Source organism: Coenobita brevimanus, chromosome 86 (genome assembly GCF_032717465.1).
Source record: "Coenobita brevimanus isolate Jiangsu-jjx chromosome 86, ASM3271746v2, whole genome shotgun sequence".
NCBI classification, from domain to species: domain Eukaryota; kingdom Metazoa; phylum Arthropoda; class Malacostraca; order Decapoda; family Coenobitidae; genus Coenobita; species Coenobita brevimanus.
In genome coordinates, this window is record NC_137039.1 from 32,443,845 (window position 1) to 32,510,286 (window position 66,442).

The window sequence follows — 66,442 nt, forward strand, 5'->3', positions numbered from 1 at the left end:
TAGTGAATTTGCGTTTGGAGAGTGGGCTGTCATCACTGACGCACCGCATTACAGCTACGCGCAGCAACAATCACACTCCAGCTGGTGCAGCGCCGGCCCTGATCTACCTGTCTCAACCCTGCTCAAACGACTTTTTGGGCCATCCACCTGAGGCGCTCCCTCAACGTGACTGGCCCCGAACCACAGCTGCCACCATTCACAATTTGGGAGCTGCTCCTAGCTTGTGCCAAGACCCTGATTCTCCTTTCCCTGGCTTTGAAGATCCACCACCTTGGACTCCACTCCCCTTTCCATATCATCAGTCCATCAGAGGCCAAACCTCGCTCTTCTATTCCCGCCATGATTCGTCAGGATGGTCTTAGTCGGGTGGCTGCTTTAGACTCCCCAGGTTCGGCCACCTACTTTACTGACGGCTCTGTTTCTCCTGATGGCTCTGCTGGATCTGCTTTTGTCGTGGGGAATTTGGTTGAATCATGGCGCCTCTCCCCAGGAGTGTCTGCCTTCCAAACAGAGCTTGCAGCCATTTTGGGTGCATTGCGCCATGCTCATCACCACCATTATAGACGTGTCATTATCCATACGGACTGTCTTTCCTCCCTTCAACGGCTACGCTCTTTCTCCCCAATGATAATGTGTTCCTCCTAACAGCAATTTACACGGTTGCAACTCTTCTTGTCCAAAGGGGAGCCACTATCATACTTCACTGGCTCCCAGGTCATGTCGGGATTACTGGCAATGAAAGAGCTGATGACGCGGCACGCGCTGCCTGCACTCATCCAGAGATAACATTCCCCCTCCGCCCCAGCCCCTCATACATTCTTGGAGCACTAAAGGCAACCATAGGCAGGCTGTCCCGGGAGGAACACCATCTCTGCATCTCGGGGGGCTCTAGCTCTGCAGACTGGTATGCCACTGCTACATCATACTCTTCCCTCCTGCCTCCTAAGGGCCTGCCTAATTATTTAGTAGTGAGAATACGGAGATTGCGCCTGGGGTTCCCCTGCTTCAAACAGATCGCTGGTACAGAGCCTGATCCGTGTCCTCATTGCTTGGCCAGGTCCGATGTGCCTCTCGTACATTACCTCCTTCACTGCCCCGCTACATCTCTGCTAAGGTCTTGCCCCGATGGTCGCCATGCCCGATCGGGTGATGAATTTAGGGATGCTGCTGGCATTGTTGCCAGGGTACCTTTTAATGTTTTACTTAACATGGTGAGGGACTACCCTCCACCACGTTAATTTCGGAATGAGCACTATATGTGCAACTGTGACGGGCTCTTTGTTTGCCCGTGTCCCAGTTCAACTGGGACGAATATCCCAAAAAAAAAAAAAGTCGAGACTAAAGTGATCTAAATAAAAAACATAAGATTGTTAAGGACTAAACATGCAAAATAAATCGCCAAGGAAGAGGTGCTACAGCCTTCTATGCTACCTTGAATATGATCTTCTGTTTACACCTGAAGAGGGTCCACGTCGGGCGAAAACTGTTGTAGTATCCTCTCAAGAAGCACAAATCAAAGTCATTTCTTTCGTAATATTCTTTCTCGTCCATATCCGCGAATCACGCGCATGACAAACGCCTGTAGATCTAACTGCTTCAATCCGATGACATATACGACATTTTATTAACGCTATCGCTGATCGACTTTACCTAAGGACATTACTATACTCTTCTAATTCCAACCTGACCTAAACTTGCCATTTCTTTATCTTAAATGATGAGTTGTAGCACCAAAATAATACCAGAATATGATGCTAGTCACAAAGTGCTATGGAAAGATTCACAGTCACTGTATTATCTTATTTTGCCACTGATCTACGTGAAATACGCTGTAAAAGGAAAAAAAAATCTAGGCCAAGTTAGAGTAAAAAGAGCAGAGTTATGGAGTTAATGAAGGCTATAAACTACTCCAGTCAGAAAAGTCTCGCCTAATCTGACTAAAATCGTCCGGTGGTGGCAAAAATAAACAAAATACGTCATTGGGGTTAAGCATACCGCCGAAAAAAAAAAAAAAGGTAAATGCAGAGTGCAGAAAATCCAGGCAGTGTTGTGGTTTGGAAATGTGCAGGTTGGTTTGTTGTGGTCTGTGGCTATTGATTCTTCCTCCTCCTCTCTCTCTCTCTCTCTCTCTCTCTCTCTCTCTCCCCAACCTCCCCACCTCATGTTCCCCTCTCTACCCTCACTCTCTCCACCTGAACCCCTCCCCTTATTCTCTCCATCTGATCCCTCCACTTCCCTTCCCTCACTCTCAGCCTAAACCCCTCCCCTTCCCTCTCTTCCCTCACCCTCCCCACCTGAACCCCTCCATTTCCATCTCTTCCCTCACTCTCTTCACCTGAACCCCTCCCCTTCCCTCACTTTCCTCCTAAACTCCTCCCCTTCCCCCTCTCGTTACACTCTCTCCGCCTGCATCCTCCACTTCCCTCTTTTCTCTCACTCTCCACTTAAATCCCTTCCCTTACCCTTCTCCCCTCACTTTCTCCACATTTCCCCACCCTCACTTCACCTCTCTCTCTCTCTCTCTCTCTCTCTCTCTCTCCTTCCTCACCACCTTTCCTCTCCCCCTCCCCTCTCCTTCCTCTCGTTTCCTCTACCTCATCTCCCCTCACCTCCCCTCTTTCTTCCCCTCCCTCACCTCTCCATCTATATTTAGTCTATCCACCCTCCTGAAGTAATTAAGGCCAACATACCTTTCATTAGTACCAATAACGATAATAATTTAACTGCATTCGGCCGAAAATCATTAGTACAGTCGCCATAATTTGAGCAATCAGTTGAAATCTATATAAAAAAAAACAAAAAAAAAAAACAGCGACTATATTTCTGTGACATACTGATAAAAGGAAATAAAAAGGGTAAAAAATATGACATCGAATGATTATGTAATATATATACTGACTTAAAGAAAAAAAGGCAGAGAAAAAAGATAAAAATAATAACTCTACATTTTTCACAGAACTGCTGATGAAAACAAACACAATATGAGTTAAGAGTAAATTTAATACACTAACCATATATTCACACATTAACAATATTGCTAAAAAACTGAATAAATAAAAAAAAACACGCGTCTGTACAAAAGCAACCTAAGCCTCAACATTATTCACGATTTTTTGCAACACATTATAAGCGTGCAATTTCTTCTGCAACATTTAAGCGTGCAATTTCGACACGACTCAGAGCAGCTTATGCCTCAAACATCATTCATTTTTTTCTGCAAACATTCACCAGGACAGCGTGCAATTGCGACACGACCCAAAGCGTGCAAACAGGCAATGCAGCGAGGTATCAGCCGGGTGTTGCAACGGAGGTATTGGGTGGAAAGCTGATAATAATGTGTTATGGGTCCCGGTACGTTGTTTGCCGTTTGAGTATGTATTTTTAGCAGGGATATTGATGTCGATGGTGTTTTTCTGTCTGTCTGTCTGTCTGTCTGTCTGTCTGTCTCTCTCTCTCTCTCTCTCTCTGGTTGACTGTTTCTGGAACAAGGAAGGGGTAAGAGACGTATTCCTAGTGATGAGATTACTTTCCAATCGGCTTTCTCCTGTCCTCCTATTTAGTTCTCTCCTTTACCAGATACAAGGCAGAGACATCGATACACACGAGTGGTAGGAGACAGTGGTATGGTGTACGTGTGGTTAGGTGGAAGGTGTGACGAATGGAAGGCACAGACGGTGAAACAGAATATAAAAGGAACATACGGTGAAACAAAAGGCAATGGTATGGAGTAGGTTTGGTTATGAGGGCAGGACAGATACATGACAAAGACGGTGAAACAGAGGATACAAAGCACAGACGGTGAAACAGAATATACAAAGCACAGACGGTGAAACAGAAGATACAAAGCACAGACGGTGAAACAGAAGGTACAAAGCACAGACGGTGAAACAGAAGGTACAAAGCACAGACGGTGAAACAGAGGATACAAGGAACATAAGGTAAAACAGAAGACAGTGGTAATAGACAGTTATTTTTAGATTTGTGTTATGAGGAGGGTAGGAGAGATAAAAAGTACATTCGGTGAAAGATAAGACACGAAGCAAAAACGGTGACACAGATCATGGTGGTAAACTGATATGGATACGTTGTTTAATATATTGATCCCTCTACCCCCTGACCCCCCTACCCAACCCCCCACCACACACCCCTCCTATGGATCAATCTGAAGGCAGCTTTGTGTTTTGAAGGACACTGTGAACGAGAGAGAGAGAGAGAGAGAGAGAGAGAGAGAGAGAGAGAGAATTTGAAGGGAACGTAGGAACTCAAACAGATAAAAAATAAAAGATAAAAAGTGGAGGGAATTACGTGAAGTCTAGAGGGGAAATTACAGGGAGGGGAGAGACGGAGGAAAGTTGGAGAGAATACAGGAAGCCTGGAGGGAAGAACATGAGAAAAAAAAAATAGAGAGGGAGGGAAGGGAGAGAAAAATATAAAGGGAAGGAGGGAAGTGGAGGGAATGTAGAACGTTTGGGAGAAAAAACTGTGGAGAGGGATATAAATAGAGGGAGGCGAGTCTGGGAGCATATAGAGCGTCAGAAAGGAAAAAAATGAGAGAGAGAGAGAGAGAGATGCCTGGACACATAATGACCATTCATCTACATACGTGAGGACTCGTGCACATGGACGTAATGTATCCAAAAGTACACACACACACACACACACACACACACACACACACACACACACACACACACACACACACACACACACCACATTCCGATAACATCCCTCCCTTCCCCACCTACCTTCATTCGCGATTCCTACTCCTCCTCTCCTCCCCTCCCTTCCCCTCCTCACATCAAATTCCTATAACCTCCCTCCTTCCAGCTACTCCCCTTAGTCCCTCCCCACCCTTCCCTTCCCGTCCCGTCCCGTCCCCTCCCCACCCTTCCCCATCCCCACCCCCACCATCACATCCTTCATATCGACCAATGGCAGGACTGCATTGTGTAGGAGAGAGAGAGAGAGAGAGAGAGAGAGAGAGAGAGAGAGAGCAATAATGACCCCAAAGTCGATGATGCTCTCACAAACGTTCACTGAATCTGATTAAATGCAATTGGTCGTAGTAATAATTGTGTGCAATCACTTAGAGAAGGGGTCGTTCTGATGATGACTGATGATGATGATGATGATGATGATGATGGCAGCTGTGGTAGCTGTCAGGGTTAGAATGATTGTGATAATGGTAGTTGTGGTGCTGGCTGTGGTTGTGGTGACAGGTGTGGTGGTGATGGTGGTAGCTGTGATGGATGTGGTGATAGACCTATAGTTATTATGGGTGCGTTGGTGGTGGTGGATGTTGTGGTGATCATGTTAGTTGTGAGGGTGGTGATGATGGTGAAGATAGTGACAGTGAGGGTGGTGTTAGTATGGTGATGGTGGTGGTGGTGGTCGTGGTGGTGATGGTGATAGGTGTTTGGTGAAAGTGTTAGTTGTGAGGATGGTGGTGATGGTAAAGGTGGTGATAGTAATGGTGGTGGTGGTGACAGTGACGAGGCGACAGCGCTAGCAGTGGTGATGGTTGTGATGGTGGAGGTGATGGTGGTAGCTGTGGTGGTTGTTGTAGTGGTGATGGTGGTAGTTGTGGTGGCTGTTTCAAGGTTATAACTGTGGCAACGTCCCCGGCGAGTAACCTTCACATAATCAATCCATAGGCTTGCCCCCACCCTACTGTGTGTGTGTGTGTGTGTGTGTGTGTGTGTGTGTGTGTGTGTGTGTGTGTGTGTGTGTGTGAGAGAGAGAGAGAGAGAGAGAGAGAGAGAGAGAGAGATTTACAATGATCAAGCCAACTGTATATAACGATCCTCTATGCATGATTCTGTTATTTTTCACACACCACTCCACTAATATGAAAAATAAATAATCTCTTATGTCTGCTTCAGTGAATATTCTCAAGGCTATTTTCTCCATTCTCGACTAAACAGATTAACACACACAAATTTGTATAAAAGTAAATATGATCAATTGCAAAATCCCTTTCTCGTATTTTCCTTCAGATGACAGAATCATAGAGAAATTACAAGTATAAATAACTGAAACTGGATGAATAAATTAATATGGAATCAACATTACACTGACTACCCAAGTCTGTCAAAGGGGCCTATTACAAGAGGTGCAGGAAAATTCGTAACACCTCTTCCTTAGCGATTTATTCTTCACAATCCACCTCATATTCTTCTACGTATTACTGATGCAAATTATGCCGATATTAAGTAACACAAAAAAAATATTATGCCGTAATATTAAAAAAAAAAAAAAAAAAAAATCGCTAAAGAAGTGGAGCTACGAAGCCTCCAATGTAACTGAGGAATGAACGAAGAAAGTCTACGGGGCTACAACCCACATTTCACTTCAGAGAGCCCTAACTAAAAGAAATGCTAAGTCCGGGTCCCACAACCGGATCTCGCCCATCTTCAAGAAGGAATGAGAGAGTGTTAAGAAGGAGCTCCGTGAACCCTTTACCACTTATTTCTACAGTTTACTCTTAATGCCCAGATGAGTTTATTTTGGCGGGGGGGGGGGAGATAAATGAGTAAACTAAGGCTATATCTAACCTCTCCAGTACCGAAAAAAAAACTATGATAAAAAAAAAAGTCTGAAAATAGTGAGAGTCAGTGAAAAAAATACGTAATCGAAGAGACCTGAATTCTTTCGTCACAGGGTTGTTGTGATATCGATACAGAATCAAATATTTAGAGGAAGGAGACTGACATGCCCTTGGTATTGTGTTATATGACAGAAAAACCTCTAGCCACGTTTGGGAATCGAACCGTAGCGCGTACACCCTTTCCGATTCAAGACCTTTGTCACCAGACCACCAGGCGTCAACTCATAATCTCACATAGTTATCAGCGCGGCCATGGAGTACGCGATAGTAGTGAGAGGGGTATGGAGGATGGTGATGAGCAAGAAAGTGATAAGGGTATGACAGATAGCGATAAGGGGGGAGGCTGGTTTATGTGAAAGAGCGGCATTGCATGAGTCACATAAATGGAAAGTTACAAATCAATGGGGTCTCTGTTATCAATGACGTGGATGGATAACGATGAGGGTGGCGTCAGGGTGAATCTTATTACACCATTTCCCGAGTTACCAAACCTCAACAGATACCGATAACCCCTTCAGTCCAATGACGCATATTTTCATTCCCGCCAACTCCAGACGATTTTTTTTTACCTCTGGAGAGACTTGTAGTAGTGCAGGCGAAGAAACGCACTCCACCAGTCCCTTATCGCAACGAGAAGTCTCCATTAACCTGAATAAAATCGTCTGGAGGTAGCAAGAAAATGAGAACTCCATCATCGCAGTGAGGGGATAAAATATTATGTTTGGCTGTATTTTTGCTGCACTGGATTTCGTAACGCCTCTTCCTCTGCAACTTATTTTGCATTGTACACCTTTCTATCCTCTTGTATGTTATTAATTAAAACTAAGTCGATTAAAAAAAAAACACACACACACATTACGAAGGAGTATTGTGCAAAACCAACCGCTCAGGAAGAAGTGTTACGATATCTCTTGTGCCAAAGAAAAAAAAAAAAAACTCCACAAATTACCATATTATACCGTTTCCTGCATTACTACACCCTAACAAACACCAGTAACTAAATACGGTAACAAATAATAAGAGGTTGTAATGTGCATATCAATTCCTAGCTATGACAGACTATGAAATCTCGTATACCAACTAGACAAGGGGGTGGGGGCTCACACTTCACCATATTACACAATTTCGAGCATTACTAACACTCCAATTGATACCGTTGACTCAAGGTGACGGATAATGCGATGTTGTAATATGAGACATCAGTTGCGTCAAGTGGAAAAATGCACAGAAATGAAGAGTGAAAATTACCGTATTAAACAGGGGGGAAACGCACAACTATGAAGAAAAGACTGAAAATTTTCCACATTACACCATTCCCTGCAATACTAAGGAAAAAAATACCAATAATAATGAAACTGACGATTTATGCGGATATCGGAGAAAGGCTTACCACGCTCTACTTTATTTACATGACGTGGGCGGGAGTAGTGACGCCATAGTGACGTCACGCACCAAGCCTCCTGATTGGTCGCTGGCTGCACACGCCCCCTTACTGCGATGCTAGCGTGAGCAGTATTTATAAAGCAACCTAACTAATTCACAATATAATCAAGTCTTCATGAGCCCGATTTTACCACAGATCGCTTTATTTTCCGTATTTTTTCACTTTAATACTCTAATCTGAATCTGAAATGTTTAGAAGGTGTTTGAATTAAGATAAGAGTACAAACGAACAATCTAATAATTAACCTGACCTTAGGAGTGTTTTTAAATATGGCTCCCGTACTCGCAACGATTTATCAGTGTTCCAAATATATCCTACGTCAGGAAGTGGGCGGGTAGGGTGCAGATGGGGAAGATGACGCGCAATGGGACCTTTGTTGATGCCTGTGAGGAAGGAAGTCGAGGAAATATGGCAGGAAATGTAGTCAAAGAAGCATGTATCGCTCCAGTTCCGTCAGAAGAAAATTTATATATGGCGAAATACAACGCTAACCCTATTCCTACTAACGTGTAGAGAGAGAGAGAGAGAGAAGAAAACGGCACGCGTCTCCTGTAGGTCTCAAGACATAGTGACACTTTACCAGTCTAAAAAAAAAAAAAAAAAGTAGCTATTGCCAGACGCCTTAATTCCGTAAGGGGTGGCCACAAACAAATCGCCTCCATGTCGCCCTGTCCCCAGCTCACACCCCTCTCTCTCATATACCTCTCCACTGCATCCCTCCATCTCTAAAAATAAATACAATAAATAAAAACGGTTCCTACCTCAGTCTCAAGAATCAGTCCATTAAAAAAAAAAAAAAAATCTTTCCTTTATTAGTCTGGTTCGTGGCACTGTATGTTTCGTTGCACTTTCGCTTTATCGATTTCGCCTGGCAATTGTACAATGATATTCTGTTATATATATTCTAGAACCGACACAGCTTATCATATACACGAATTAAATAGAAAATGTGTTATGTATAAGCAAACTAAATGGCTGAGGCAGTTGAAATGAAGCCTCCTATGCCACTTACAGTACAACCCTTCCTTTATTATTTTTAGGCACGAGTAACCTTAACGTCACTATTTTTAGGCACAAGTAACCTTAATGTCACTATTTTTAGGCACAAGTAACCTTAATGTCACTCTTTTTAGGCACGAGTAACCTTGACGTCACTATTTTTAGGCACGAGTAACCTTAACGTCACTATTTTTTAGGCACAAGTAACCTTAATGTCACTATTTTTAGGCACGAGTAACCTTAACGTCACTATTTTTAGGCACGAGTAACCTTAATATCACTACTACAATAAGTGCGCCATTTCCAAGGTTTCTCCAAAAAATATATCACAAAAAACAAATCGGATCTTCTGCAATGTAGTCTGAATTACGACGCAAATCAAGACACACACACACACACACACACACACACACACACACACACACACACACACACACTCAATCAATAAACCAATCAATTCCTGTACTTTGACCCGACCTAAAATTGCCATCCCTCCACCTGGCTTACAACAGCAGATTGAACTCCCTAATATGGTGTTAGTCACGAAGAAGTGCTATGGAAAGGATGAAGAGAGTCGTAGCACTGCCCTATTCCGCCACTGAGCTACGTAAAATAAGTTTAAAAAGACGATCTGAACCAAGTTAAAGCGAAAGAACCATAGTAGCAACTTGAGAGAGAGAGAGAGAGAGAGAGAGAGAGAGAGAGAGAGAGAGAGAGCAAATAACACGCTAAGGAAGGGGTGTTACGAAACCTAAGTCATATCTATACTATGCAGGCGATGCAGGTGAAGATATTAAGTGCGGAGTGTAGGTTTAGGCGAAGTTCAGGTGGAAAAGTAGTGATGCAGGTGGAGCTTCAAATAGGTGAAGGTGGAGGAATAGGTGGAGGTGCATATGTGGAGGTACAGAAATAAGTGAAGATATAGGGGTAAGTGGAAATGAAGGTTTATGTGGAGAAGGCTGGAAGTGAGGAGGAGTGGAGATGAAGGAAGTGGAAGGTTCAAGCATAGGTGAAGGTAAAGGAATAGGTGGAGGTGTAAGTTTATGTGGAGAGATGTGGAGGTGATGGTCAAGATGGAAGGATCAATGGAAAGCGTGTGGGTGGAGGTGAACGGGGAGGTGAAGGTTGCTTGTGGAGTGAGTGTCGCAGTTGGCAATGTCCAGGTAGTGAGTATCGATCCCTGGCGTGCCTCCCTCTCACTCCTGGAAGGTGGGTCAAGCCGTCTGGGGGACTCCACTACTACGTCATGGAAAATGCTCTGTATCTGGTCACTTATCAGAATACAGTACTGTCCATCTACCTACTTCACTATTTATCTATCTTAAAATCTGTATCATTACAAATCGATCTGCTTCTCTGGCTCAAAGGAAAAAAATTTATCAAAGCAATCTATATATCCATCTACCTATTCAATATACATATTATACATATATACATATATATATACATATATATTATATATATTTTATATATATATGCTCCTAACAATTCTATCAAAGTAAAATATTATTTCTTATAAATCAGAATTCATAAGGAATGTATCAAAATATTAAAAAGCAGACCTTTTTCACAATATTCAAAGAACGAACGTTCCATAAAATAAATGTAAGAAAGGATCGTTCCTGTCATATTCAGTACCTGATAAAGAATCCTTTCGTAACTAGTTAGTTATAATTTTACCTATAGTATGTTTTTAACATCAGTTCGTGAATTTTTCTTTCATCTCTTTCTGTATTGGCTACAGCCGGAATAAACTGTGGAATATATGTTCTAACCTGACGAGGGTCCCTAACACCTTTGAGCTGGGTTGATGGTCACGTGTTATTAGACTGAGTGTCCGCTGGAAGTGTAACATCATATCTAAGGCTCATCACATATCATGCAACCACAACACAGTACTCAACCTGTGGAAGACACCCAGTTATGTAAGCTAAAAAAAAAAAAAAAAAAAAACGAATACAGCCAGTCCAAACCCTGAGGCCCCGCAGTCTAGCTTACATAATCAAAGATGGAATTATTGATAGGTTATTGCCTGCCCCCCGCTTATCTTCAGCTGTATAAAATTGCAAATGGTATACGTACTGGCACCAGCAAGGGTCTTATTTTTATGTAACTGGGCTTATGTAAGACCAATGGAGCCAGTTACAACAAAGACCAAACCCAAGCAACATATCCCCTTAGACTCGAGATAATAAGCTTTCGGTCCTAGATATTAGAATTACCAGCTCAGTGCTATATTTATTTTCTTATTATTTTCGTCCTACTGTGGCTAATTTCAGTGGCAGGATAAGACAATGCGACGGCCCTACGTCCCTTCCACAGCACTTCTTCGTGATCAGCACCATCTTCCACTGTTCCTTGCTTGTAACAGCTCAATATTTAAGATGGAGAGATGGAAAATATACGCCAAGTTAACGTAAAGAAAGGACATACGACTACTATATGTCTTTTTTTTTTATCCACAATAAAAAGCAAAAAGAAAAATGTCCAGCAAAAAAAAAAAAAAAGAAGCCACTGAATATTCTGTCTTGAGAAAAAAAAAAAGCTTCTGTAATCAAAAGGCGAGCAAAACGAGAGAGAGAGAGAGAGAGAGAGAGAGAGAAATTTTAAAAAATAAATACAAGGGCAATAAAAAGGAATGAAGGCGAAAGGATAGGCCAAAAAAAAAAATGACCAGGACAATTAAAAAACAAAATACAAAGACTAAGAAAACATGAAATAAAAAAAATGACCAAACAGAGACCTGGGGAAAAAACAGCAAGAAAAACAAAAGACGATAGGTGAGAAACGTGGGTGAATGACGGACCCCTCACTTCACTTGTTTGTCAATGGAGCCCAAGACGCGACAATGCTCTTGACAGGGAGGAGCTGTAAACAGACTCGGGGAGGCCTCTCTCTCTCTCTCTCTCTCTCTCTCTCTCTCTCTCTCTCTCTCTCTCTCTCTCTCACACACACAGATGGGTGGGTAGCACGGAAGTGTGTGTGGCCTGGAGTACCGTGTGGCATAGCTGCAACCAATAATTGATAGATACATTGTGATATGTATGTGGAGAAAGAGAGAGAGAGAGAGAGAGATGTACGAGGGCGTGGCCTGGAATAACCTGTTGGCGGCAGGATCTAACCGGTTCACCTCACCTTGACTGATTACTCTCTCTCACTCACTCCCCTCATCCTTATCCTCTCTCTCTCTCTCTCTCTCTCTCTCTCTCTCTCTCATACAATTTGTCTTCACTCTTCAATCCTTCTACTCTCCTTCCTCTGCCTCTTTCCCTTCCCTCACTTATCCTTCCTATTCTCCCCCTCTTCTTTCCCCCCCTTCCCCCCCTCCCTCCCCTTCCGTGCAATCTGTGCCCTCTCCTCCCTGTGCTCGATTCTCTCCTCCTCCTGCTCTTTTGTGGAGAGAGAGAGAGAGAAGAGAAGAGAAGAGAAGAGAAGAGAAGAGAAGAGTATAGCAGAGCAGAGCAGAGCAGTGAGTAAAGTGTAGTAGTGTGGAATGGAGTAAGGCGACAGGGGAACGGAAGAGAGAAGAGCGGAGCAGAGTAGGTCAGAGCGGCAAAAGAGCCGATATTTTGAAGCATAAGGTCAAACGGTGAACATCCAGTCCCTCGTTACCGTGGCGCAGTAGGACCCCGAGGCTAGGCTACCGTAGTCCAGATCATTTACGCCGCAGGAACCCACCCTACACCCATGCCACCGCTTTACACGATAGAAAAACCTCATGCCATTCTAGGCTTCGAATCGTGGCCTTCTGTAGTCTGTTTGTTATCATCTGATGGTACTGGGTCACTCGCACAACTTCAATACTAAGTTGTGATGGCATGGAATACGATGACCCTTAGGTATGAAGTACGAACGAGTCTCCTTGGTTACTAGTTAAATCGACCTATAAATCAGACTACACCCACCTTCAATCAAACTGAAAAGGGTTAGGAATCTGTCAAGTTAGAGTATAATTACGCATTCTACCACTGTACTGAAGAGGGGTGCCTTCACGTGGTGGCATCGGTATAACTTGGTGATGGAGCTGCCCGGTTATACAAACGTCCCTCAACTACTTCCCTATCCACCGAAAGGAGGATGGTAAATTGCAAGGGCAAGGAAACTTCAGACTGCAGTCCACTAGGTTCATGTTTCAGATGAACCTAGGGCTAAAACAACAACCACTGCTGCTAATACTACCACTATCACCACCGCTACCATCACCACTGTACTACCGAGGTGTCCTAAGGAAACAGAAGGAAGAAATACAGAAGGGAAGAAGGCCAAAGAAATGGATAAAAATGAACTAAGGAAATAATTTATATGATGCTGTTGATAAGATGTTGTCAGGAGAACTTGATTTTTTGAGTCACAGGAGAAATTTCATGTTTTGGAGATGCATGTACAGGCTATTAAAAAAATATTCGGCACCCTTACGGCACGATACATTATGCCACACCACACGAGGCATTCTGAAACAACTCCTGAATTACTGTGCGTAGTTGGAATCCCTGGCCCCGTGTTGCTGGTGTGTGTTAATTCGTCTGCTAATGATGATATCCAGTGGGAGAGGGAGAGAGATACAGGGATACCAACCACACCACGTACTCTCGCCGTCTGTAACAGTGATCGTTGTGAAGGGTATCAGAGCAAGGGGTGCCGAAAATTTTTTGAGAGGGTGTACATATATGTATTCATGTATCTGCCTATTTATCAGTCGGCGTTAACTATCGACTAATTAATAACTATCTTTCTATATAACCGTCTACATAGCCGTCTGTTCACCAACATAATTATCTATTTGTATTTACCTGTACCTAACGCAACAATTACAGAACCGATATACGTACTGCAATTGTCACAATCTCTCCCTCCCTCCTTAGTACTCCTTGCACGTGATCTTTACAGAATGATCACAAATAACTCTCGAACGTACTTACTCATCAACGACCTCCCCCACATTCCATGTAGTATTTACAAAATGATCTCTACTCGTACTGTTTGCCCCTGCTCCTCAACAACCCACACCCCATCCCACCTTCCATCACATGGCACCCTGACTTTTTTTTTTTTTCCATCTTGTACCTGCGTCTCGCTCTTGGTCAACCACTCCTTCTTCTAATGTCCTATAGGCCTATGACCTAACTCTTCATTGTATTAAGGGACTTAATTTCAGCTAATACTAAAAGTCACACACACACACACACACACACACACACTGTACACAGACAGACACGCAGGTATGCAACTTATGCAACTGGAAAGCACGCAGAGAGCGCATACCTCCGCCAATACCAATGCAGGATCCGGATCCGGATCAGCCCCCAAATTTAATCAATTCTTTCTTGGCCCACGGCCCACCCTTCCACAATATTTCATTAGAACTTTTGGAGATATCGTGTGGACAAACAAACAAACAAACATAGGTGAATACCTAACCTCATCCAACTTCGTTGGTGATGGTAATAATGTTCATACACGCAAACGTTTTTACACCCGTCGCCAGACAACACGAACTGTACCTGGAAGCGGCACGTAAGACCGAGACGTGCTTGCTTTTTCGTTGTTATTCTTGGTTTACATGAACTGAAAGCACACACACACACACACACACACACACACACACACACACACACACACACACACGACAAACAGGAAGATATCCCAGGCCCCACTGAATGACGGAAGCCCAAACACAGGAAGCCAAACACGCCACGCTTGTAACATCGCTCTCTTCTGCAGGGTGGCACACTGATTTTATATCCTTTAGTATGAAAGAACTTTTATTATTCTAATCTAATCTATTCTGATCTAACCTTATCTAACCCACCCAATCACAGTACCGGAGGTGTTTTACAAATCTAAACTATCATAACCTAATCTAACGCAACCCCTTCAAGTACGAGAGGATTTTTACGAAGCTAACCTAATCTATCCTAATCAAATTTAACCTAACCCAACCCAATCCAGGCTAATCTAACCTTACCCTGCTCTACCTACTCATAACTTAACGCTTCAGCACGAGCGACTTTTTCCTGATCAAACGAAACTTAACCAAACCTAATCTACCCAAATCTTAGCTTACTCAAACCTAATTTAATCTAACCTAATACAAATCAACATAATCCAACCTGACAACCTGAGCAAACCTATTCAAGCCTAACCAAACCTAACTCAACCCATTCTAACCTAACCTGACCTACCCTAACTCACTAAATGTAACCTAACCCAAAAACACCACGTTTATAAATATGCCTCTCATGGGCTGGGCCGGGGGAGGTATTTTTCTCCCCTTCATCACGATAATCTTGCCCGAGTTAAATATAAACGTATAAAAGGAGCAATAACAATCCTAAATGAATTATAAATGACTGGAAATACAGAGAACAAAACCATTAAAAAATATAAGGTATTGGATTTAGATCTGCCTCTGAGATCTGCCTGTGTGTCTGTGTGCATGTCAATCTGTGCGTTTGTCTGTGTTTGTCTGCTCATCTGTTTGTCTGTGCGTTTGACGTTCCCTCTGTCTGTCTGTGCGCAAGTCCGTCTGTCTGACTGTGCACATGTCCGTCTGTCTGTCTGTGCATATATCCGTCTGACTGTCAGTGAGTCTGTCCGTCTGTCTGTACGTCTATTCATGTCTGTCTGTGGGTCTATTTTTGTGTCAGTCTCTCGGTCTGCTTGGGCTCTAACTTTGGCACGCCTTGACCAAGAAACCTCATCTTTTGTGGTTTCTCAGCAACTCATCATGTAGGTCAAGTCTGCACATGAAGATCACGGGGCAGAGGTCATGGCCACTGCAGTATAGAAAAAAAAATCCATCTCATGCGTGTAGCTGATTACTGTCTTGCGGGGCATTATTATTATTATTATTTTTTTTACTCTTACAGTCCAGTGACATATTTTTCTATTTAATTCTGATTTAACTCTCCCATATCAAATCAATGGGAAGTTTTACTGTAAGCCGTTAACTTTAACCAGACAAACATCCCTAACCATCCTTATTTTAGCTTATGTCCAAGTGCAGTCCAAATGGAGGGTTAATTTAAGTAGTAACCAAGGAGACTCATTCCTACCCCATAACTACGGCTTTAAAGTTCATGCAACCACGACTTAGTATTGTAGTTCAGTCAGATGAAAATAAAACTATTCCTAACTAATACCTCAAACTCAAAACCGAAATATCTAACCACGCAAAACCCTGTATCATAATTTGGTTAGATACTGGACAAAGCATTTCCCAGATAGCGAAAATATATATACCTGCTATGTGATGAATGATACTCAGGGGTTTGATCACTACTTCTGTTAGCATGCTGATATCAACACCACCACCACCACCACACCATGCTACAATACCACCACTCCACACCACTATTACAATATGCCATATCATCCTAAATACACCATACCACCACCACACCCGTTCACACCACACCACCATATCATACCACTACCCAACCTCACCATCACCACACCATACCACATCATACCACTACCCAACCTCACCATCACCACACCATACCACATCATACCACTACCCAACCTCACCATCACCACACCATACCACATCATACCACTACCCAACCTCACCATCACCACACCATACCACATCATACCACTACCCAACCTCACCATCACCACACCATACCACATTATACCAGCCAACACCACACACCATTCTACCACCATATCAGACCACAATACCAACACCACCACACCACCACCACCACCACATCAACCCCACCACACCACCACATCAACCCCACCAGCACATCACCCCACCACCGTATCACACAATTCCACACGACTCTCGAGGCCAGGGAATCTTCACCTTTACGTCCTCGTCTCCACGGCTCAGATCACCTCCATCTCGACCCTCCATCTCCTTCTTATTATTCCCTCAGGGGCTCAGAAACTCAGCCTTCAAGACGTGAATTGCCGAAGATCAAACCGGATTGCGTAAGATTAAGTGGAGTGACGAGAGGTCGAGTCCAGTTAAACCCATTCACTACGATGGCGCCATTTATGCATTTATTCTCTTTCTAGCTACCTCCACAAGTTTTTTTATTCAGCTTAGCAGAAACTTTTCAAGCTGGAGGAGCATCTTTTACTCTCTCTCTCTCTTTCTTTCTCTTCGGGTTGAAAAGGAGTTAAAGCAGATCGAGCTATGTTACAATAAACAGTAATTCTTTCACTAACTTGGCAAAGATTTTCGTCCTTTTGCATATCATTTCCCGTAACTCAGTGGCAGAATGAGACAATACTACGGCTCTACAACCTTTCCACAGCACTTTTCGTGACAAGCATAATACTGTATTGTTTACCCCTTACAATAACACAGTATTCAGTATGTAAAGATCGCAACTTTACACCCAATTAAAATGAGCAAGAATAGTCCACACCGTCCAGCATCACCAGAATACAGCTCAGGATTCAAGAAGAGATGGCGATTTTATGCCTAATTAAAGCAGACGGTATAGGTAAGGTGGTGAAAAATATATAAGGTGAAAAACGTATAATGTATGGCTGTGTTAAGTGAAAAATATATACGGAGGAAAATGTGTAATGTCCGGCTGAGTTAAATGAGACATATATAATGTGAAAAATGTATAATGCTTGGCTGTGTTAAATGAAAAATATATAAGGTGAAAAATGTATAATGTTTGGCTGTGTTAATTCACCTTATTCATGAGGGCGTTACTGTGGCATACGCGGAAATAAAGCGGCAATAAAGAAGTTCTACGGAGACAGAGGCCCAAGTGAAAGTGAGATAAAGAAAAAAGAACGAATGAAGAAAAGGACTGCTACACACACACACACACACAAACACACACACACACACACACACACACACACACACATATCTAATCCTAAAGCCAAGACAAGAGAAAACCTTGAGTTGGACCATCATGGACAACTGGAAGGCTCAAAGAAAATTTTAAAGGAACGGATAATTACTTTTGTTTTTATGCAAAGAAGGATGAGTCAAAGGATAAAACGTGCGAAGTTGCTCTAAAAAGAAAGAGAGAGAGAGAGAGAACTAGTTATTCTCTCGACTGGCACAAAGTAAACAGGAAAATAACATTACTCACTTTATAATGCTGGGTCGTTGTTACACTCTACACGATCTGCAAGACAGAAACACAAGTATTAGGACACTCTTTAACTCGTCCGTTTAATCTCTGCCAGATCTTGGAGATTTCATGAAGCTTGGGGGAAGGGAGTCAGACTGCGCACGAAAGGTTATAGGTGAAGAGAGAGAGAGAGAGAGAGAGAGAGAGAGTCACAATCACGGCAGGTAGGCATAACCGGTTACATCCTGATCCCGGTTGACAAACTGGGGCGCGGTGTTCCAGGGTACTCTCTCTCCGTCCCTCCCCCTCTGGCACAGTACTTCATAGTGCAACAACATTCTCTCTCTCTCTCTCTCTCTCTCTCTCTCTCTCTCTCTCTCTCTCTCTCTCTCTCAAGCAAACGTAAAAATACCGCGCCCTAACTTACCCCAAGGTCAAGATCACATTTTACCTGAGTTCACCCCCAAGAAGAACATGGAGGCCGTATCCCCGTGGGCTAAGGCACCCCTTCAAGCACCCCTTCCTCTCCAGTTTATTTATGCATGTGAGGTACGATAATATTCCCTTTTTTGTTAACCCTTTCAGGATGATGACGTTGGTTTTCATTAAATTCAGACGATTTTATTCAGCTTGGGAGATACTTTTACAGCTGGAGGGGTTAGATGTGCTTTCAATCAGGCCCTTCATTATTTCTGGCTTCTACTGTTGAATATAATCGTCTGGTAGCTGCAAGAATGGGGAAAAATCACGCATTTGGACTGAAAGGGTTAAGAAATAATCCTCACCTGTATACTTCTGCAGGTGGCACGTTAATCCTTACCTGGTGGTGTATTTTTCACTTAAATCATTCCACAACCAGACGATTTTATTCAACCTACAAGCATACCTATGAATAAAAAGTTCAATGATGGCTGAATAAAACCCCTCCAGTTGCAAGTCTCATAAGCTGGATAAAATCATCTGAAGAAGTAAGAGAGTAAAGAAAAATAATCGTACTGAAATGACTAATAACTCCTGTACCAGTTGCCTGTCACTCCGGCCTAGTAAACAAAAGCGATATTATTACAAGTTATATTCCACGCACAGAAGGATACTGAGGTTTAGTAGGGAAATAAATCGCTTGGTAAAAAAGGCTACGGATCCTCCAAAGACCAAGAGTATTGAGGTAGGCGCAGAAGGGCGCCAGGAAAAATAAACAGCTAAAGAGGAAGCGCTAAGGAGCCTTCTGAGTCCACGCGCCCCAAGGAATGTCTACGACAGGTGGCGCCCTCACCTGAAGACGGCGGGTTGGGGAACGAACATGTGCAGGAAAGTCTTTTCTCGGAAGGATATGTTTGTAAGTCGATCAACGGATATGTTGAGAGAGAGAGAGAGAGAGAGAGAGAGAGAGAGAGAGAGAGAGAGAGAGAGAGAGAGAGAGAGAGAGAGAGAGATTCTGTAATATTAAGCTGCTTTCAGAAAAATCCAATTACCAGAAGCACGGGGACAATTGGCGCTTTCTCTCTCTCTCTCTCTCTCTCTCACACACACACACACACACACACACACGCAAACCTTAACACATTTAGATTGACATTGTGTGTGTGTGTGTGTGTCAGTGTGTGTGTGTGTGTGTGTGTGTGTGTGTGTGTGTGTGTGAATCAAGGTTCCGGCTTTTACATTCCGGCTCTGATACTCTCATCTTTCCTACAAAACCAATTCTTTAGCTACGAAAAGTATTTTGACCTTAACCCCTTCAAGCTAATGTCATATTCTGCTATCATTATCATCATCATCATCATCATTAGTTACCATACATTATTTTCTTTTCGGCTCTGAACAAGAAATCATGCTGTGAAGAGATTGGAGAAATGTCCCCCTAAACTGATTAATCATCTTGTAAAATAAAAAAATACGTATAGATCACTGGATTCAGGGAGTTATTTTAGCCTGTCTTCACCTTTGATCTTTTAAGTCATTCCAGCCACTGTTTCTCTTTTCTTTTTATTACTGTTGCGGATGTTGCTGTATATTTGGGAGGGATCTTCCTGTCCGTCTCTCTCTCTCTCTCTCTCTCTCTCTCTCTCTCTCAGGGTTGAAGCTGATGCGGAACCAACACCTGACTCATACCGGTCATCGTATTTTTATATCAAATCCTCATACTATTGAAATATTCACGATGATAGCTTGCGGTACGGTCAGTGTTCCAGTTTTTATAGTAAGGATTATTTTTTACATAATCTAGATAGTAAAATTCAGTTCAGTGATGGTGTATTGCAGTGATCTTTATACATCCTTGTGAGCGGCATGTGGAAGACAGGGGGCGGCCACCATCAACTCAGTGCAGTGCTACCTCCATGTAATTTTATACATGTAATGAGTATAATACAATGTGATCATAGAAGTATATTTTTCTATGGCGGGTCGACTTCTATGGGAAAAATTAAACTCTGAAAACTTATCTCTGCCTTAAAAACTCTCGTGCTTAAGCTTAGAGAAAAAAAATCTGCCTTAAAGTCCCGTGCCATAAACTTAGAAAAGAAATCTGCCTTAAAAACTCTCGTGCCTTAAACTTAGAAAAAAAAAAAAATCTGCCTTAAAGCCCCGTGCCTTAAACTTAAAAAAAAAAACTGCCTTAAAAACTCCCGTGCCATAAACTTAGAAAAAAATCTCTGCCATAAAAACTCTCGTGCCTTAAACTTAGAAAAAAAAAATGGCTTCCTACCAGAGAAATGAGGAAAACCAAAATGATTCTAGGTTGCCTTCCAGTTAAAAAATCAGGAAAATTAATGAAAATATCGGTATGTTACTGAAGACAAAATATGTTGCTTTGTGAGAGGTAACATCACTCCGTATACAGCACACGTTACCAATTTTTATGGCACTGTCATTTACAGTCTGGATTACAACGTCAGGTGATCAACATGTTAACTTTATGCAACTCTCTCTCTCTCTCTCTCTCTCTCTCTCTCTCTCTCTCTCTCTCACACATTCAACCCTCAAATATTACCTGATACCTTTTCATTTTTTCGGTATTCGAATCATACCGATTGAACCATACACGCAGGTTCATCCACTACGCAGTCAAAAAAAAAAAACACACACAAAAAATCTCGAATCCTGCGCACTCTCAGCCAACGAATCCGGATCCACGAACAACAAGACACGGCATCAGCATCCGAAAAACGCGGCATCCGGACCCTGAATGATTAAGATGATCGATTCGCCCTTGTTTTCAGTTCTGGGCCTGGACTGACGAATGAGCTTAGGATCTATCTACCAACCAATCAATCAATCTATCTATGCCTGTCTGATTGTCTGTCCGCCTACTTGCCTACCTATCCAAGTATATCTATCTAGTTATCTATGTCTGCTTGTCCGCTCGAGTCTAACTGTTTGGGCTACATTTTGTGTAACATTTCCTATTTATCATGACACAACTATGTATCCATATACTTAAGTCTTCGCAAACCACGGTATATAGGTTTCAGTGATTTCAGATCATCATGAAGGTCGGGATATCTCTACTATTCTAATCCAATTACCACCAGACGATTTTATTCAACGGAGAATGAGTCATAGGAGCCATCAGTGCACACCTGTTCCAGAGAGACGACGCAATTCCCTGAAGTATCTCAATGAACAGCCCGAGTCAGGGACAAAAGTTAACCTACTGTCCTACTACTGTGTCAACACTTCTGGTGTGTCCGCCGCTTTCCTCCCTAACTCATCACATCGAGGCCAGAATCAGCATGAGCAGGAAAAACATACAATGCTTCTCTTAGCTTAGGAAGCCAGCAGAGAAAGGAAGATGAGGCAAAAATAATGATAACAATAAGTTAGATGAGCCTTTGTTCATAACTGAATTGGAAGATACAATACACTCGAGATAATAAATAAACTTTTACAAGCGAAAGGCTTCCCGCATCTGATCATGAAAGAATTAGTTACATATCTAAGTAAGGCCTTGGCCTCGAAACGGTTACTTGGTATTCGATAAATAATGTAAATCTCTACCGTGGCCAGAGTGAGAGTAACGTGGTGTGCTGAGGTGGCATGGCATGATGCGGCGTAGTGAAGCCAGACACCACCAAGCTGGCTCCGCGCTTTCTGACCTATGTTTATAAACACTGGTAGCACGAGCCATGACATCACCCCAACGTCACCGAAGCTAGTGAGTTTTGGTCTGTGCAAAGATTCCTAGCTGCCAAAGGAAATATTAAGCCGTATTCTAGGTGGCAGGAAAAACTTATTAGCATTTCTTCCTCAGTGACTTATTATGCACTGCGCTGGTACAGTGAACGCCTACCAATCCCTACTGACCTAGTTTCACTTTTTAAAATTCTGTATCAACATGAATGAAGGGAGGTAGGCAGTTACTACTACTTGAAACGGCCAAGTAACTGTGATGTATGGGTGCTAGAAACTGTTCCAGTAGGCCTAGATTAATCTCCTCCTTCCCAAGTTCAAACGTGATGTCCAGTATCACAATTTTGTAAACAATACTCCGATACAGTCAGGATACTGTTGGGTTAATTGTACTGTGAAATACTTCTCGAAATATGAAACTGAATCCTAAGCCCACGGATGCTTACAGGCAGCAATAAATAACAATAATCCTAGGAGCTGCTTTACTAACACTGTCGGTAACCTCATCAAGAACATTTATATACCTGTCCGCATCACTTTCGCAGATGTGAACTTGACTCTCACCTCTGATGATAATATTGTCAATAAAATGTTAATATTTTTGTTTCATGTGGACATACCCTTGGGTTTCTACGACACGTTTTGATTACTAAAATTCTCTGGCAATAGCTACAACAGAATAGGTTTGCAGAGCTGTCTCGACCAGTAAAACAAAAAAAATCTTTGGCTGCCAGTTCTCCTTAGGCAATCAGGAAATACCAAATAATTTTCTTTATTTTTTCCACATTCTCTCGGCTCAAGCTGTTCTTATCCAGGCTTATGAATGCAGTTTATTGCCCATTTATGACCGATAGGCAACGGATACAACTTTCTTCCCCCAAATCTTCTCAGGCTGCTTTCGAACTTTTGTATTTCATGTATCCGTGACTGTGATATTAAGAAGGATAATGTAGTGATATCAAGAAGGATAATTTATTTACTTTTCCATCAGCTCTGTCTCTTCTCAAGCTATGTTACGCTTATCTAGCAGTCCGTAAAATTTTCCTAACCCCATTTTTTGAAGGGATAATTCTCTTCTCCGATTACATGCCTTGTCTTGCCCCATGCAGCTCTCAGGCTTATAAAAATTTCTATTCCATATTACTGACTGCGATTCAGAAAGGTTATTACATCTATTTTGCTTATACGCTTTATCTTCTCCCAGGATCTTGTCAAAATAGATTCCATTACATACTCATAACGGCAGTATTAGAAAGCATCATCTAATCCCAGACTTCAACAAATTCTGATGTCCTTTACTTACACCGATTATAGAATCGTTGTCACTGCATTTCCTATTATAATCAGACATTAACACTGACAGAACTAAAACAAAAGAGGTCTACGGCAACACAATGTTATTTTCGTGCGGTACACAAACTGAAGTAGGACTTAACGCAACTCGTCCAATACTGCAGCTCTGAACAAGGTAGTTCTCCAATTCTTCTAATAATGCCATCCGTAAACGCCTTCATACAGAGAATGACAACGTTCCTTAAGTGAGAAATATAATATCCACAAAAAGCCAATAGGTCAACTTTGTATTTGTTTCACCAGCAATGTAAACTCGAAATCTTACATGCTGTCAATACTAGCCTACTTACTTTTAACCACAGTACACATACATTTGGTGCAAAACTGATATGCCCATGATCGTGCTGGTTTGAGAGAAGATCTGTTGTGCCCTCGTATTCCTACAGTTTCCAATAAAATTCCGAGTTTCTGGCTTTTTCTCGGTAAACGTGATATCACAACCATTGTTTACATGCCGAATGGGCAGCGCTTTGCTGACGCGGAAGACTTCGGAACACCACTTCCTAGGCGACTTTTTGCATACTACACCTTACTATTCTCTTGTATGTTACCTGTACCTCTATAATATCGATATAATTAATATCAGTAACATTAATGAACATTATTAAGGTATAAAATTATGCAACAGAAATCGCCGAGGAGGGATGTTACGAAATCTCCTGTCAAGAACAATACGGCCCGCTGTCTCATCCCAAAGCTGTCAGACTCAGACAACTTCATTACCCAATCCTCTTCGTCTCGTTTCAAGCTACCTCTTGTCTTATCAGATATTCCGATGCGTATCTGTGAATGACACATTTGAGATATGACTACAGATCTCTTGTTTCCGCCCTACTCTCGTCCCAACCCTCTCACTTTCCCAGCTTTCCATTACGTAGTTCTAATGGTGACAGTTGAAAGTCCAGAATATCATGTTTTTTTTTTTTCTGTCCATGCGTAACTGACAAGGAAAGTACCCAGAATGCTGTGGGGCTTCCCGACATGTCAGATGGATGCATAAGGACAGAAGACTTAGTTGGTGAGGAAGTGAATCTCAGGAAAAGGAACAAATATTGGTGCTTGAGTAAACATGTGCAACCAGCAATACATCCAGTACATACAGGACTGTCAAGTAAGCCACCAATAAATTCCACCCGACAGACAAGCAACCGTGTGTTTAATAGTCCAGGTGCTCAAATATTCCACTACATGCATGTTACTTCGATATTAAAGAATAGTTATTTTTGTTTATGCTTTTAATCTTTTCAACCCAAGACCGACTTTTTCACATCATTCTTGTTATCGCCAGACTAAGGGACGATTTCAGAGTTGAAGGAGGGGTTAGATACGGCCTTCATTAACCGCTGCAGTATAAGAGATTTTTCCTAAGTCGACTAACACCACCTGGGAATAGTAGAATATAGGGAAAAAAAAAATGAAGGGAGTACTCTCTTCCCAAATTAATCTGACTTTCCTCAAATTCCGCAGATTATTTTGGCTTCGATAAGATATCACCATCATCATCATCTTCTTCCAGACCTCTTTTCCCAATCAGTGAGCATGAATAAAGGAAAAACCATTAAAGGGGGAGAACCCATCAAGTGTATGTTCAACGTATTGGGCCACACACTCTCGCTCACCATTCAAGCCCCCGAAATTCTGATCAGATATAATACTACATTTTTCCTCCGCAAAGTGTTTGGAATTAAGTATAAAGATGATATTTAACAGAGCCAATGCATAAGTAAATATTTATTCCTTTTGCGTCAGCCCTTAATTTCGTCCCAAGCTGGTTACAGACTTACCAAAAATTCCACAGATTATTTTGATCTTGATAATGACAGTATGAGTTTTTATTTTCCATTTTTTCGTTCAGTGTTTCGAAAATACGCGTCAACATGGGAGGTATGCCCTAAGCTGAATTAAATCGTAAGGCGGGAGCAGAAATACGTAATTAAAGACGTCACCGTATTGATGGCGTTATTGTGGATTGCCTCTTAATTTTCTTCAGTTGGAGAGGTTAGGGGCTGGAGAGAGAGAAGCCTTCGCGTGGTGGCACTGATTTAACAGGTGGCTCCGCTGCCTCATTGTGCAAACGTCAATCAATTATCCCCCCATCACCAGAGCTATTCAGCGCTGCTCTGGTGACTCTACGGTTATGCTCCGCCCTGTTACACATGTCAGAGAGCGCATACTCCAGCCAACGCCAAGAAACTTTATGATTTACTCCTGCACCCGGATCCGGATCCATCTCCAAATCTAACCAAGTCTTCGTTGACCCACTGTCCACCTATCCACTAGACTTCGTTATAATCCGACCACAATTTTTTGATATCTTTAATATAAACAGGCAAACAAACACGGGTTATTACGAAACCTCCGCTCAACTTTGCTGGCAGAGGTAATAGTGTTATACGCTGTCTAGGAATTAAGTAAAAAAATAAAAATAAAAATAAAAAAGTAAAAAAAAATCTGAAGTCTAAGATGTAGAAAGCAGCGAAAAAATGTATTAGGGAAACAAAAATGGCGCGGAAAAGGCGAACCCAAACAGAATGCGACGACGAACCCAAAGAAAATGTATGCGGGTAAAATCACTCAGCGCCTCACCTCATTTGCGTGTCAGGTGTTTTACGTGAATTTCTTGCACGACTTACAGCTGCTCGAATGTCTTAGCTTGGGGTGCGAAAATATATGTATAAGAAGGAAAGAAAACGAATGGGTATATACAAGTGACTATTAAACAATGATCTTTCTTTGTTATCTGATGTAAGATAAAGGTAAAGGTGGGAGCATACTCCATGAGGCAATTAGCCGCGATGCTCATCTCCGTAACATTGGCCTTTGAGCCTGTAACGGGTTATTCACCCAATAACCAGGGATACAAGGCCACTGCATCATCCAGGTTACCACATATACCTCCCCTTGGTGTTACCCTACGTACTCACGTTACCTATCAACCCACAAAGGGTGGATGGACACCTGAATCAAGTGCCCCCAGCTGCCCGCACCAGGATTCCAACCCTGGCGTTACGGGTCAGCAGCTTCGCGGTCTGCGATGCTAATCACTCTGCCACCGCGGGGTGTAACTGGAGGAAAATGATCAATATACACGAAAACTGGCTACTTTTCTATATTTACACAGGGGAAAATATTACGGACACAGAAAATGATTATGGAAACACTGTCAGAGATTTAACCACTCATTTTCTTACTGTTACTATCAATATCCATAATTCCACGTCCAAAATAAATGTGATCACGTATAAATGGAAATACAGATAACGAAAAAAAAACAATCATAAACCCAGAAAAAAACGAAAAACAAAAACCAAACAAATATAATTCCGTATAAATGAAAATATGGGTAACGAAAAAAAATCACAATTAACACAGAAAATAAGGCCGATGAAAAGTCCCCCCAAGAGCACAGCGGGAGACGTCGCACTTGAAGCTTGACCTTGACTCGTGACCTTGACCTCTGACAGACCTTCACCCAAATCAACTTTTTTTTTTTCAGACCCCATTGCTGTATGTGCCAGTTTGTGTTCATATCGAATTACAAAGATACAAAGACATACAAAGACACATGGAACAAAGAAACATACATAGATACACACAAGGAAGGATACACAGATATATACAAAGACAGGGATAGATAAATACATATAAACACTGATAGGTACAGAGATATAAAGAAAAATACATAGATACATAGAAAGACAGACACATACAAAGACACACAGATACATACATACATGTAGATACACAGATATAAACAGATACACAGATACAAAGAAACAAATACACAAATAAATACACAGAGACATACAGATGAACAGACACATAATAAGACAATACAGTAACTTTCAACGTGGGTTATAAACGGGAACAGGTATGCAGCCACATATTTTCTTAATCTCCCGTAGTCAAAAACCCTTACCTATAGATTCTTACCCAGGATAATTAAATACGACTCGAAATACGTAAAATAAGGGAGAAATCTGGGGGCCGAGGGTGGAAATAACCGAGGACCTGAGTGGAAAATACGGGCTGCCTCAAGGACCAATCAGCGGCCGCCTCTGCGTGACGTCACGGCCACACACCTCCAATGGCAATGGCGCCCGAATTTACGTTTTATTTTTTACCGTTTGCTTACCTTCCGTGCACATGGCTGGGAAGAGGGGCAATGTGCGTAATTTGAAGCCTCTGTATGTGCGTTTCTGTGTGTATATGTGTGGATGTGCGTGGAGGCAAACGGTCTGTGATGGTGGTGCTTAAGTGAATGGCTTCGGCTTCGTGCGTAGGTGGTGTGTGGGTGGCAGGTCAATACACACAGGTGCACATAAACAAATACTCGTACAGGAAACGACAGATGCACACACGCACAGGGGAACATGCATACAGCCATGCAAATATAGGCGCATTCACACATACACGCAGACCAATAAAGGAAAAATAAAGAATAAGTGATGTAACCGACTTAAAAAAAAAAATGGGGTGCCATTCACCAGACCATGGATGTTTTCTTTATTATCCTTGTTTTATTATTGTAGACTTGTCACATTTCGTTGCTGCCTAACACCGCTGAACCTGTCCACTATTATTATTATTATTATTATTATTATTATTATTATTACTATTACCATCATAATTTTATCTGAAATGCATTGCCTTGCTGAAAATCTCATCACAAACGCATCTAACGGGCTACACTACTCTAACAATGATGTAGGTTATTTCCATGCATATATTCATCACACACACACACACACACACACACACACACACACACACACACACACAGGACAACACGCCCCGAGCTCAAATCTTGTATACTACAGTACAATTACGTAAATACATAAACACACATGACCCAAAGTGGACAATTGTATGTCTAAAATGGTAGCCCCCTCCCCCCCTCTCTCTCTCTCTCTCTCAATTTACTTTTCAGAACTGGGAAAGTATCTGAAACTGCTACTGTCCTTCCAACTTCAATTTTTTGTTCTGTTCTTTGGCCACTAGACGAGAAATTTTTTTATTCCTCTCTTAGAGCCTTCTTGACTATCCTTCTTTCATTCTAGTAGTGTAGTTACTCTTGTAGGAGATGCCTAGCGTGGGACTGGCCTACTGCTGTTATACTCTCTTCTTATGTACTTATGTTCAAGAAAGGCCTGATTTTGTCCATATATCAGCCACCTCCCCCCCCCAGAAAAAAAATGTTATTACCCAGGACGATGGACTGAACTTTTCAACAAGACGCTGATTTTGTACTTTTGCCCAACAACGTGAAAAAAGGAGGGTTGGTGCTTATAATTATTCCCTTTCTGCCCAAGAATGATCGAATTTTACCCTGGAAGATTGTGAATTGACACACACACACACACACACACACACACACACACACACACACACACACACACACACACGCCTAACCTTTACGCCACGTGAAGCTTCCCTGAGCTGACTAAAATCGACTCGTATTAGGGAGAACCAAGCCCCCTAAGTGATCCAAACACGGCGATCGTGTTAAGCCAGCTACCAGTCTAGTTACATCCGCATTTCAGATATAATATCCAGTTACATCTCGATCTCAGTCCCTTACTCCATCCCAATCAACTTTCCATCATACATTATACATTCCTCTTTCCATCCCAACTCACTGTCCATCATTCATTTCCCTTTCCCCTACAGTCTTCTACTCTATCGTGTTCTATCTTCTAAGTTTTTCTCTGAACTCTAGTCTTTCATTCAATCCCAATCCTTCATTCCATCCCAATCTACTTTTCGCATATATTCCACTTCTATCCCAATCCAAGTTTCGGCATTTATTCTTCTTCTATCCCAATCCACCTTCCAGCATACAGAAATTTCCTCTTCCATCCCATTCCACCCACCAACATACATTTCAGTGTATTTATTCCTGGCAACTTTATGTTCCTGCTATCATTCTTGTTTTCAATTCCAGTCCTTCATTCCACCCTAATCTATCTTCCAGCATACGATACATTCTTCTTTCAACTGTTGGCAGTCATTCCATCCCAATTCACATTCCAATATGCAATCCCTTTTCAACTGCAGTCCTTGATCCCATCCTAAATCTACCGTTCACTCCACCACCATCATCATCATCATTATTATCATCCTTATCTCCTCCTCCTCCTCTTCCTCTTCCTTCTCCTTCTCCTCCTCCCCCTGCTCCTCCACTTCCTCCTTCTTCTTCTTCTTTTTCTTCTCCGCAGCTGCAATCCTTAAATCCATCTCCAGCTGAAGTTCTGATACTTTGGCTAATGAGTTCTAATTCAGAGTGGCGAGATGGATGACGAAGTGCGAGGGGGGAGGCAGGATGGATGGAGAGGACATGAGACGAGGAAAAGGAAGGATGATGAAGGTAAACAAAGGAGGAAGAGAGGGAAGGAAAAGAGGGCATGATGAGGGTACAGAGGGGTGGAAGAGAGAAGGAAAAGAGGGATGATAAGAATAAAGAGAGGAGGATGAGAAAGGAGGAAAATGAGGGATGATAAGGTGGGGAGGAAATGGGAAGGGAAGAAAGAGGGTTGAGAGAAGAGGGATGTGAGAGGAATGGGAAGAAAAAGGAGGGCAAGTAGGGTGGGAAAGAAAAAGTGTGCGAGACAGGGGAAGAATGGGGAGAAAGAGGGAGAGGGAGAATGGAGAGGATGGCAGAAAGGGGGAAAGGAGAGGAAGAGAGAGAGAGGCAGAAAGGAAAAGGTAAGAGGGAAGGGAAGAAGGAGACAAAAGGAAAGAAGGAGGAGAAGAAAGAAAACTGAGGAGAGATAAATACGTGTAAGGATGGGGGGGCGGGAATGATGGAGGAAAGGGGAGTGGAGAAAATGATGGCAAGGAAAGAGAGACCGAATAGGCAGAGAAGGGGAGAAAAGGTGAGAAGTGCGAGGAAGAGGCAAGGATAAGTGAGGGGTAGGGGAGAAGAAAGTGAAGGGGGTACTGTCGAATGAGGGAGAGTTATGGGTGAGGGGAAGGGATAGGCTGAGTGAGAGTAAGTGTGGGGAAAATATTAAAAGTGTGTGTGAGGGTGAGTGCATATGTGAAGAGAGAGAATGTAAAGGGAATTCGGGAGTGAGAGGGGGAATGATGGAGAGGAAGGGAGGAGGAGACTGATGGTGAAACTAAAGATAGCTAAAGATGTCAAAATAAATGAGGGAGGATAGAGAAGGAGTGAACGAGGAATGGGGAGTGTGGAAGGAGTGAGGGGAGGTTGAGGGTGAAAGAGGGATGGATAGTGGAGAGGGGAGTGAAGGAGTAGGGAGAGTGAATGAGAGATGGGGAGTAAAGATGGAGTGTGGGGACGAGATGGAGTGAATGAGAAGGAGGGTAAAGAGGGGAGTGGGGGGAGGAAGGGAGGAGTGAATGAGGGATGGAGAGTAAAGAGGGGAGTGGAAGGGAGTAAGAACGGGGGCCTGGAGGGAACGAATGGGGGAGCGGGGGAAGGTGAGGAGACCCAGAATCGACCGGTAAGAATCAACGTGTTTGGAGATACACCTTAAACATAAAATTTAAAGCAACCCAATTCCCTCACCTTTAACTATTAAAATCCTCCCATCAAACCCTCAACACAACCATCAGAACCCGTCACAGTGAAGTTCCATACATGAAACTCCCCAGATCGGTATCGCTCTTAAAGAACTTGAAATATCCAGTGAAACCCGGCACTCTCATCCTGCGCACGCATCCTTTCCATCCCATGTGTAAACGTTGGCGCAAGTCAGATCGGTACAGTTTCCCCCCAGACGTTGTTGAGTCTGTATCGCCGCTCTTCCAAGTCACACGCGCTCTGCCTTTTCGATCCGACCGCGGCCCCGTTATCTGAGGGTCCCTTGCGACCCGTTCGTAGTTCGAGTGTTAGGTGATCTGTGCCTAAGGTCGTCCTAGGTCTTCAGCAGCCACGAACCCAATCAAGATGCCGAAACCGGTGAGTAACATACTCCAAATATCCCCCCAAAGGTCATCCTCAATTCTGCCGGTCGTGGTATTGATCACAAAGGCAAGGAAGTGAAGGCATGTGAGTTTGTGGTTCCTAGTGTGGTTATATTTTACAGTCAGCCACAGCATCACCAAAATCACACCCTACCATAGTCCACCACAGCCCCCACCCCAGCACACCACGAGGTACACCTGGCATCAATGAAGAAAAGAGGCTTTGTGGAATTTTGATTTTGCGACTTAAAAACATTTTTCACTTACCTAACAAAACAAGAAGATATTCTAGACTACCACACTCTCACACCCATCTACCACCTCTCCCCCCCAAAAAATCCAAGAATGCCACGTTAACAAAAACAAAACAAAACAAAAAAAACTACCACCCTGCCACAACCAACTACCAAAAATATGCAATATCTCAAGGACTTCCACAACTACCACACCCTACCACAATGGCTACCACACCTCGCCCCTGTGGCAGAGAGGGGGACCAGACTACAGGGAAGGCGGGGAGGATGGAATTTTCCGTCGGTACCTCCCCAGGTGTAAAGGTGATCAGTTTTCCCATTACCTTTTCCTCCACTTTTCCCCTTTCCCCCTACCTCTTCCAATTTCTCCTCCCCCCCCCCTCTTTTCCCTTTACCTCTCCCGTGGCCCTTTTCCCATTCCCCTTTTTTCCCTCTCCCTCCCCCCGTATTCTCTTCACTCTATCGTCCTTTCCTCCTTTTCCCTCGCCCTTCCCCCCCCCCTCCTTACTGCCTTCCCAATTTCTCACTAACCCCCTTTAACAACATTTTTAAGTCTTCCCCTTTTCCTTCTCTCTTCCTTCCACATCTCACCCTCCACTCAAAAGAAGCAAAAACATTCGCTCTTAACCCTTGATTTTACACGGTATCTTGGTGACGGAGGATACCTTCACGTGGTGGAGCTGATATGCCCAGGTGGCTTCGCTGCCTGGACATCAGAAGTCCCTAGGCTTCCACCCTATCCCCCCGGGAGGAGGATGGAGGATGCCGAAGGTCAACTTCAGACTTCAGTCCACCGCGTTCACGTTCGGATGAGCCTGGGACCACGGCACGAACACTACAGTATATCTACCCTTATGAGATCTTGCCAAACCACTCGTGATATTCCAGCGGGTTGGAAGAACTTTAAATTCGCTTCACTAGTACGGAACCCCAGACAAGTAACAGGATTATTGACCGCAACTGTGCATGAAGGACTAAGCATACCGGATGGGGTTCTTCATAATGAAATACCCAGCATGCAAAGCGTTATTCCCTTGAACATGATTTTTTCTTGATATTTCCAGACGACTTCGTTCAGATTAGGACAATCATCGAACTGGAAGGGTTAGGTATATCTTCTTTAACTTCGCTACTTGATACTTCCGGACGATTTTATTTAGCTTAGGTTAGATACAGCTTTCACTAACTCATCTACTAAAGGACTCCCGAACCAAACAAAATTGTTTCGTACCAGGAAGAATAAAAAAAAAAAAAAAAAAGGTCAGCGGATTCAAGGGGTCCAGAAATTAAACAGCCTTCTTTTCTCCTGACTGGGAACAAATTTAATTTAGCCTTTTCGCTGCTGTGGACGCCCTGGTGTGTGTGTGGGGGGGGGGAAGTTGCTTGTTTGTGCAGACTACAGGTACCTTAGATTTTTTTATTGGGGGGCGGGGGGAGGCGGGGGGAGGAAGTTACAGAAACTGATGTCATCTTTTGTTCATTGTTGTCAACATAGCGCGTTCGTAAATTATGAATAAAAATTAGAGATTAAGTAGTTGTGTTCAGCACACACACACACACACACACACACACACACACACACACACACACACACACACACACACAAACACACAACCTATTCTGCGTGCACGTTTCTACCCACGTGGCCCCATTCCCACGTGCATCGCACATAAACAAAGGCATTTAATGTGTAAGAGGCACGTGTATTCCCTCTCATGTGGTCGTGCAATATAAAACGAGCGATCCCTCTTGATGACGTCACGCTTGTATCGATCTGAGGCCACACACATCAGTCGTCCCTCCCTCCTCTTCTGGACCTCTCCTCCTCTTGCCTCGTGTCCCTCCCATGCATTTTATTCTTACGTACACCTCTAGACCAGCTTCTCTCCCCACTTCTCTCGCTCCCACTTCCCTCCCCCAACATATCCACTCCCCTTCGCTTGCACACCTGTCTCCGTCTGTCCTTGCCTTAATCCCTTCAGTTAGTTTATTTTTCTTCTCTTCAGATTAAGGACTCTACGTGTTCGTCTCGCGATACGTGTGCCCTAGGTCTAGAGTTCGATACTCTAGGCGTGACACACATACTGGAATCATGTACGGTATAGTTTCACATCTTTGCCACCTGTCCGTTCTCTCATCATTCTGACTTTCGATACATAAACATAGCCACTGCAACACCGACTTTCCTATGTGGCACTCGGTACAGACACCCCTTTCCCCACTCATACTTCGCCAGAATGAAGGGTTAATCCTGGCTATCGCTCTTCCCCTGATGAGAAGGCCCGGTCCAGTAGGTCGATTACACACTGACTGCGTAGTACTGTTCAATTAGGCCTTATCCTCCATCTCCTCGTACCATGCTCTCTCTCTCTCTCTCTCTCTCTCTCTCTCTCTCTCTCTCATCTTTCCCCTTCTTCATCTCTTACTCCTTCCTCGTCTTCTTCCCTTCCTCATCCCTTCCCCTCTTTCACTCCCCTTCCTCTCCCTCAAACCTCCCCCTTCCTCCCCCCCTGCCATTCCTTCCCCTCCCTTTCCCCCACATTCTCAATTACCCCAACCTCGCAGCTCCCCTTCTCCCTCCTCTTCCCCCTCTTGCCTTTCTGCTCCTTCATTTTCCGTCCCTCACTTATGAGGTGACGAAGAGTATTACCGTCCCGGATCCTGGCACTTCAAAGAAAGAGAGAGAGAGAGAGAGAGAGAGAGAGAGAGAGAGAGAGAGAGAGAGAGAGAGAGATAATACCGACTTTCCAACCACACAGGAAGGGAGATAACAGCCACATAAGGCCTTGCAGATAGGGACTTTTCCACGACGCAAATTTTGTCTCACCATATCGCCTACATGTGCTATTATCAACTAAAGATGCCCTGTTTTTGAAGCCGCCTGGTAGTGATCTATAGTTCGTTTACCTTTAATTGGCCCAGATTTTCGTCCTTTTATTGATTATTTTACATAGCTCAGTCGCAACAAACAAACAAACAAACAAAAACGAGAGAGAGGAACGGTTTTACGTTTCCCTGGTCCAGATTTTCGTCCTTATTGCGGCTCATACGACGTAGCTCAGTGATGGAAAAAGGCAGTGTTGTGGCTGTACATCCTTTCCATAGCACTTCTTCGTGACTAGCCTCATCCGCTACCTTGAATCTATTATCACAGCCTATAGCACTCAATATGAAAAGATGGCAATATTAAGTCAAATTTAAAATGGAAAAAAGTATAGCTGAAATGACGGCCTTACAAAGGGTTCGATCCTCAAGAAGTGACTGGATTATTATTTTATTCAGTCATTTTTTTCAATTCCATATAAGAGGATACTGAGGTGTAATTACAGGATAAATCGCCAAGGAACAGGCGTTACGGAATCTTCACTTTCATACGACTCACAGCATCTCCGGGTTCTACTGTTGTGCAATGAACAGGAAATGTCCATATCAGCGTGAGATATGAGCTGAATCTTATCCCACTTTCCGCAGCGTTTGCTCTCTCTCTCTCTCTCTCTCTCTCTCTCTCTCTCTCTCTCTCTCTCTCTCTTGACCGTATAACCAATCTACATCGCAATTAGAGCTAACATATTTTTTTCCCCTTCAGACCAGAATCGCGTCGGTCATAACTGTATTTCGACCTTTCAAGAATTAAAAAAAGAAAAAAATGAAAAAAATATAACTGTTACACCTCTATTCAGAGCTCGCCATTCGTAGAGATAAACCGATTTCATAGATTTCGAAATTTATAGTTACATTTTTTAAACTCAAATTTTGGGGCACACGGAATGAATAAAAGATAAATGGCTAACCCCTTGTATACTACCACTACTACTACTGCTACAACAACAATGACAGCTGCTACTACTACTACTACTATCAATAATAATAACAATAATAATAATAATAATAATAATAATAATAATAATAATAACAGTAGTAGTAGTAGTAGTAACTAGTTTGGGTAAAGATGACGTTGATGATGATGATGATGATGATGATGATGATGATGATGATGACAACAACAACAACAATAATAATAATAATAATAATGAAAATAATAATAATAACAGCCTCATTTACATCTATTGATCTGTAATGACCTGAATCTACCTGACCTGAACTAAATGGACCGCACCTGACTTGTCCTAATTAGACGTGAGGTGGCGAGATTAGACCTAAATTAACCTGACGCAGAATGGATGTAACGTTAACCGACTTGAAGAGACCTGATTGGATTGGAGTTTTAGCTCCCTCCATCCGATGACGCATTTTTTATATAATTTCCCCCTACTCCAAACATAATTATCAAGTTCTGGTTAGGCCTCGTGTAGTGAAAGGGTTAATGAAGGCTGTATCTAACGCCTACATTTCGAAAAGTCTCTTCCCCCCCCCCCCCAAAAAAAAGAGAGAAAAAAGAAAAGCCTGGAGATGGCCAAAGTAAAATATAAAACACGGGACTGAAAGAACTGAGGGACTGGATCTATCCGAGGTGCCTCTAACAGCCTAGTGGACTGACATGCTGCAAAGTAGGTCACGAGGAGAAATATAGGTCAATGTTGCCCGAACCGTTAGGCCTCTCGACGGTTATGGCGGTTGAGTTAGAGCCGCTAAAACGGTTATGTCGGCACAACCTCAGTACAAATGCGGACAATAAGATTAGATTTTTAGTTGAATTATTATGAAACTCGCACATAATATTCTGGAAAGTTTACAAGACTATGAAGATCAAATCACCGGGTTTCCAAAGTCATTGCCAGCTGTCTCGCTAATTATCGTAATGAAGCGTACCAATATTTATGTCCGCAATTGTACGGAAGTGGTTAACCAATGTTCCTGTTTTCATTTGGTATTTTCGTGTTTTTCTCAAGCGTCGGTATCCACTTTTGTTTAATCCTGTTTCGTATCCTGCTAAATCTATTTCTTCGTTTCTTTCTGAGCATACTTTTTATGTTTTCGCGCTATTTCCTCCATCTGTTTTTCTTTAATTTGCTTAAGATGTTCCTTGCATATTTTTAGGTCTTACGTTTCTCCTCAATTTCGTCTCCACCTGTTTCATATTTCTTCTCTTTTAATCTTGACTTAACTCCCTTTAGCAATATTCCTATGACGCAATCTCTCTCTCTCTCTCTCTCTCTCTCTCTCTCTCTCTCTCTCTCTCTCTCTCTCTCTCTCTCTCTCTCTCTCTCAGTGGCCCTGTAAGGTGTAAGCGTCTTATGGGTAAATGTTTTGACTCAGCTGACAAAACATTGCGTTGGCAGAAGAAAAACAAGGATATTCCCGGAAACTTTGATATCCTTTCGAAACACAGGTGCGCACTATTCTCTCTCTCTCTCTCTCTCTCTCTCTCTCTCTCTCTCTCTCTCTCTCTCTCTTGGACTATGCTTCTTTCACCTTAACCTGGCCTAGATTCTCGTTTTATAGCTTCACGTGATTCGGTGGCAAAAAGAATGCTATCGCTCTTCATCCTCTGCATAGCGTTTTTTTTTTCTTTTTTTTTATGATAAACTGTACATCTAATGTTATGCTCTTCTGTGTCTAGTGCTTTATGGCTGTCTCATTAATCTTTAAGCTCAACATTCGAGACAGACATGTTTATTATACGCCTAGATGAAGTAAAATGAGGGAAAAACATCGGGCCTTATTACAGGTGGCATCGAAGGCTTGGTGGCACCTTTCCCTAAGCGATTTATTTTGTATATTGCACTTATCATTCTCTTGTATGTTATTTATATCGTTTTATTATAGACATGGTTTGCATAGTAACCTATTAAAGGATATTGATGTGCAATGTGCAGAATAAACCGCAACGGAATAAGCGCTACGAAGCCTCCTGTGCCACTAAAAATAGGGCTATAGACAGATACTATTGTCCACAGCTGTATATGAGGGAGGATTGTTTGGAGTGACTTGTGATACTTTTTTCTTTTCTTCTTTTCCCTGTTCCTTTCCTTCTTTTCTTTTCTCCCAGGCTGGATAAACTCTGGGATTATGCGTCTAGGCTATCAGGAAAGAACGATAAATCGAGATATTCATGGCAGGAAACTACGTCAGTAAAAATAGCACATACTGTATTTTAAAACACTGTCGGATATTACTCAGGCTGAAGGAAGATTTTATTTACATATTTATTTATTTATTTATATTTAGTTCGAGGCTTTGGATGTCCAGATTAATCCTCTTGTTGTTGCTTCTGCCATCAAGTTTTATTTATTTGTTTATTTATTTATTTCTTACTTCAGATTAGGTTTCGCATACTAAAGAGGGTTAAGCATTATTTTTTCAGTCCTATATTGCCCCTCCAGGAGCGTAGGAGGCCGGGGCTAGGCATTTAACTTGAGGGTGATCAGTGTTTTTCCCTTTGATCCTTGGTGGGGCACCTCATCCCACTAAACCACACGGCATCCATTTGTTCCCATCTACCGTCTTATAAGTAGTCCCAGTTAACCCATTCAGTAAGGTGTCATTATTATTATTATTTTTTTATTGTTATTATTATTATTGTATTATTATTATTATTATTATTTGCTACCGCCAGATTATTTACATAAAGAGTAAACCTCTCCTAGCAAAAGGGTTATGAAAAAATGCATAGTCGTTTACACACACACACACACACACACACACACACACACACACACACACACACACAAAGAGAGAGAGAGAGAGAGAGAGAGAGAGAGAGAGAGACCAAAGCAGAGGTGAACGCCCGCAGACACTAAGTACACAGTGCGCGGAGGGACGACGGAGTGAATGCTTGCTCAGTTTACCGTAACGTGAATTGCAGGCTAACCACACACAACCTCAACTCTTCTATACATGGCTGTAAAAACTATATTGTGACTGTAAAAACTGTAAATATGTGAACAGGAATATAAAAAAAGTGAAAATGATTGTAAAACTAAAAATGATTGTCAAAATGTTAGTGATTGTAAAAACGTGAAAATGATTATAAAAACGTGAAAATGATTGTAAAAAATGTAAAAATGATTGTCAAAAAGTGAAAATGATTGTAAAAAAATGTAAAAATGATTGTCAAAAAGTGAAAATGATCGTAAAAAAGTGAAAATGATCGTAAAAACGTGAATATGATTGTAAGAATGTGAAAATGATTGTAAACTTGCACGCCAGATGTGAGATTCAGTGAGCAAGTAAATTACACAAAAACTTAACACGAAAACTTGCCTATTAAAGTGACATTGATAAGCTTGGTTCGCCTACGCTCCTGTTCACCTGGCAGAACAACTGGGGACCTGGATGGAAGTGAGACTGTTGTGTGTTGTGTTCTAGAGGATGACTGGGTACTAGCAAAAATTGACAGCCTTAAGACCTCTCATTTAATCGACAGGCACGAATGTAAACTTCTTGGATTAGTAATGAAAAAAAGGAAGACAAGAGGAGGAAAAAGAGGAGGAAACAAGACGAGAAAGGCATGAGGAGGGGGGAAGAAGTCGGAAGAAGAGGACGAACAAAATCATAAGAAAGAGGAAACAATAGGGAACCAGGGAACAAGAAAGAAGAAAACTGTAAGGAAGAAAGATGGAAAAGAAAGCAAGCTGTGGAAGAGGACGAAGAGGAAGGGAAAAAGTCATGAGGAAGAAGAGAGAGAATAAATCAAGATAAGGAAGAGGAAGAGGACTAATTTAAGAGGGGGGGTGACGGGAGGGTAAATGAGACTAAGCAATTAAATGCAAATGAAATGGCTGTCCGGTTGCTGGCGATATTAGCACGCGGGTTTCCTGGTATGGGAGATGCGGAAGGAGACGAGAAGGAGGAGAAGAAGGAAGGGGAAGAGGAGTGGGGAGAGGATGAAGGAGAAGGAAAGAGAGATGGAAGGAATGGAAAGAAATATGAAAGACGAGAGGGGAGAAGAGGATGGAAAGCGGAGGATGATAGAGATAGGAGAATGGAGGAGTGGAGAAGGGAGAAAAGGAAAATGAGAGACAGGAAAAAAGGGAAGTAAGGAAATATCACAGAAGACGACGAAAAGGAGAAAAGAAAGGGGAGGTAAAGAGGGAGGGGGGAAAAGAGAGACGAGAGAGAAGGGAAGAAGAGAAAGATGAACTGAGAAGAGGGGAAAGGAAAAAAAAGGGGGGAAGGAGAAGAGGGAAGAGGAGAAGAGAGAGATGGGAGAAGAGGGAAGTAAAAGAACGATGAAAGGGGAAGAGGGATGAGGAAAAAGGAGAGGGGAGGGGAAGAAGGAGGTGGAAGGATGAAAGGCAAAGAGAAACGCAAGGGGAAGTAAAGAAAGATGAGAAGGGAAAGGGAAAGAGGGCAGAAGAGGTAAGAGGAAAGGAAAGGAAGGGAGAGAAAGAAGAAAGACTGAGATGAAATAAGAATAGATGGAAGAGGAGGAAAGAAGAAGAGGAAAGGATAACAAACGGAAAATAAGAAAAGAAAGGAAGGAAAAAGGGGAAGAAGACTAGAAAAAATATGGAAGAGACGGAAATAAAGAAAGGGAAATGTAAAAAGGAAAAGAAAAAAAGGGCTGAGAGGAAGAGGAGAAAAAAACAAGAGCTGGAAAGGGGAAATGGAGAGGAAAGTATTGAGAGACACAGGAGGGGGAGAAAATGCAGCCTATAGAAAGAGGCATGGGAAGGGAAACGAGAGAGAGAGAGAGAGAGAGAGAGATGAAGTAAGGTCCGGATGCTATATGCGTCAGGAATGGCACAAGGATAGAAAAAGAAAAGTTATATATAGTTCTTTCATCTTAACTTGGCCCAGGTTTTCGTCCCTATGCTGATTATTTCGCGTAGCTCAGTGGCTGGCGAACTAAGACAACATTACGGATCAACAGCCTTTCCATAGCACTTCCTCGTGACTAGCATCATATTCCAGTGCTAACCTATTACTGTAACTCAGCATTAAAGATGGAGAGACGACTATTTTAGGCCAAGTTAAAGGAGTACAGTATGTAGCTGAGAAAGAAAAATGAAATAGTATGAGAGAGGCAGGAGAGGTTAGGGTAGTGTGTGGGTGACCTTTGATCTCCTGACTCTGCAGCGGCCACTAATCAGCTGACTATGCACTGATACCACACACACACACACACACACACACACACACACACACACACACACACACACACACACACACACACACAGTCTCTCTCTCTCTCTCTCTACACACACACACACACACACACACACACACACACACACACACACACACACACACACACACACACACACACACACACCTTAAGGCTGATGTGATGAACAGAAAGGAAATCGAAACCCGTGAAAACTTGGCTCCCAAAATGGCAAAATGAAAGACGATAGTGAGGAAACCTGCCAAGACGTTGCATAAGAGAGAGAGAGAGAGAGAGAGAGAGAGAGAGAAACTGGGGAAAAGAGAGTTGGAAAGGATATAAACAATAAAAAGGAAATTAATGAGATTGCGGGAAAGGAAACAAATGAAATACTGAAGAGAAAGAGTGAGAGAGAGAGAGAGAGAGAGAGAGAGAGAGAGTCAGTGACCTACTTTCCCAACCTTTTTCAAGGGGGTGGGGAAGGAGCAAGAGAGGGGGAATGAAGGAGAAATATGGGGAGGGAGGAAGGAGAAATGGAGAAAGGAGAGAAAGCGAAGATGGGAGAAAGGAGAGGAACGGGTAAAAGGGGAATGGGGGGAGGGAGAGAGAAGGAGAGAAGGATGTTTGAGAGACTGAAGAAGGGAGAAAGGGAACAGGGAGGAATGCAAGAATAGGGTAAAGGAGAGGGCATGGATGAACATATGAAATGGTATGAGAGAGAGAGAGAGAGAGAGAGAGAGAGAGAGAGAGAGTCAGCTTTGATGGAGGACGCAGAACGGGGTTGGCAGGATATCGATCGCGGAAGGAGGAGAGGAGATTGGGTGGAAGGAGAGGGAGGAAGGAAAGAAAGAAGAATGAAGGAAACAGGTATATAAGAAAGATGAGGGAAAGACAGGAAGGAGGGAAGGATGATAGGTGGAAGAGTGAGGTTGGTAGGATGGAAGAGGAACTTGTTGAATGGAAAGAAAAATGGAAATGAGATAACCAGCATGTAAACAGGATGAAAAGAAAGTGACGGTAGGAAGGAAGAAAGGAAGAAGTGGCAGTAGGAAAGAAGAAAGGAATGAGAGGGAGAGGGGAATGTGGAGTAGAGAAATAGGTAGAAAATCATGACTGAGAAGAAATGAAGGAATGACAGACAGGGAAATAGGACGGAGAGAGGGAAGAAGGATGGTGAAGAATTAAAGGAGGGAGGAAACAGGAAGGGTACGAGGAAGGGAAGAAGAGGCAGAAAGGAGGGGAAGAAGACAGGTGGAAAGGGAAGTGAGGAATGTTGGAAAATAACGAGGGGAGGAAAAAATGGAGGAGCAATGATGAAAGGAGAATCAGGGATGGCAGGGTGGAAGGAAGGAAAGAAAGAGGAGGGAAGAAGGAGGGAAGAACGAGAGGAGAAAAGTAAGGAAGGATAACAGGAAGAGAGGATGGTAAGGGAAGGGATAATACGGAGAAAGGATTAAAGGATATTACGTAGGATATAATAAAAGAGGGTAGGAATATTACGTGTTAGTGGGATGGTAGGATGGAAGGAAGGGAGGAGGAAGTAAGAAGAGAAAAGGAGGTAGAGCAGAAGGAAATAAGGAAGGAAGGGTGGAAGAAAAGACAAGGAGGAAAAAAAGAATGTACGAAAGGAGGAAAGAAGGAGGGAGAGGATGTGGAGTTGGATGGAAGGAAGGACTAGGAAGGAAATGTAATGAAGAGGGAGGAAGAAGCAGACAAGGAAGGAAGGTGGAGAAGTCGGAGGGAGGGCGAAACTGGGTCACTTATTGAGTGAGAGAGAGAGAGAGAGAGAGAGAGAGAGAGAGAAGGAGAGAGAGAGAGAGAGAATATTATACATTATGAGATCAGTAATTATCTGCAAATTTATATATATTTATATATACAGTATTAACATTTTTATCACTTCATAAATCTCTCTCTCTCTCTCTCTCTCTCTCTCTCTCTCTCCCCCTCTCTCACATACTCACTCTTAAGTAGGCCAGCATGGAGGTTAAGAAAACTGAAGTCTTTAAACATATAAAACAAGAAATTGAAAATATTAATTAATGAAATAAGGCCAAGGAAAGAAAAGACAAAAGTTGATGAAAAACAGAAAGATAGAAAAATGAAAGAATAAAAAAAAAATGCAAAAACCGAATGAAAGAAGATAAAAGATTAGAGTGAAATTTATTGTGAATGAAATGCGAGAATGAAGAGTGTGGCACTGCTGACGTCATAGGAATGAATAAATAAATGTCTGACGAGGGGATTAAAAGTGGTGGAGGAGGAGGAGGAGGAGGAGGAGGAGGAGGAGGAGGAGGAGGAGGAGGAGGAGAAGGAGGAGGAGGAGGAGGAGGAGGAGGGTTGGGGAGAGATTAGAGGTTGGGGAGGACGGCTACTGTAGAGGGGTGAAGGAGGGGAGTTGGTCGATGTTACACCCAGGTCCATAATTATAGTACTGAGTGAACTGGGACAGGGTGGTGCAAATTATGTCTGAGTCCGATCGGCACGAAAATCAGACAGAGGGAGGGGAAGGAGAGGGAAAGTACAGTAGTATGGTTGGGATGAGAGGGGGGTGAATCTAAAGGGGAATGGGGAGGGGAGAGGAGGGGAGGTGAAGGAATGAAAACCGTAAAAGGGCTAGAAGTGGAGAGTGGGGTGAAAACTTGAAGGGGAAGAGGAGAGGGAAGAAACCAGGGAGGAAGGGAAGGAGAGGGAAGGGAAGGGGGGATGAAAACTAGGCTACAAAAATGGTGCGTACGTTGTAATTTGTACATATGATTCACCCAGGCAAGAATACGTAGATGAAGCAGGTGAACATGTGGCACTGCATAATGAATCTATATGGTGAGTTATTAACACGAATACAAACACACTCATTCTCACGCACCCCTAAACAAAACACGGCTCTAGCAAATCCACATGCTGTATACACGCGCGCGCACGCACGCACGCAAGCACACACACACACACACACACACACACACACACACACACACACACACACACACACACACACGTCATATAAATGTACATTATACACATCAATCCATCCACCTATAACTGTATATACATACATATATACATACATACATACATACATGCATACATACATACACAGGCATGCACGCATGCACACACGCAAGCGTGTACATGCACACATGCACATAAATTAACCACTGAGCAATCATGCACGGGCAGTCACACGCACACAGTTTATGTAGCATGATTTAAACACAAACTCTCTCTCTCTCTCTCTCTCTCTCTCTCTCTCTCTCTCTCCCTCTCTCTCATGAAGGCAACAGCTGTGAGGAAGCCTGCCAAGAGGGGTGGGGGGGGGCGCAGGAAGGACAAGGGTACAGACAGACAGACAGGCAAAAAGACAGGCGCTCCCGGCATCGTTAAGAATCACACTATTTTTTCCTAATTTCTTTTTCGAGTTTCCTGGTAGATTTTTCGGTTTAGTGTATCTATTTATTTACTTTCCTAAACCATCTATTATTTACTTATTTGGTATCTATTTAGTTACATTATTTCCTTATTTATTTATATTACTTATGAGGCGGGGAAGACAGGAAAGACAGGTACTAACACTGCAATTCAAACTTTTTTATATTTATTTTTTGCGCGTTGTATTTATATGTATTTTCAGCCTTTCTTTCGTGTTTAGTGTACATTATTTATTGGCCCATTTATTTTTTTCATTTTTTTATTATTTACCGATGTTTATATTTATGTGTATTTCTATAAAGCCGTGTGTATTTATTCTATATACATACCGGAATTATTCGTGCACATACTCTCTCTCTCTCTCTCTCTCTCTCTCTCTCTCTCTAATATACCCAGCTATCCATTTATATATTTATCTGCATTTTTCTTCCCATCTTTTATATTTAACAGCTGATCAAAACTTACCACAGCTTCTCAATATTACCACAAACACCGAACGTCTCAAAGAAAAAGAAGACGACAGGATAAAACAAAGAAAACGCAAAAAAACATGAAAAAAGTCAACCATACCAGCCAATACTTAACCATTTTCCCGCCAGAACGCTTATGACTTCCCTTTACGACATCCATTATCTAAGAGAGAGAGAGAGAGAGAGAGAGAGAGAGAGCCGCCGAAATGAAACCTGCCTGCTGAATTTTCCTTTTTATATCGCCAAGGGAAGGACAATATCAGGGGGTCTGTTTTGCATGTTATGGTACTTGATTTTATTTATTTGTTTATTTTTTATTACCGGGAGACGAGGAATGGGTGTACTTGGATGGGGGAGGGAAGGTGGGGGGGGGGAGAGAGAGAGAGAGACAGAGACTGACAGACAGACAGAGACAGAGAAGTGGATGATGATGGTGATTATGATGATGATGATGATGATGATAATAATAATAATAATAATAGTAATAATAAGTAATAATCATCATCATTATCACCATCATCATCATCATCATCATTATCACAGGAAGAATATTAGTTAAAAACAGTTTCGCAAAAAAAATACACTTCGGCGATTTTTAACGAGAATCCAACAAAAATCGTCAATAAATCACCGAAGTCGTAAAATCCCTCACTCTCTCCCGCCATAACTCTCTCGGTTTGCATTTTTTCGGCTATTTTTTCCGAATATAAGTGAGCGCAATCTGAGCCGAAATGTGGAGGTGACGAAGATGAGGGTGGGGATGACATGACCGATTTGGGGAATGGCTTGGGAGAGAGAGAGAGAGAGAGAGAGAGAGAGTATAAAAGAATGCAAGTGAGTACAAAAGGAAAACAAAGAACAATATGCATAATGATCCTTTTAAAAAATTTTGTAATAGGGTAGGTTATAATCTGATAGTTATTTTATGAGGATAAGACAAGGATAGCAAAGTAGGAAGGAGGGAGGTGGAAGGAAAACTGGAAGACGAGGGAAGAAGGGAAAGAGCGGAGTAAAGCGAGGAGAAAGGAAGGGAGGGAGAAGAGAGGAAGAAAGGTGAGGAAAAGGAGGAAGGGGAAGTAGAGTGGAGTAAGGAAGGAGGAAGAGGAAGGAGGGTGGAGAAAGGAAGGAAGAAGAGAAAGTAGGATGGAGAAAGGGAAGAGGAAGAGGAAGTAGGGTGAAAGGAAGGAGAAAGAGGAAGGACGTAGGGTAGAGAGTAAGAGGGAGGGGGGAAGGAGGGAAAGGGGGGAAGGAGAAAGGAGGGAGAAGTGAGATCAATCGTTCGATCCTCGTGAATGGTACTGATATGTCAACATGAGGGAGGGGGAGGAGAGGAGTTGAAGGAAGAGGAGGAGGGGAGGAGAAGAGGGGGAGGAGAGAAGAGGGAGGAGAGGGAAGAACAGGAGAGGGAGAGGGGAGAAGAGGGAAGGCGAGGAGGGGAAGGACAGGAGAGGGGAAAGGGCGATAAAAATGATGATAAGCGGGGGAAGGTGTCTGAATCTGGGCACAGAGCTGATAGCCCTTTCCCTCTGGCCCAACATTCTTCTTACGTGTCACACCTTTGCATGCCACCACTTCGACACTCATACCCAACTACTCATTCGGAGCTGATGTGATGATACTGGTGGGGGTGATGTATAATATCTCGGAGGGTCTTGTGGAAGATGAATAAATCCGTTTTAACGAAATGCAAATAACGACATTGTTTCCTACCGCAGTCTGGGATCGAACTCCCATAGTTTTGAATGGTAAACCACTTATCTTACTACTCGACCATCACCTACACACACACACACACACACACACACACACACACACACACACACACACACACACACACACACACACACACGCTACAAAACTTTAACTTTTGTCACCACACTCTACGGACATTGCTCGATTATTTTCACTTACTACAGCCGACGCACGTTTTACTCTACTTGTACCTTCATTATTACAATGATGCCTTTTCTTAAATGTGTGTGTGTGTGTGTGTGTGTGTGTGTGTGTGTGTGTGTGTGTGTGTGTGTGTTTATAACCTGAACTAACATAATCTTTTAATATAACCAATCATAACCTCTGCGATAACAAGCCCCCATAACCTCAACTATACCCCATGTACCATCACCACTTCAATAAACAATATGAACCTAACTACAAACTAAAACTACCATAACCTCTATCATAACTTCAACTACCAGAACGTGTACTCTTACTTCTCAGTGCCCTAACTTCTCTAACTCAACTACCAAAACATGTCCTCTCACTCCTCTATGTCCTAACTGCTGTGTCCCCCTCTCCAGCAGCGCAACCTCAACATGGAATCGGATGCCACAGAAATTCGCATCACTGTCAACCGCGCCGATGACGACAAGAGCATCAGCATCACGGGGAACGATAGGGACGTGTGGGGAAACAAGCTGGAGTTTATTTTATCCTGCCTATCCTTCGCTGTCGGGCTGGGAAACATCTGGCGCTTCCCCTACCTCTGCTACAGAAATGGAGGAGGTGAGAGAGAGAGAGAGAGAGAGAGAGAGAGAGAGAGAGAGAAATAAACGTATAAAGTGGGGAAGGATTTTAGATACTGTAGAGCGAATGAAAGGAGGAAAGGAAAAAAGGCGAAGGAGTGGCCAGAAAGAAATGATAAACATTGAGGGAAAGAAAAAAAAAAGGATGAAATGCCGAGAAAAGGGGGATGAACACAGAAACGGGAAGAAAGGAGAACGATGTTTAGATTACAGTTTGACAGAGTAAAATGAATCGCAGTAAAATAAATCCCATTTTTGTATTCTTTTTGCTAGTAATAATTGTGAATGGCCGCCACTCCGACCGGGACGCTCAAACTACAATCCACCCTCTGTCTCTTCACAGGCGCCTTCCTGATCCCCTACGTGTTGATGCTGCTGGTGACTGGCCTCCCCCTCTTCTTTTTTGAGCTCAGCCTGGGTCAGTTCGGTCGGGAGGGTCCCATCACCATCTGGAAGGTCGTGCCGCTCTTCCAGGTAAAGCATTATAAATATTTCTATCCTTTCATTATTTATTAATTTGCTTATTTATTTATCTTCATCTTTGCTCCGTGGTAGCGCTCACGCTCACGACCGTAGAGTTGGCAGTTCGAGCCCGAACCAAGGTAACATTTCTGGTGAGAGATCCAAGGATGTCTCGTTGCCCTGCAGAGCTATATGGCCCAAAGGGATTCACTCTTTTTTTCTTCAGGTATAACATTATAGCTATTTCAATTTTTTTTAAGTTATCTTTCTGGAACTCGGCAATTTTACTCGGTTTGGAAAATGCCTCTTGTAATGAAGGGCTTTTATTAGGACTACCGTATATAATTCATAATTTCTCCAATCCGAAAAGTGTATCCTACGCTTAATACAATCGTCCGGAGGTAGCACGAATAGCAAAAAAAAAAAAAAAAAAAAAAAAAAAAAGTCTACCTCCTGCCTGGAAAAAAAAAATCGTCTCTAGGTGGCAAGAAAAAAGTCAATTAAATGAAAATCTCTCTCTTCAGGGTGTGGGCGTGGGCATGTTCATGATTGCCTTCTTCATCGCTCTCTACTACAACGTCATCATCGCCTGGGCCTTCTTCTACCTCTTCTCCTCCTTCACCGCCGAGCTTCCCTGGCAGTCCTGTGATCACTGGTGGAATACGGCCGCTTGTCGGAGGTCGGTATTCAGTATGGATGGTTAGGTGTTCGGTATATGCAGTTAGGTGTTTGGTACACGCGGTTAGGTGTTTGGTTTAGACAGTTGGGTGTTCGGTATACAGTATACAGTTAGCTGTTCGGTGTGGACAGTTAGGTGTTCTGCACTGATGGTTATGTGCGTGGGATAGACGGTCAGGTATTTGGTGTCGACAGTTACTCGTAGGTATTCAGTAGAGACGGTTAGGTGTTCAGTACAGTTGATTAGATGTTCAGTATAAACGGTTAAGTTTTCAGTATTGTTGGCTAGATGTTCAATATAGACGATTAGATGTTCAGTACAGATGATTAGGCGTTCAGCATTGACGATTAGGTGTCCAGTATAGACGGATCCTTGTCCATAATCCATCAATAAAATCGTCTAGCACTGGAATACCGCCGACTGTCGTAATTCAGTATAGACGGTTCCTTACCTATCTCACCGAAGAAAATCGTCTAGCAGCCGAATTTTGCTGTCTATCGTAGATCGCTAAGGAAAAGGTGTTACGAAATCTACAAAACCACTTAGGATACAGATCTTCATCCTAAATCTCCTCCTCCTCTTCCTCCTCCTCCTCCTCCTCATCCTACTACTACTGGTACTACTACTGCTATACCCTCGTTCAATCGGTAGACACTAATACTAAACCTTCTCCTTCTCCTCCACAGATTCGACACAAAGAACTGCACGGCTCACGAGGGCATCATGTCGGCGAATGGAACGTGCTTTTTCGAGAACCAGTTGACGGAGACGGAGTGGAAAGACCTGAACGCCACATCCCAGAGTATGAAACTGCCCGCTGATGAATTTTTCCAGTGAGTGTACAGTTTACTCCATTCTTAGACGTGAAAGAGGGTCAGGGTGATGATGTTGATGATGATGAGAATGGTCCTGAGAGTGGATATGATGATGATGATGATGATGATGATGATGATGATGATGAAGATGAGAATGGTACTGAGAATGGATATGATGATGATGACATGAGAGAGAGAGAGAGAGAGAGAGAGAGAGAATAACTAACCCCCTTCATCTTCCCCACCGACAGTAACTTCATGCTGGACATCACTGAGGGCTTCCATGAGCCTGACGGACACATCCTCCAGTGGCGCCTGTGTCTGTGCCTCATACTCTCCTGGGTCGTTGTCTTCCTCGGGCTTTTTAAGGGCGTCTCCAGCATGGGCAAGGTAAGAGGCAGGCCGGGTCACGCCAGGCGGGGTTGGGATGGGTTGGGTTGGGTTCGACTGGGTTGGGATGGGATGGGATGGGATGGGTTGGGATGGAATGGGTTTGCTTGTGCTGTGTTAAGTTGTTAGTTTAGGTTAGATTAGGCTAGGTTAAGTTGGAGAGAGTTGGTTTATGTTAGCTTAGATTGGGGTGGGGTGGGAAGGTTGAAGATAGGATAAGTTGGACTGAGTTTTGTTGGGTAGTTACACTGTATTATCTCGAGTTTCGTGGGGCAGGGCTAAGGGATGTTCAGCTGGGCTGAGCTAGGCTGGGTTGGTTTCGGTAAGGACAACTGGGTAAAGTCAGATCGAGTAAGGTTGAAATGGAATAGGATAATTTTTCAGGTCTGGGACGCGACGAATTAAGCTACGTTCATGTAAGTCAGAATCGACTGCACCAAAGTAGTTTAGAACTGACTTAGGATAGACTGCGTTAAGCTGCTAAGTTTGGGTCTGGCTGAGACGAGTTAGGTTTGGATGAGTCGTGTCAGGCCAGACTGGGTTTCCACTAAATCAGATTCAGTCATGATTTGAGGATATTTTATGGAAAAGAAGCATTTTTGTGGTAAGTAAGACTAGAAAATGAGGAATGTGAAGGATACTAATATAAATATTACCAGACACAGCTTATACAGGCCATTATTTTAAAAATACCTTAGACTAATTTCAGATTAACCTAGCAGTACGAATCCAGAATAAAATAAAAGTAGGAGTGATAAGAAAAGTAAATCATTATTAAAACTGAATATAATACACATAACCTATCATTAAAACTGCATAACAGAAGACCGTGGAAACTAGAAGGATTTACGCCCCGTCAATACAGACTAAAATCAATAGCACTATAAAGCACAAAGCGACCTTATGGAGTCCACGTAACCTTCAGGTGTAATCAATATGGTTACGTTAGGACAGTATAAATGGCGGTGAAATACAATCAGCCTTCAAATACATATATGATAAGATCAACTGAAGAAATGGCATGCGCGTTCCAATAATATATGAGAACTGCGCATGCGTGGAGGTGCCACTATTGACCTTTCGACATTCACTCTCGCTTGCATGCTCTAAAAAATATAAGTAAAAATTAACTCAGTCAATAAAACATGTGTTGCAATATTATTAAGTCCATCTTGCAGCAGAGGGAAAATATAATGATAGAAGTAAATGGGTTTTTGCGTATCACTGAACGTTGAGATAATGAATTAGCAGATAAAGAATGCATTATAGAATGCTGTTAAAGTGTATATTAATATCACCCAAGATCATCCCACGATAATATGATAATGATCGTTTAGACGTTACTTAATACAGATTTACTGTGTCAGCTAGAGTAACAGCAACTTGGACTGGGAAAGTATGAGATTTTTTCTTAATACGTGGAATCGATAGGAGTAGTTGATGGAACGCAATGAGACTTTTGTGAGGTAGATGAGATGGATAGTTTAGACGATCTGTGAGACTGGGGGGGAGGGTCTGAAAACAGGACAGCACAGGTAGAAGATGTAGCTGAAGGATAAAAATAAAGAGTAAAGCAGTAGATGCTGATGGTAAACAGTGAAGGTGACGTAAGGTTGGTGAGGAGGGTGATGATGGTTGTGGTGGTGGGATGGTAACCTTTCAAAGCACCCAATGTCCCTTTTTTTTTCAACCTTTTGCATCCAGCCCTAACATTCCTCGACCTTTAACACCTTAGAGTTTTCTGTGTTTTTTATGTCTTCTGTTTCTCTGTGACCTCTCTCTCTCTCTCTCTCTCTCTCTCTCTCTCTCTCTCTCTCTCTCTCTCTCTCTCTGCCTACCTTTGCGTTCCGCCAGACTGTTGTGTCATAATCCCCCCCCCCCTTTTCTCTCTGCATCAGTCTGCCCACCTTTGTGCTGCGCCAGACTGTCTGTCAATTCTCTCTCTCTCTCTCTCTCTCTCTCTCTCTCTCTCTCTCTCTCTCTCTCTCTCTCTCTCTCTCTCTCTCTCTCTCTCTCCATCCATTCACCAATCTGTCTAACTATCAACCTACCTATCTATCTATCTCCATCTATTCATCTATTTATTATCCCCCACAGGCCGTCTACTTCACTGCCCTCTTCCCCTACACGGTTCTAGTCATCCTCTTCGCTCGTGCTGTGACCCTAGACGGCTATATCAATGGTATTTCGTTCTACATCACGCCGCAGTGGGAAAAACTACTCAATGCCAGGGTAAGTGTGTGTGTGTGTGTGTGTGTGTGTGTGTGTGTGTGTGTGTGTGTGTGTGTGTGTGTGTGTGTGTGTGTGTGTTTTATTACTTCCAGACTATTTTTAGCTATATCATGAAGGAGCACTCGCATAAGTAATGTACCCCCCCTACACCATCCCGTCCATCCTCTCAGACGTAAACACCAGCTTTGTTTACATTCCTCACACAGGGGGAGTGTACAGTTCGTCTCGGCTACTTACAGTTCCGTTCTCATGATGTACTCCTCTCTCTCTCTCTCTCTCTCTCTCTCTCTCTCTCTCTCTCTCTCTCTCTCTCTCTCTCTCTCTCTCTCCCCACACGATTTTACTCAGCTTGGGAGACACTTTTCGAACATGAGGGGTTAGATACAGCCTTCATTATCGCGTTCATTAGGATATGTGTTTCCTAAAGTTGAATCAAATCATCTAAAGAGGGTTAGGGACGGACGTTTGCGAGGTTAGATTAAACACGCTATACTAACACTGAGTAACCCATCACAACAAACAACATCTGGATCACGTAGCATGTAGACTAAGCTTTGTATTATGCAAACATCACAACACTATCGCAACACTGAGTAAGCCGTCCTTGCAACACACGATATTTGTGCAGCAGAATATATGGACTACCTTATATACTCGTTAGGTAAACTTTAGAAATTTCTCTCAACAGGTGTGGGGTGATGCGGCTATGCAGATCTTCTTCTCCCTGGGGCCTTGCTGGGGCGGCCTTATAACTCTCGCTTCATATAACAAGTTTACTAATAACTGCCTCAGGTGGGTGTCATATGTGTCTATCTATTTGTCTGTCTACTACTATCTATTGTCAATCTATTAATGTCTCTGTCTGTCTGTCTATTTCCCTCAACGTTGTTTTCTAAGTTAGTTCCATCTATCAATTCAATATTTTAAGTTAGCCTGTGTTAATCTAATATTCCTGCATAAACAAATAATTCATTTCCTTCATTTCACCAAGTCAATTTTGAAGTGAGTAAAACTTATGGAATCCTTGGTAAGAGTTGCACCGGACAGATAAAATACTCCTTGTTTTTTCCCTTAAATAAAAAAATGCAGGAATACACGAAAATCCAAAGATAATTATTTCGTTGGGTATCACTATACTTTTTTTTTAACTCTAACTTGGCATAAAACTGCCATCTCTCCATCTTGAATGCTGAGTTATGGCAACAGATTAACACTAGAATATCATGCTAGTTAGAAAGAAGTGCAATGAAATGGAGGTAAAGCTGTATTATTCCCTTTACTGCCCCTGAGCTACGTGAAAAGCTAAGCTACAAGAGGACGAAAATGTGGGTCAGGTCAAGATGAAAAGAGTATAGTCTGACCCGCTTCAAACCACCCTCTGACCAAACTTATACTTTCCCACTCTCATCTAACCACCCTCTGATCAAACTCTCTTCTAACTCATCCTTCTAAACCACTCTTCAGGTTAACTCCCCTCCTGATCCTCTTCTAACCACCTATGTTCTCACGGCTCGCTAGTTTATCTTCTAAACCACCCCCTAATCTTTCTCCCTGACCTCCTTCTAACCATCAACCTCCTAAACCACTCTCTATCTTACTAGCTCTCTTCTAACCACCTGTCTCAATCATTCTTAACTTCTAACCTTCTGTCTCTTAATTATTCTTTACCCATCTCCCTAACCCTCCACTATCTTCTAACCACCCCCAGTCTAACTCTCCTCTATCATCACAGAGACGCCATCTTCATCAGTGTCGCAAACTGCCTGACCAGCTTTTTCTCCGGCTTCGTCATCTTCGGCATCGTGGGCTTCATGGCGCATGAAATGGGCGTCCCCGTTGACCAGGCGGCGGACGAGGGTGAGTGGGTAGGGACGGTGGGTATGAGTGCGGAATACGTGATGGAGTGGAAATAATGAGAAACGGAGGAAAGGATAGGCTGTGGGTTGAAGTGCTGAATGGGTGATAAGGGGTGGAAATAATAAGAAAGAGAGGAAAAGTCGGGCTGTGGGTTGATGTGCTGAATGGGTGACAATGGGGGTGGAAATAATGAGAAAGGGAGGAAAGGATGGGTTGTGGGCTGAAGTGTCGAATGGGTGATAAGGGGTTGCAAATAATGAGAGAGAGAGAGGAAAGGATGGGTTGTGGGCTGAAGGGTGGTAGGGGGTTGGAAATAATGATTTAGGAATGATGGAAGGAGAGGAAGGAAAGCGAATGGGTTTTAAGGGAGTGGAAAAGAAGGAAAGGAAGAGAAGAACTGACGAAGTGCAAAAAGGGGTACAACAGAAAAGAAGGGTTGCAGGTGCACTGTGCACTGAGGGTAGTGGCAAGGTACAGAAGGTAAGTACGAAAGTCGAGAAGCCGCTGCATGACAGTATTGTGATCCCCACGCTCATGCATGGAGGTTAGAAAGCACTGAGATGCTGATGTGGATGTGCTGGAAAGATGTCAGAGAAGTACCATGAGAAGGTTTGACCCTTTGAAGACGAAGGGTGAGAGATTGACATGGAGAGTGTTCCAGTGTAAGGTAGAGGAGGAGAGGACGGGAGGGAGATCAAGTATTAGTTGGAGGGACACGATAGAGAGGAATATGAATGAAATATGTTTGTGATAGAAAGGGTGACATGGAAGCAATATTTTCGTGGCCAGCCCCAACGAGGTTAAGACATCTGGCTATAGATCGATAAGCAAATAACTCATAAAGGTGAAAAGTGCTTTAATACCCCTTCCCTATCTATCTATTCATCTGTCTCTCCATCTGTCTATCTATTTATCTCTCTCCATCCATTCATTTGTCTAACTCTCACCTGCCATAACCAGGAGCGGGATTGGCCTTCATCGCCTACCCCGAGGCTGTGGCGCGCCTGCCCATCTCGCCACTATGGTCCATCCTCTTCTTCGTCATGCTGCTCACACTCGGCCTTGGCTCCCAGTTCACCATCGTGCAGACTGTCATCACCTGCCTCGTTGACTTTTTGGGTGCGCGTCGACACTACAAGTAAGAATAATAAACGGTTACTGGTGACGGGATGAAAATTTAACCTCCCTCTCCCTTTGCTGTGCCATACTATGGAACTTGGCCTAAAATTACATTGCTCCATCTTAAATGCTAAGTTGTATCAATGGGTTCACACTAAAATATGATGCCAGTCACGAAGAAGTGTTAGGATGGAGGGTCAAAGTATTCTCTTATTCTGCCACTGAGTTCCGTAAAATAAGCAGCAGGACAAAAATCTGGGCCATATTAAGGTAAAAGGACTACAGTAATTATATGGCCACTACCCTTTGTTGTACAGCCACGAGCAAAAGTTCAGAACAATTTCTGCATTGTGTCCTGCCTTCCATATTTCTCACTCCTCCCCAAACGAGAGAGAGAGAGAGCGAGAAATTTTTACTTCCCATACTCTTGTCCTGTGCTTCACGTTTGCTATAATAATAATTAAAAAAAAAAATCCATCTCTACAGCTACCAGTGTTGGCGAACTGTTGCTCATTGCTGTACCAGTATTACAATAGTTTTACACCAATAAACTTTTTTCACTTCACTGTGGACAAATTTTAGTGACTGATTCCTAGTACCGGTATATATATGACGAAGTAGTTGACAATAAATATGATCAAAATGAAAAAAAAAAAGTAAATAAATAAAGTTAAAAATACTAAAGATGACTGGATGCAAGTAATTATCAACGGATTTTGGTGATTAGATGTTAGTAAATATTTAGAAACATTTTTTTGGTGTTTGGATATTAACAAATAGCCGGATTTTGGTGACTGAATACCAATAAATATACTGGATATAACTAAATTTTGGAAATCCGTCTAGAATACAAAGATGTAAAAGGAGATCAACTCTAGAATATGATGCTAGTCAAGAAAAAGTGCCATGGACAGGATGTAGGTTAGTGCAGCAGTATTCTCTTTCTCTGCCACTGGAGCTACATGAAATAAGCTGAAAGGACAATAGTCTGGGCAATGCTAAAGTGATTATGTAAATTAATTTTGTTGACTGAACGGTCATAAATATAACCTATAAACCATCTGATGACTGGATATAGTCATTTATCATTATGCAGTAATTCCTTTGCACTTCTGGGATTGTGAAAAAATGAAGATATGTCTAAATGGCGGCTGTGTGCTGAGACTGTGATAATCTACATCAATATGCAGCGTTATGACCTGTGGGTTCTGATATCTCACGATCGAACCTCTTACAGAACACAGTAACAGAAGTTTTGCAAAGCATTTCCCTCAGATGTAATGACAGTAACAAGATATAGCACTTGGATGAGTGGAGCAGCTATTGACCTGTCACCGTACGATCCCTAGTCAGTAGATGCCAAGTCTCTACGGGGTTATGGTAAGGTATTCATATATTCCCAAAACAGGGCCTCATTATCCCCTCTCCAATTACCAGCTTCCCCCCCCCCCCGCTGTCTCCCGCCCACCTTCTCACTAATACCACCCTTCTGTGTACCCTCAGGAAGATGTGTCTGCTAGTATGTATGACCGGGTGTGGAATAGGACTCACCATGTGCACGCGCCACGGGATGTACATTCTCCAGCTCCTTGATAACTACTCCGGCACCTACTCCGCCCTCATGATTGGCTGTGTAGAGGCGAGTTTATTCCCGGATTCACAAACATACGATCAGTTTCCTTAACTGTAATTTGTTTTTCAGGATAGACATGGAAAGCAACGTACAGATCATTTGTCCATGTCACTTGTTACCTCCTACAAAAACAAGAGTAAACGTTAACTTACCACACGGGCACAGCTATTTCGACTGTCTTCGTAGAATCTCACGATCTTTAGGAATGCATTTTTAGTACGCTATTCAACATCTGTTCATTTAAGACTTCAGAAAGTGGATAGGAGAAACGACACATACCTGTTTGGGGACATTGAAGGACGCCATCATTTCGCCTGCGGTCACAGAATTACCAACGATCTCCGCGAATGAACGTACGAAATGTTCAAACACTGACCATCTCGCCGATGGGACGCATCGGTGCATCAGATATTCAAAGTTATAGGAAACCCAATGATTAAGCCCAACCTGACCTATCCTAATAAGTTTGATCCTCTTAACTCGAAATGCCACTCCAAAGCTTCTGAAGGTAGCATGAAGTAATTAAAGTCATAAAAGTGAAAGAGTTCATGGAGACATTTTTGTCCCTTTCAGTAAAAGAAGTATCCCCAAAACTGTATAAAATCGTTAGGTGGTAATTGTGTAAAATATCAAAATGCCCAAGAACAGAAGGGATTGATTGTTGCACTTCGGGTGCCATTAGTGGGTTGCAGTAACGCTACGGTACCCAAGAAGAAAGTTTAGAAATACAGTAATGCCCATCGACAACACGAGACATTATGGAAGGCATTTTTCTCAATCTTCCCTTATAATATGACACACAACATTTAAATTTAACAAGGACATAGGGGCAGGGTTTTCCATTAGTGGGCTGGATGTTAACTATTATACCACTGGCTTCTCAGGGTTCTTCCTCCATTTGTTACAAATATCAATACTCATTTTACTCTAACTTGGCCAAATATTGCCATCTCTCTATCTTGAATGTTGAGTTGTGACAATGGATATCTTGAATGCTGAGATGTGACAACAGATTGACAGGAATATGATGCTAATCATGAAGTGTTATGAGAAGTATGTAGAGCAGCCGCTTTGTTTTCTGCTAGTTACAAGAAATAAGCAGCTAAAGAATGAAAATCTAGGTCAAGTTAGTGCAAGAGACATAGTGGTACTGGAGAAGGACATCTGCACATGGTGGCACTGATAAACTCTTTTGCACAGACATCCCCCAACTCTACCATCCTCCTATATCGGAGGATGGTGAACTGCAGGATGAGGGTAACTTCAGCCTACAGTTCACCAGGTTCATGTTGCCAGCGAGCCTGGGGTTGCAACCACTACTGTAGCTAGGCAATGCCTGATGCAATATTGGTGATGTCATGTTTTTACCATTTATTTTTAATCAGCTAGGCCATGGTGCTACATTCACTCATGGAACTCTCTCTCTCTCTCTCTCTCTCTCTCTCTCTCTCTCTCTCCATATTTAGTCTCTTCATCAATACTTACACACACCCTCCACCACTTTCCCTACAGTTGATTGCAGTGTCCTGGGTGTACGGTGTGGACAACTTTATGGAGGACATAAAGATGATGCTTGGTAAACTTCCTGCTCCATTGTACTACTGGCGCACAGTCTGGAAGTATATTACTCCTACCAGTGTCTTTGTAAGTATCCCTCCTCTTCCTGTGAGAGAGCAATTTTAACAAATTCTGACCATAAAATAACCCAGAAGTGAATGAATCCACCTGGAGATAACCGTAAAGTAAACTAAAAGTGAACAAAATTATCTGAAGATAACAAAATAAAAACTAATTTATCAGATGGAAGAGGTAAAGAGGGGCAAATGTGTAGCTGCTATTAAAAAAAAAAAAAAAAAAATCAATATTTGGCATGCATCCTGTATTACCAAGAGCATTAGTATACAGTAACCCCACACTATAACGGACTAAGTAAGGCCCGGGCCACTCTGAAAAAAACGAAATTCCAATAAAAGCGACATCCAGACTTACTCCTGCTATCCCAGATTTTTTCCGATATAAACATTAGTCCGGATTGCACCATCGGTTTTTAAACTGTTTTCACTACCATTGCAGTACTGTACTGTATTATACATTCATTACAATACTCAAATGGTATATTATATATAATAATACTGTGCTGTACACTGATAAATATGTCTTATATTTACCTCATTGTGGTGAACATAGCTGAAGTGGTCAGGCAGTCCAGACTGCTTCTGGCTTTATTGGACTTTTTCTGATATACCGTATAAGAATTTAGTCCGGTAGCTCCTCGATTCCGATAAAAGCGAATTCCAGTCTATTGAATCTCGTTATATTGAGATTTTACTGTATACACCATTATAAGCTGAGCTTACTGATGTTCCATCTTCTTCATCCTCAGGTAATCCTTATCTTCACCTTCCTGGACTACTCTCCCTCTGATTATGGTGATTACAAATTCCCAGTGTGGGCAGATGTGCTGGGTTGGTTGATTTCCTTTTCCTGCTTCAGTGCTGTACCCATCCGTGCAGCTTGGCTAATGGCTGGCAAAAGTGGACCACTATGGGCTGTGAGTGGCTTCTCATTTTCATTTGTCACTTGAGTGTACTGTAACATCAGATTACTTGTATACCCTTATTTGTTTATTTGCAACTTATTGCAAGTACCTACCAGTATATGACACATTAATGACTGATACTGTACAATGGAGAGATGATGATCATCCGGTTATATTACCAATCACCTGCCACTTGCGGGCAGGTGATTGGTCATTCTTGTTTTAAATGTCTGGACTAAGTTGCCAAGCTGTTGGCCTTCGTACTTTTGATGGGGCAGTAATGGCATAATGCCACTACTTTTATGACATCCATCACAGACACTGATCTTATGGCATATTAGACGTAATTGTTTTAAGTATAGTATTGCCACTGTACCTACATGAACAGAACTGCTACTGGGATAGTAAATTACAATAACCTCGTGTCCATGCCAACAGCGGGTGCAGCAGCTGTGCCGCCCTGATGCTGAGTGGGGACCTGACAGGCGACGTACTGATGATGCCACTCTCAACTACATTGATTCCAAGACACCTTTGGCCAATGGTGAGTTTATGTCGCTTCTTCATACATTGCAGTACTCAAATGACTAAGAAATGCAAATGGCTATAGTCTGTTCGTTTTGTCAAATGAAACTTGGTCATTCCCACAACGTGAATACTAAGCTCTGGCTGCAAGAAATTTGATGAGGCATAGTTACTGTATAAGGCAGCACAGCATTCTCCTTGGTTACCAGTTAAATTGACCCTCCAGTTTAACTTCACATGAACATCAGTTGAGCTTAGAGGGATCAGGAATGCTTCTCAGGTTAGAACAAACTCACTGTTTACTATTTACTGTACATTATTATTATCTGTGCTGCTGTTTTTGATAGTTACTGCTGTGGAGTACAGAATGTCATTAAGTCTGTAATCAGTCAAATGTGACAAGTTTATAACTGCCAGACACAATGTTTTCTTCTATTGGTACTATCATTTCAAGAACTTCTACAGTATTAAAATACTGTATTTAACTATCTTCTCTTGCTTTGCTGCAGATGATGAACAATATGAGATGGACAGAGAATCACCATATCTGACACGGGTTTCTGAAGACGAGGAGGATGACGGCCTCCACATGAAAACACCATCAAGGGCTAAAGTCTAGATTCCTTCCACCTTCATTACTGTTTAATGAGAGGCCCACCTGCTACCACCTCAGTAATTCCAGTATACAAGCTCCATGTGAGCACCTCAGGATGTACAGTTAGTCCTTGTTATGAGTCACATTTTTAACATTTTTCATTTATTTTAACTCGCTGACATTGGGGATGTCTTTTTTAATTTAGTCATGCCATCTCTTGATGATTTTATGCAGATTAAGAAATATTTTGAACTGGCAGGAATAGGTGCAGCATTAATGTTCACCTTTGGTAAGAGAAGCCTTTCCTATTGCAGGTTGAGTTAGATCATATGGTAGCAGCAATAATAAACTAAAAGTACATCAGCAGATTAAAGGGGTTAAATCCAGTATATTACAGAAAAAATTGCTTATTAGACTTGCATTGCTAATTTTAAAAAGTCTACCAGTTTCTCTATAATTACAGACTGTATAAAATTTTTATATTTTGTACCATATCTCTGACTCATAATGAGGACTAGCAGTATCTGCATTTTTGGGTAGAAAGCACATCTCGGGGGAGGGGGGATTCTCAAACATATTTACAATCAATTCCCTGTTTAACTAAGGTTTGCTTTTGTAGGAGGAACAGGGTACATGGGAAGATTCCACATTCACTCTCTTTTTCCTTCCTCATTCATTCATTCATTGCCAGACGCCATGTATCCCAGACAGGGTGGCCAAGGGCTTAGAGTTAATTGTTTTACAGGGAGGGGCACTAATCCTCCACCAACCCCACTTGATAACAAAATATGATATTTTCTCTCTCTCTCTCTCTCTCTCGTAACTTTGTTTTTGCATGATCAAGAAACATCGGAAATTTTTGCACTCTCCTTGTCCTTCCTACAAGAACAAACTGCAGTTATAGCATGAAACTGATTGTAAGTTTGTTAGTGAATCTGGGCCCTGGTGACACTTTTGGCAATAAAAGTATCATGACTGCCTCGTGCATATTACAGTAGGCCACCTAATTCCCACATATCTGTGGAAGTTCAGGTTCACTGTACAGCTGTTATGCCAGGTTATACTGAGTCTCACCTCTTTGTCAAATTGTGTAACTTTATCAGAATTTTTTTTTTTTTTTAACCAGTTGAATCTAGGTGACATCCTCTTCAGTTTAATCTTGTTGTTTCCAGTCTCTTATAATCAACTTGAGAACATCCTTGTGTATGGAATCAGTTTATTAATGCTGTTCCAACCCCTCTAGTTTGAAACTTCTATTTGACACTTAATAAAATTGCCAAGAGATAACAAGAATTAAATGAAAGATATATCTCCAGGCTGAGTGGTCTAATAGATATTGTGTGAGAAAAAAAAACACAATGACATGTGCAGTACCAAATGTTCTGTGTATGTAACAGTTATGAGTAAGGAAGTGTAGCTACAGTACTTAAAGATCTAATTTAGCCCTAAACATTATGCTGGGATCTGATTTTAGCATGATGACGAGGAATGCATGTAATGTGACCTTGTGTTGATGGTGGCTCAGGAGGAGGGCTGCTGCTTGCTAATAGTATTGTCTAACTTGATCTGAAAATGTCATCTCTCAATCGAGAATCCTGAGCTGTAACTAGAGATCAATACTAGAATGTGATTTAGTCTTGAAGAAGTGCTATGGAAAGGATGTTGAGCTATAGTACAGTATTGTCTTATTTTGCTAATGAGCTATAGAAAATAAGCTGCAAAAAGAACAAAAAATCTCTGTCAAGGTGGACAAACTATTGACTCCAGTTCCTTATGTAAGATGTTCAGTACTGAAATGTGATTGTTTAGTGTCCTTGTTTATACATAATTTTCTTTACAGTAATCTATGTTTTTTGTGAGATCTGATATTGTACAATACTTTAGTTTTAAGTGCATTTTGCCTTTGTTCTTTTAACCATTTGTACAGTACTGTACCTTATTTCAGTGTTGTTATATTTTTTCTATATTTCTAGGGGGTGTAGACATGCAAAGAAAATTATTTATATCTTCCAAAATGACAAAAAGGCCAGTCTGTGGTTGGAAGGAAAGAGAGAGTGATGGTGTGGCTCTTTCTTTTCAAGAACTCACTACTTCACATGGTCGATGACGTGTAACTTTCGGTGTGCCTAATACCGAATTGTACATTTTTCCAGAACTGTACATAAGTAAATACAGTTTCATCATGGTGTTTAAAGTAATGTACTGTTTAAATGTTTCTTTACAACCTACATCATATCAGTTGGAGAGATGTTGGTAAGATGAATGTACAGTAGGAACCCTGATATTTAAGAGACAAAAACCACCCTATCATTTTGAGTTTAATCCACTTTGTCCCTCATGGTCCCTTGTTTAAGCCACAGTTAGTAAACTTTGGTACAATAAGTATTAAAAAACATTACCATGAGGCATGATGGTAAATACTGGTTCTCGTCTTCGTGAAGGAAATTACAGGGTAGGGATAGAACGTTTTGCACTTCATGTGGACGTCATTCACTATTGTCATTTCTGCCTCATGATGGCATATCCAGCACCAAGTGTACAAGTTCATGAGTGACTGGGTGAATTAAAACTCAACATGAGAAGTGTCCAGTCTCTGTTTCAGGGTCTCAGGTGTAGGGGGCTGTGTCAGGTCAGCCTCAGGGTTCAGTTGTGTCTTTCCAATACTCGGCTGATTTTTTGGAGCAAAGTTAGTTGTATTATGAAACATACTGAGGACAGCATACACTCTCTTAAATATAGCTAATAAAGCTGTGATAGTTTTCCCACTGTTAGTATGTAATACACCTAGCGCACATTATGTACTGTATGTTCTGTATATAGACTGTCTGAATGACAACGCATGTAGGGTAAGCTGAGTCATATTTCTAAGATGAAGCAGATGAACTGTTTTCTCTAACACATACAGTCACAGTTAACAGCTCCTCTACTTTCCTGACATCAAAAACCATCACTAAAAGACTATGGACTGATAGAGTAATTGTTTTGATGGTGTGCTGTAGCAGTTCATATGGATCTTTTATTTTAGGAGTGTAGAGGATCTGTTTATCACGGACAGTATGGGAAAGGTAATTCTGAGAGGCTGTAACTCCAAAAAGAACCGAGCAGTAATTGTGGGTGAGTGGTGACAATGGTTGTGAATGCCCAAAATGCAAGATGAGTGTATGCAAACGTCTGTGTCTGTTTCTACTTGTCTGTGCTACTGACCTACTCCATGATACTGGTGATACCATAGTTAATTTAGAACCAATAAATATATTCTGCCTACATGCTGTATATTTACTTGTACTATCAGTCTTACAAGTTGACTACATTCTTTCTAGTGCAGCTGGATACCTAAGACCGAGTGTGCTTGACCTGGGGTTGTTGTGGTTTGGTGATGAATGCCACCATACACAGAAAGCATACAGAGCCATGTGCTAGCATCGGTGCTGCTAGTATTATCTTAAAAGACAGTGTTGCTTGCAGGAATACTGCTTGTCTACCTAGCGCCTATGATGTCTTATCACTGTAGAGTTAAATATTATTCTGTGAGCTAATATACGTATATCTGTTGAAGATACAGTAGTTGCTTACAAGTACAGTATCTATTATTGACTTAGTGAGATACAGTAGATGAAGTTATAGCAGTTTTATCAGTACAGGTGTGAGTGATTCTCTCTAACCTCCAGTCAACATTGTCATTCTGTGGTGTTGCCTTGGAAATGACCCAGATTTACAATTACAGTATCAGATCATACAGCTGTGCTGGCAGTTGGCTTTTAAGTATTACAGGCAAATAATATGAAATAATGATCATAAACATGTCTTAAGTAATATATCAATAAAGTTCATAAAGAAGAGTACATGTTGAAAGGATATTTTTACTCTAGGTGATGTGAAGAACAGACATTTTAGTTCCTATATAAATGATGTGAGTCAATTCTGTTAATACTGATGCTCTTATGACTTAGTATAACTGTCAGGCATCAGCTAAAATAGAACATGAGAGTTGTCTCGATCATGAGAGGGTTGATGGTGACAGCATTAACTTTTAGGCTTCTATGACCCACTCTCAACTGAATATAACTATTTGGGGTTAGCCAGAATAAAGCACAGCAGAATCTCCTAAATCACACATTCCTAATGAGTAGATTCATAATGCTGAATGTGGCAATATCATGCAAGTCTGCAACATTAGTAAATTGTAAAAATTACACAAAATTTGAAGATGCAGCCTCAAATGTGAAGGTTTTCCAATGCCTCATGTAATACACGCTACCATTACCTCAAGTCTGTGTGTCTAGCCAGCTGCTAATTACTAAACCAATCACATTCAAGCATAGTCCTTACTCTAAATCAATCACAGTGCTTCCCTCCCACACCAAGCATGAAGGAAGTGCACACATGAACCCTGGTGCCCACCCGGCTCAGTGCATTGTCTCCTCTCTGTTGACAGTGTGTGGTTCTGGGGTGGTGTACGAGAGGATTTTTTTTTTTTCCTCTGTGCTTCCTCTGCCTGCCCATTGTTACCATGGCCGATCATAACCCTACTAACAACTTCAGTCAGAGTCATGTAAGAATCTTACAATATTGTTCATTTCCATTACATATATATTACTAATTTCTTTTCAGGTTGTTAATGTTCTATGGTGACCAGTTTGATGCAGGTTTTGACCAGTTTGATGTAGGTTTGGGGGAAAGGGGCGCAACTTTTCCAAAATGACAGACTCATAAGTAATTTACCACATAAGATTAGTTATTTCTAACTCATGGAATTCTCAAATCGCGGCGTCTGCTCAGTCTCATAAGAGGGTAATTTAGGAGATTCTACTGTGCTAGAGAAAATGCAACCATCAAACAGTTAATGGGACTGAAATGAGAAGTATGACTGGAGGAAAGAGATTCTATACATATTACCAGAGCCATCACACCTGTACCTTAGTTTCCAACAGTAATACTTTTATATCTACTTGTTGTTAAGTTGGTGATATCAGATAACAAAATAAGTTATCAGCACATGACCTTTATTTATCTTTGGTGTATCAACAAAAGTGTAAAAATACTGTACATGTAACTACACATACTAAACTGTAAGAAAAATGAAAGGTGAATACGTCAGGTTTTGTCTCAAGTCTGATAACTAGCCTTTCGAGCCTGATGACACTATTTATTTTACTTTCGGAACTGACAAATGATAATGTGCAGCTTTGGGGGAGAACTCTCATAACGAATGGGTTAACAGTAAGTATTTCTGTGCCTTTCATTATCTGACATCAATCCTTGGCTGAATAGTATTGTTTGGAGACAGCAAGAATAAAATAAAGAATATGTCATCAGACTGAGGTTAGGAGGCTCATGCAATAGAAGATAAAAGTATGTAGTTCTACCAGGCATTTTTCTTTACATCATCATGCTTCTTACAATGTGATCCACTGTAGGTCATGAATCTACATCTTGAGGTTAACTGCTTCAGTACAATGATGCTTTTTCATTGATATTGTCATCACCAAACAAATGTTATTAGAAATACCTCTCCAAGAGTAAAGTGTTTAATGAAGGCTATATCTAATTCCTCTTCTAAACTGAAGAAAATTGTTTGGTGATATAAAAAAAAAGAAAAAATGTCTCATTATAATCAAGAGGTTAAGAACTGAGTGCCTCTGATCTGTGCTCACTTCACTATACTATCAACCAGACCCATGTATTAGAAGGAGGCTCACTGGGTAGCTCAGGTGCTACTATGGCACTGCTCCAGTTCATTTAGAAATTACTACAACCCTGTCATTAGGCTGATAACTCAAACCCAAATTTCATGGCAAAGAATGGTAATGGCTAAATCATTATTGCCCTTTTGGGTGCCCTGGAGGCCTCAAAACTAAGTTCATAGTCCATATAATTTAAGTTTTTAAAATCAACTGTTAATATCCATGGCACTGTATTTTCCAAATATCTCAAAACAACCTGTAAAAGGCTGGAGCTTTAGCCCTGTACTTATTAGCACTGGAAGGGATAGTAGGCAGTGGTGGTGGTAAAGAAAGGTAAATTGTATTAAGGTTATTTTTACCCTCTGTAGTAGTGATGGATACGGCCATTGGTGTATGCTGTCTGTCGTCTGTCATAACCACTACCATAAAATACAAACACTTAATATCCACATTTCTGGAGACAAGAATTATTGATGTGATATAATGTAAAGCTAATTTTGTAAACATGAGGTGCATGATTCAAGCAGTCTTTTTTATGACTGTATCTAAACCTTATGCATGTATACAGTTTGACATTACTAACTGAAATATAAATTCTGATTAAAAATGGTAAATTATGTGAGCTGTTAATGTCTAAAGTATGAATTGGAATGAAGATTTTCATTACGTGAATATCTTCATACCAATTTTAATGTCTACAATATGAATTGG

The 66,442-nt window shown here is 42.0% G+C and overlaps 1 protein-coding gene across 1 annotated transcript; it reads left to right on the forward strand.

Moving 5' to 3' along the window:
* The first annotated feature begins 31,331 nt into the window (after positions 1-31,331).
* LOC145410755 (sodium- and chloride-dependent glycine transporter 1-like) lies at positions 31,332-60,679 on the forward strand. Its single transcript, XM_080280859.1, has 15 exons — positions 31,332-31,511; positions 46,977-47,181; positions 47,545-47,675; positions 48,188-48,342; positions 49,029-49,175; positions 49,409-49,547; positions 51,645-51,779; positions 52,468-52,571; positions 53,512-53,636; positions 54,597-54,774; positions 56,259-56,394; positions 57,901-58,032; positions 58,772-58,939; positions 59,366-59,471; positions 59,962-60,679. Exons 1-15 carry the CDS (start codon positions 31,500-31,502, stop codon positions 60,069-60,071), a joined length of 1,983 nt encoding a protein of 660 aa, XP_080136985.1. The 5' UTR covers positions 31,332-31,499; the 3' UTR covers positions 60,072-60,679.
* Positions 60,680-66,442: the final 5,763 nt, after the last annotated feature.

What these genes read in the sequence shown, in the direction of transcription:
- LOC145410755 (XM_080280859.1), top strand. An exon ending in CTGCTACAGAAATGGAGGAG is followed by an intron (nt 47,182 to 47,544) that starts GTGAGAGAGAGA and finishes GTCTCTTCACAG; the next exon opens with GCGCCTTCCTGATCCCCTAC. An exon ending in AAAGTGGACCACTATGGGCT is followed by an intron (nt 58,940 to 59,365) that starts GTGAGTGGCTTC and finishes CCATGCCAACAG; the next exon opens with CGGGTGCAGCAGCTGTGCCG.